The sequence below is a fragment of the Haemaphysalis longicornis genome, unplaced genomic scaffold (assembly GCF_048455015.1).
Source record: "Haemaphysalis longicornis isolate Haplotype H1 unplaced genomic scaffold, Haemaphysalis longicornis Haplotype H1 scaffold_1, whole genome shotgun sequence".
NCBI lineage: Eukaryota > Metazoa > Arthropoda > Arachnida > Ixodida > Ixodidae > Haemaphysalis > Haemaphysalis longicornis.
Genome location: NW_027526203.1, coordinates 249069610 through 249141698, shown reverse-complemented (window position 1 = coordinate 249141698; position 72089 = coordinate 249069610). Strand labels below are relative to the sequence as shown.

General features: G+C 46.9%; 1 protein-coding gene across 1 annotated transcript; it reads left to right on the top strand.

Moving 5' to 3' along the window:
* Positions 1–26194: 26194 nt before the first annotated feature.
* Positions 26195–65342, top strand: LOC144143739 (uncharacterized). The gene is made up of 9 exons (XM_077675470.1): positions 26195–28034; positions 34831–35041; positions 37890–37999; positions 40918–41013; positions 47319–47423; positions 51002–51064; positions 53174–53246; positions 57780–57870; positions 61818–65342. The coding sequence occupies exons 1-9, from the start codon at positions 27981–27983 to the stop codon at positions 62236–62238; spliced, it is 1224 nt and encodes a 407-aa protein (XP_077531596.1). The 5' UTR covers positions 26195–27980; the 3' UTR covers positions 62239–65342.
* Positions 65343–72089: the final 6747 nt, after the last annotated feature.

Below are 72089 nucleotides of genomic sequence, written 5' to 3'. Positions count from 1 at the left end.
TGCTGCATTCAACCAAAGTCCAGAATGCCCCGAGATCAACAAGTACGCGGGCTAAGAACATGAGGGCACAAAGCGTGGTACTAATTAGTTATATCTCTACCATGCCATGAATGGGAAACGCTCGCTATTTTTCTTAACTGAAGACGACCTTCTAGGGTCCGATGTGGAAAATGAACTCCATTATCCAGTAATGAGCGGTATTTATCCGGGAAGTTATTCCAGAACTTACCCTGAGCACATATGAACTCCATAGCACGACGTATAAATCGAAAGATGCTTGTCGAGGCCGAACTTACAAGGATGCAGGCGGAGGGTAGAAAGCAGGCAAAAAAGGCCGCGTTTCTGTGTGCTTCACTGCAAATGTCGTCGAAAGACTATGGTGGTCTGCCACCCCTTCCACGTAACTGCTTCTGCGTTCTACAACCCCAGACGTTCTTCCTCTCCCTTCTGGCTCCTCTCGTGACGAATTCAATGGAAGTTGGTTCAAAACAATTAAATTTTCCCGCTTTCGCACTGCTCGCGCGCCATCTGTTGGGACAATTAACGCGCATCTTTATCTTTCGTTTTTGTTCTACCTGGGACAGCACGAGCTCTGCTCTTTTTGAGATTGCTTTTACCTGCCGCAGCCTGGAGCCTTTCTGAGCCATTTTTAACGTTTTTTTTAGGGGCGAAGCTCCTAAAGCCATGGGTCTGTCCATCCCTTGTGTCTCGTGGTACGTTACCGCCGCATGCTTTCGGAGATGTCGCAAAGTGGGCCGCGTTGCACGCGCAAGAACCGGCAGCAACCGGCAGCGCAAACTCGGCACCGGGAGCGCGAGCTTGTCTGTGTTCGCCAACGGAGGCGCGAGCGCACGTGCACTGCGAGTGGGAGATCACGCAAGCGATCACGCCACGAACGCAGGCAGTCGTTCTCGGAGATCGAACGAGACGCAAGGACCTTTGCTCGTTTCCTCTCGTCTTGTTCAGGCACAAGTTCGCCCTAAATAAAAGTTCTTTCTTTACCGTTGTGTCCCATCCTACGTGACAAATTGTGGTGGAGGTGCGGGGTAGTCCTCGATGGCGCGGGGTCTTTCACCAGGTCTGGGCCTGGGAGCATTGACTCCGAAAATAAAAGTTGATTTGTACAATGTACGCACACAGTCTTACGTCTTTCTTAATGATGTAATGGGCGAACTTTCACGGGAGAGTTACGGTTACCGATGATCTCCCCCTCTCGAGCTTCGCCCCACTTATCATCATTCATTCCGTGGATATGGCGTGATTTTTTTTTTTAACTTCCTATGTTATAAACCGATTCAACGTGTGCGCTTAACTGAGAGAACGCGGGTACTTCTGGTCATGTACTAAAATTTTGTCTCAGATGTAGCTGAGGTTCCCTTTGCGCCAAGAAATGGGGCCTGCATGACTTACGCCAGAACTGTTAGTCGTTTGGCATGGTTATGCCGATATACACTTCTTTTTGACGGAGTGTTTCACTTTTGGCCAGACAGACAGACAGACAGACAGACAGACAGACAGACAGACCGACAGACAGACAGACAGACAGACAGACAGACAGACAGAGATTTCACATTTGCGCATAGGCGTAACACGATAAAACTATCACCTTTATTTATCTCCGCAAACCAGCCATTGCTCGATTCACGGCAGTTTCAGCGATGTCTAATCACATGAGAGTGTTGGTCGCATTTTTGCCGCTTAGGGCTTTTTTCTGGCGGATAAGAGAGTTTCACTGCAACAGTGGCCTCACGTTAACATGACAGCGCAGGTTGAGGCGAAAGTCGAAAACGCCCGTGTGTCGAGATTTCTGCGCACGTCAAACATCCCTAGGCGGCCAAATTGAATCACGTGATTACGTGAACTGAAATGGTTAATCAGGCGATCACACACGTGATCACGTGGGAAGGGGAGCTCCAAATTCCACAAGCTCCCCAAAACATAAAGCTGCGCGTCTTGGCATTTAGAACGGATCTTCTATAGTGATTCCGTTCGTTGGTAATGTGAAACGCGAACGTCGGAGTCCTTGCTGAATTAGGAGCAGGGCAACTCGAATATTATAAAAAAGGGCAACTGAGTGTTGTGTGTGAAAGCGGATGTTTGAAAATCTTGTCAGAATGTATACATATAGTGTAGAAACTTTTCCCCGGCAGTGCGAAGAACAGTTTAGGCTTTGAAGAATGCGCTCCACATGGGCTGTGGCGTCAAATACGTGTCACACCTCTGACCTTGCGGAAAAGAGGTGGCGGGTAACTTCCATTTGCACTGTGATAAAGTGTATGGGGGCCACACCATGAGGTGCATGAATGCTCGGCTAAGAGAACATAGACAATCTGTAGAAAAGTTCCCCTTGGCGCCTATGGCCGCGCATACCCGCAAGTGGGCTAGTATGCCAGGTTTCAGTTGTACCACCTTTTTAACCAAGCACCGTGGTAAACTAACACGCTAGATTATAGGAAATCATGTGATTGCGAAACAATGAGATCGAACAGACGTATTAATTTTCCTTCTCTCGCGGTGTCTCGAGAGAGATTGCGTACGTCGACTTCGCGTGACGTCGTCTCAGTCATATATAACGTAGAGATCTGTGCGGTCTCGTTTTCCGTTGTTGTCGTTATGCTTAGTTGCCCGTGACGTAGGAGAGGGAGTATGGCTGTCTCCTCTCTAGTAAAATTCATTTGCGAGTCAGCACGTGCCGAGGTCCCGTGTTAGTCTTTTGTCTTCTGTTGCACTGCAGTCACAGTAAAGGTTTACCAGCTTTCGCAGTTTTACGCACTCTAGAATGACATATATCAGTGTCACCGGAAACGTTAGTGGGTTTCATAATCTTGGAAATAGACCAACGAAAGATAGTGCGTTTGTTTTGTGAAAGGGGGCTTAGTGCAGTGGGAATTGAGAGGAACGAGTCTTTATGGGCAGGTAGACGTTCTTCGTTTTTAATTTTAAAGTGGATGTAATGATGTATTCTGAAATGCTACAATCAAGCTGGCGTTTTTTAAGGCTACCGCTTGATTGCACTCGCAATGGAGCAAGCGATAATTGATACCTCTCCGATGATTGTATCCACAGACTCCGCCTCATAGACCACGTTCTTTTTGTCGCTGAAAAAATGGGTTTTAAGACTTTTGTGCGCCCATAATTCATCTCCGACAACGGCTTATCAGCACAGCCGTGTTGTTGCAGCAAGTGGAGCGAAATTGATCCGAGTACGAACCATTTGGATTAACAGCACTGCCTATCAATGCACTACCAAATTATGGATCGGTAACTTATCCCTATCCCCACGACTCAGGCATTGCATGAAATACAGCAGTTTTCGCTGTTTTTTTAAACAAGGTAAGTGTTTTCGGTTATTCCGACCACTTCACAAAGTATTGTTGCCGGGTATATACTTGGAATACCCATACTGCTGTTCCCGTGTATATCCTCATGTTTATTTGCAAAAATGCCAGCTAATAGGGAGGTATGGTATAATTATGAGTGTATTTGTTCCCCTTCAATATAACAGGTCTTGTGCCCTAATATGATGGGACGAAATTCCCAGCTTTTATGCAGTGCGAATAAATGGGAACACGCTGAATCACACTTCATGGCCAGGCTGTGCACTGGGGCTACCTTTGCGGTGAAATCAAACAACTAGGTAAGCGCGGATTCAGATTTTAGCCAACCATTTAGGAGTTAAAAATACTCTTTGCTTTTTTCGAGGCACGATCAAAACGCGGTTTTGTATTTTGAATGGCCTACGTCTATTATTGCACATAAGTTATGAAACTTGCCATAATCTTGCAGCAGAAACGATTTCCGGGCTCATACTCGAAAGCGATTCCCGTAAGTTTGAATTCAGCATCTTCTCCTAACACCGATTTCCAGTACCTCTACGATGCCTCCCAGACACGCGCGCGGGTTTCGGCAGAACGACGATTATTGTCACGGAACTGCGAAACATATGCTTAAAGTCGGCTTCGGTTTCAACGTGCCCTTCATGGGTCGTCCGGCTCGATTTTGCGTGCTTGTTTTAAGTCCATCACTTGTGCTTCACCTTGCCGGTGCTTTGCTGCGCACCTGACAGCGAAAAGTGCCGCAGCGCCTTTTTCTGTTGTTTGCTGCTTGGCAGGCAGACCTTGCATGCCTTCACCCTGACTTTATCTGCCTGGGGGTTTACACGATAGCAGAACACAAGAAGGGACAGCTTGTTGGTGAGTAAAACTGGAGCATATAGAGCCAGTGATCTCATCCTTCGCTGCATCGTTTTGCTTGATCTTTTGTTTGACTCGTCAAGTAACTCTTTCGCGAGACGCCTGGAAGGGAGATAAGTTTGACACCTTGTTTGCCTGGCAGGTGACGAATAAAGGGTACTCCAGGCACCTGCCAATTCAGGCGACATCTGCTGGACTTGCACCCTTCTTTCGAACCCCGCTTTGTTCGAACACCGCATTTGAACACCGCCTTGCCTTTACACGATGTAGTTCCACGGGTAGCAGCATTTTTTTTAAATGAAGATCTCCTAGAATAAATTGCACGAGTAAATCGCATATAGTTTCGCGAATCCTGCAACCGGAGATATTTTCTGTCACTGTCACTGTTGAGGCGAGCGTAAGGAAATTAAAGCATACTTTGATGTGAGTTTGCAGTGAAGATCAACCAATTCACCTCAAATCATCCACTGTGTGCATGTGCCAAGGCAAAAAGCGGGGAAAGCCTAAACAAGCGCTAAAAGAAAACGCAACCCATGGGTTTTAATTGGTGCGACAATAATGCACGGCCCGTTCATGTTAGTGAACAATACAAAAGAGGGAACATGATACGAAGGTTCTTCGTAAACACAACGCTAACCGACAGGACAACACATGAGTGACCGCAGGGCAAGCGTTGTCCACGCACTAGCCCTACAGCTGGATTTATTTAGAATGTTCTTAACTAGACTCGCGTGAATATCCTACCGTTCGGTGCGATAATAAGTTTCCGTAGCGCATGCCGCAGCATATCGAAGGCCAGCATACGAGTGTTGGTTTACTGCATGGCTGCATACGTTGTCGCTTGCATAACCAACCGGAATAACCGCTGGAAAAAGGAAAAAAAAAAAAAAAGATCCACCGGAGCAGGCGGAAAATACTTCCCACAAAGGACTGCCCGAGAACCAGTTAATAACGAGCCGAAACGGCGCGTGACGAGCTTTGATCGTGGCAGCAAGCGCAGCCAGCGGAACATCGCCTCCCCACGGAGCCACCACGCACGGGGGCGGGAGCGGAGCACCGCGGGAATCGTTGGAGCGTGTCGGCCGTTAGGTTTGAGACCACGCCTGGTGGCAACGCTCGGTCGGCTGCCGTTGCACAACCCTGCGTATAAAGGCAAGTCGATTGTTTCGGGGTCACCACGACAGCCGCGCGCGGAAAAGAAAACATCAAGTCGCAGACTCGCGGTGCATTCTGTGTCTCGCTCCGTGAACGCTGTGTATTGTCATTTAACACATCTGTGCTCTCTGTGCAGGTTATAGTGCATGTGTGAGGGCAAATGGAGCAGTCTTTCATGTGATCTCATTATGTTCATAACTATGCATTTTCAATTCCTACTCGGTGAGCGATGTATAGCTGGACAGGTAATCGTCGTTTGTTAGAACTAGAAATAGAGAAGTACTACTCGGGGCCCGTGCAGGGAGCGAGAGGAGAACAGTGCCGCTCCCAGCTTCCCGTATTTTTCGGTTTATAGCCCGCTTGCTCAATCGGAAGATTGATGCTCAGTACATGTATGGAGCGACGTGGGTATGCTACGGCCCGGCAGCGTTAGGCATATCGTCACGCTTTGATGTATAACGTGGTATACCGGTGGCCGCAGCTTGACGCACAATGAGTATGGCGTTGCTTGGCATGTCCTTAGGCTCAAATTGAAGGTTGCTTAACTTTGGTCCTAAACATAGGACGTGAGGCCTACGCGAACGTAACGCTTTGAGATCTAACGTCATTAGCCGGTACCCATTAGAAAAAAAAAGTACTCCTTGTACTTCAAGCTGCACGTGCTGGTTGACGTCCCAAGGCCTAAGCTGCATAGGCCTCGCTCCGTTAGGCCTAAGCTCCAGTGCTCCGGCGCATACCTGATAATTGGTGCTGTTAACCTAGTGTAGTAATACATGCCCACGGAGTTGCATATATCAGCAGTGGTGTATCGGACACGGCTTTGTAAACAGAAATGTATGCTGTTGTAGCGTGCATTGCTGCAGACGCCGATGGGGCACGTGCGGAGCAATAATTAAACAATAAATCAACCACAAGAAATCGGTGACTATACTCACAATCCTGCGTGTATGTAACGGGGTACGGGGCAACGTATTGGACAGAGAGGTTTTGGACAAGGGTCAAGGGTACTGGACAAAGGTGTTGGACAACAGATGGCGAGTGCCCCACCGAAAACGCACTGCAGGAAAGCCAACTCGTTGGTTATGATGGAAATCCAAAACGTTTGGAGAAGGTTATTTGGGTCCACTCAGCTTTCCTTTAGGGCCCCGAGAAAAGAAAAAAAATATTGCAGGAGCTTGCACTAGTGGTGCAAGGCTAGAGAAACAGCAGACCTGGTGGCCCCTCCTAGCTTATTCCTATTTCGACGACGTTTATGCGGGGTTATGCTTGGAGACTCGGTCAAGTTTTCTTCGGGGTGTCGTCGTTAGTTCCCCAAAGAGCGAGGAACACTCGGTCGTTAAAATATGTACCATGTACGTGAGCTCTTAATTCCGGATCTTCTGCGACTCACTGCCGTTTCTCATTTTCGGTCCCTGACCTTCTCTGTCCCCGTCCCTGACTCCACTGACCTTCCTCATTTTCTGTCCCCTCTTCCACATCCTCCTCTCTCCTCGTCTACCTCCGCTACCCCTCCTTCCCCCTCCTCGTGCTCCAAAACCATCTTCCTCCCCTCATATAATCTCCCTGCCCATCTTTCTCACCTAAACATAAGTTGTCTGAACGAAACCGAGTTGCCGAACAGAAACGAGCTGGACCTTGTGGTCACTGTGATACCCACCAGTCGGCTCGGCAACAACCTGCGCACCTACCCTACATAGGAAACTTCATACCCATATAGGTTGTATGGAACGAGGTGGGTACATTCGTACCATTCCAACCCGAGCCGATCCTTCACAAACGTCGGGAACCAAGCATGAATTGAATTGGACGCATCCAAATTAAAGTCGCCAACAATGATCAAGAGAACAGGCGTGTACTCTTCTTGCTGCATGCATCAATGTACGTGCCAAGAATTTTTATTGTCCCCATGATGGACCAGGTGCCATGTGCCCTGTAAAGACCAGAATTATGTTTCCCGTACGTATGGCACAGATGCCCGATATGAGGTGTCTAGACTTTGTGCGTTCATGATTTGTACACGAAACGCATAGGGCTCAACCGTAAGACTCCTTGGCATACGCAGCCACATCAGTCACTCTGTTTGTCTGCGCATATCGAACACACAATGTCAGGGTATCCAACAACTTGAGTCAATTCTTCAGTCCACGCTTTGGGAAGGCGCTGGAGAGGCGTGCCCTTGATAATTAAACCATGGGTGACATCCAGAGAGTGCAAACCCAGCGATATCACACTGAATACAGCAAGCGACCGGGAGAAGGGTTCATTCAGTATAGACTTGCATCTCTTGGTCACAGTTGGAAGAAGATGGTTTCCAAGACGAGCGAACTCATCGCACAATTCACGGTCGACGCTTTCTTCGCCGCGATAGAAGGTAAGTCGTTCTTGGGGGAACTAGTTGTGCGCGTGTTGGGGGTGTGGCCTCTGCAGATTTCGCGTTTCAAATCTTCATGCGGTCTTCCCCTGCAGGCCAATGGAGAAGCGTCGCGCGAGGGTCTGCTTCATGTTCATTTTTCTTGGATTTCTTTGCTTTGTTTCGCACGTGCGCGGTGTACGCGTTCATTCTCTTCCCCTCCGTCTCCGTTGTGCCGCAGGGTTCCAGGCGGCGATTTGTGCTTGTTACATTGCATCGACGTTCCAAACGCTGCAGAGCTTACCATAGAGATTGGGGCGAACCATTGCCGAGGCTTGTGTCGGGGTGTATTTAAACTACTGGTGCATCATCTAACATTGCGGTGTTGTCGTGGTGTCATTTGCGGCCGCCAGAGCCCGCTGTTTTGTCCAAGTGGTTACGACAGCGATCAAACCTGCTAATAAATTAGTTCAATTTCGTCCCTGAATGCTGGGGGATTGGTTTCAGCTGCAGTCTGCGTGACGGTGAAGCGCCAGAATCACGAAAATTCTTTTCTATAATGTTAAATAACGATTGTACACTCCCCGAAAATCACCGAAGCCGTGGCCTAGTGGTTAGGGCACCCGTCTCGGCTGCGGTAGGTGGATGGTTCGAATACCACCATCGGACGCCCACCGGCAAAAATGGGAACGAGCGGCCCTCGGCCAGGTGCCTGGCTTTCTCAGAGGTGTCCGCTCGGGAGAAGCTTTGGGAACATCGCTGCGCCCTACGGGGCATCAATTTCGAACGCCTCAGCCTGCAAAGGTGGATCCCAAGCTCTTTAAAGGCTCTCTTTGTAAGCCGACTCCAATTAGAGGAGTCACAGCTAGTAATTACACTAAGGCGGTTGCATCGTGCAGCTGAAGAAGACAGAAACTAGGTGTGGCTGCAATGGTGGCGGTGACTGTAGCTGTGTGCCTGCGGAGCTTTTTTTTTTTTGGCGGGGGGGGGGGGGGGGTTTACACAACACTCTAATCTTTACAAAATTGGCGAAGTTAATAGCGGAACCTAACCACGATAATGGTATAAATGTACATCATTAACGAAAAGAAACAAAAGAAAACTAAAAAACAAACAATGACGACCTCATACGCAAAATTTGTTGGTTGGGCGACTATTTGACTGAACGGTTTTTTTAGAAACTTCATCACGCATTCATTGATTTTGTTGCACCTTTATGCTGGTACTGGCACCATTCATTGGATGGCACATTTTTAGCGGCGCCATATCCTAATCTTGTTTGAAAGACGCATATTTTGATAGCTTACTCAAATCCATTGTTTCTACACACGTAATATTTGTACACACTAAAAATAGGAGCCATTCCACGCTGTGGACGTGGATTACCGGCGAAGCTTCTTGGAACACGACATATTGGTAACACAGAATTTATGCGAAAGTTATGAGCAAATTTTATTTCTTTCGAGCGTGGATTGCAGTTGTCCCTAAGAAAGAGTTTCGCGTCTCGGACACGATACCTGCATGCAACCGCAACCATAGCTGTAAATTTTGCCGGTGTTGAACGCGGTTAAAAGAAGACATTGTCGAGTGAAAGCTCCGTTTTTGGGCTAGAGCGCGCCGTGAACGTACACACAATTGCATGGCAAAGCAAAGCGATTGTCGACGCAGTGCCGCTGTGGGGCGAACGTGCAGTAAAGTTTGACAGAGCCCGCGCTTTGCGTCATGTTCTGATTGCACGCCCTTTTAGTAAACCCCCCTTTCCCCTCTCCGTGACCCTCACCTGGGAATGAAAAAGCGACTAGACGATTTCACTGTTGAAGCCGCAACCGCCGGCGCGAATTGGTTCGGTCGGTGGATGAAGCGTGGTCGGTGGTGCTTGTGTCGGCGCGGAGAATCGCAGGTGCGCGTGCTTGCCCTTGAGCGCGCGACGCTCTTGCTTGAAGGTAAGAGGGACGGTAGAAAACGTTTCCTTGGTTGGTCCCTGGAGTATAAGCTTCGCTTAAAAGAAAGCAAATTACGCGCTACACAATATCAGTGACGTCATAAAAAGAGCAATAGCGTTTCATACTGTCGTTAAAGCAATTCTATGGAATGGAACTAGCCGATCCCGTATACAATCTTATGATCACGCTTATGACGGTAGCGTTTGTAGGGGCCACCCCATCGCACACCCTAGTTCATTGGACGTCTTAGAGGAATGCGAGAAAGGGACTGGTGAGACATTCCCTCTACATCTGTTTTCATTGTTCTGTACTATCGTGGTACTTTGAAATACGAACAACGGAGCGCGTGGCCTTCAGTACATGCCACACATTCTGGCGACGGGCCACGTATGCGCAGTACGAACAAGTTACGAGAGGTCGCGCCCAACCTTGGTATGGAAAGACCGTCCATCGTTCCGCGTGTGAGCATTTTGGTTTGTCTGACCGCCGCGTTCGGCGCCCGCTCACGGGAGCGTTATCTAACTTCGTCGCTGCGCTGAGTGAAACGGAGCACGCAGATACATTCCTTTATTTTTTTATTTCGTTGCGAGTGCTCGACAGACGATGGAAAGACCGTGTTCTCTCCATACTAGGTTGGTCCCGAACTGTTGTAACTTGTTCCTACAGAGAATACGCGGCCCGTCGCCAGGATTTCCGGCATGTACTGAAAGCGACGCACTCCGTTGTTCGTATGTCAATATATCACGTTAGTACATGAATTGTTTTAAGTTTTCGTTGAAATTTGCATGATTTTACCCTAAAGTGGCAAAAGTGGCTGCTTTCGAACTGAGCAAAATTGTACTTCGACCTCAAGGATCCTTTACCTAGCCGGCCTTCGTACGTTCAGGGAGGCGAATCGACGCCACATTCCGTTGCAATGTAGGTACTACCCCGTTACTTCCTCCGCGATACGGAACGAGAGTTGAGCGTAGTCATGGGCTGATCCCCGTACCTAAACCGACGTAGAAAATACCGAAGCAGTTTTATTAACAAAAACAACGCATAAAATTGATGTTAGAAAATGTTGGAAAAAAATGCTAATTTTCCCCACCCTCTGGAACTTGAGCCCAAGCCGTCAGCGACAAAATCAAAACTTTACCCGAAGGCACGGGAAGCGTAACAGCGGGCTCCCTTTAGTAGTTGTTTAAGAGAATAGCGGGAGTGTTCAAAGCGGACCAGTAGGTGGCGCAAGGTTATCCAAGTGCGTGGCTTGTACCCACACGGGGACGGGATGTTGCCTAGCCGAAAGCCAACGTCGGTATACAGGAATACAGACAAAAAGAATAGTGAGGACGGCTGTTTCTGTTCTTATCACAGCAAATATGGAACTGTTTCGCTGAACTTTCTCATCAGAGTGTGCGATCACGTCTTCCCTTCAGCAGCCGCTGTGTTCGGACGTATCATTCTTTTATGCCGGCATCGCCTCCATAAATACTCCAAGGAAATGACTTAATTAAGGCGAAAAACAATGTTTTTGTTTGTAACGGCGCTGTCTTAAGACTGGCCAGCGAGCCACCCGAAAGAGTACCTTACATGTTAGAGACTGCCGATCTCCGACTGAACAACGGCATAGGAACGCTATGCATGTAAGTAACAGCTGCCAAAGTCCAAATTCGCAAGCTGAACGCTCGACAAAAGAGCTGCTTGAAAGCACATGATGGGCAGCAGCGACGGAAGTGACGAAGGCGAGAGAAAAATGCAACTCGGCGAATATATTCGTCGAGTTGAATATATTCGCCGAGTTGCATAAGTGGGGGAGCATATATGCTCCCCCAGTTATAGAGTTTCTTACTATATATATATAGGTCTTCGAAGACTGTAGCCCTGGTGGCGGTATAAAACGTTGCCCGTGTACTAGGATGTAGGACGGTGAATTCGGCCGCGCGACCAGGGTGTGCTCAGTCCAGCCGCAGGCTGCTCGCCGATTTTCATTGCATTCGGAGTGTTGGGACGCGGAGGCTATGGGAAGGCGCGCTGTGGAAGGCCGCCCCGTTTGTGCGGATGAAATGCGGATGAGGGTCGACGTGTCCCTAGCGGTGATGTCTACATGTTCCAAGGTAACAGAAGTGGCTGAGCGGCTAAGGCGTTGGGCTGCTGAGCCGAAGGACGCGGGTACGATACCGGTCATGGTCTGCTTTTCAGATGGAGGCGAAAAGCGAAAACGCCCGTTTGTCGAGATTTTGGTTCACTTTCAAGATCCCCAGGTGGTAAAAATTAATCCGGAGCCCTCCACCACGGCGCGCTTCATAGCTCACGTATAGCTTTGGCGCGTAAAACCCCAAAAATTTGAAATTTTATTCTCGGGAACGTCACTCTCCGTCGAAGGCACGGAACCAGTGCACTGCAAGCCACGAGCGCGGGCTGACCAATCCGCAGTGACCAGGCCCGCAGCGTTTCTGGATTGGCGGGGCCGATTTTTTTTTTTTTTTGATGAATTCCGACGTGTAGGGTTAAGAGACGTGACTCCAAGAAATTGACAGGAAGAGCGCCCGCAGGAAGTTACGTGGTATTCTGGATTTTACGTGGACGAAGCATCTCGCCAGACGCGTTATCCACGAGTCTCGCGAGTTGTTCCGCCAGGAACAGTGACGTAGGGAGTAGCCAGTAGATAATCAACTGGCTCTGCGGTGCCAGGCCAGCGTACCAGGGCCCAGCCAGCACATTAAAAAAAAAATTACTTCAGACAGGGCAAAAGGGTGCACATCCTCTATACGTACTCAGGGAGATTGGTAATGGTGAAGTGGTTCTAACCGACCAAGAAAAATAACGGTTAAGATGAACGAAAATACCGAGACTCAAAGGAAAAAAAATTAAAAACGTAGAATAAAACATATAGCTACTGTCATTATCGTGATATTTCTTTATTTAAATTCTGGACTGTGAAAAACTACAAAATAATAGCTGACCGATGCTTGATTATATAGTAAAGACCGAGGGGATCTAAACACTTTTAAGGGGTTCTGAATGCGAAAGCATAAATGTCCAGTTGAACACCAAAGAAGCTTTACTTCCGCCCGCGTTCTCGAAGTGATTTTCATTAAATCATCAAGCGGGCTAGTTACGCTTCTGAGGCGTTTTTAACTCACGAGAGGATGGGGTAGAAGCACACACGACAAGTGCAAGTCGTAAACTAATTCTTTACTGCGGATGAAATAGCACAGCGCAAGCACCAAACACAAAGGGGTTGCAAATAAATCGAGGGGGGGTACAAAAGGACCCGGGACGACTCTGAAGTGCTAAAGATTTGATTTCAAATACGCCGAGACCCACGCATGAGCATAGATGCAGCTCTGTGGACAGCCGCCATTAGTGATAACAGAGGTCACGTGTACCAGTGCCGCAGTTTGAAGAAATATTTCCCCGCACGAAGCGCCCAACCAGCGAAAAGCAACTTTAGTACAACATGACACCTTGTGGAACTGTACCTCAATCTAAAAATGCGTCAAAATGTACATGTGTACAACTTTGCTAAGAACACCGCAACTTTATTTCTTTTTTTCATCTACTCGAGTGGTTGCGGCGGCTTGTCGTAGATGTGCTTGGAGTGTGCTACTGCGGAAACGACGATATAAGGCGCGTCCCCAAATTTACCTAACTGCCCCATTCGGTCGCCTTGGACCTCAACTAAAAGCCTCCTTACTTCTCTGATTCGGCCCTAGCAGGTTCGCAAGGCAAGAAAAGAAATGTATTTCCTTCTTTAGAATTCATTACGGCCACCGGGAGACTCCTATGCTGATCCGTAATATCACTGGGCTTTCTCCGCCTATATGGAGCGAATGTACTCAGCAGTAATTGCTTTCTCTTTCTATTGCACGCATTTTAACTAATTGTAACACTCTAGAGCTTTGACCAATGTCCTTGGGGGGGGGGGGGGGGGGGTTCCATTACCGTGAAGGAGAAGAAGAAGCCACCCCGAGCCATTTCAGCTTCATCGAACGTGGTGTGGCTCGGCGCTTCCTTTTAGCTACCCTGAACGTCCATGGCGTCAACATTTCAGCCTGCACGGTACCTGTTGGTGGGCTTCGGCACCGCCTACCGTAGTCGGCCGGTCGAGTTCCAAGGCAGCCTGCCCGCTACCGTTCCGGTGTGTTCCCTCTGCCGGTGCGTGCCCTCGCACCACTACACACTGAGCTGCAAGCACGTCTACTGCAGCGACTGCTTCACGGACATCGTCCAAACTCGCTCTTCATCTCTGCGATGTCCGGTCGACCGCAAGAACCTCCGGCCACGTAAGCCCGTGCCTAAAGGACGCACGGAGTCCGTAGACCTCGGCTGCCTGGTCGCCTACTGTTGGAACAGGGAGAACGGGTGCACCTACTCCGGACCTCTGGACGCCATGACCCGCCATTTCGACCGGAAATGCACCTTCTACGAGGTACTTTGCTTTTTATGCCCCAAGACCGTGCTTCGATGTGACCTCGGCATCCACGTCGAAGCTACTCATGTTCGGACCAAAAGACACGCCGCCGACCATCATCCCGCAGCCGGTGATACCGCAGTGAGCGTAGAGCGCGACCGAGCCGCCGCCCCTCCGCGAGGTCGACGTCCGGCGAATGAGCCGTGCAGTAAAGTCTCTGCGGGCAGGACTGCCTGCTCTCCCAACGCAGTCAGCCTTGATGACGACTCCACTGGCTCTGGGGACACCCAGGAGAGCGTCACGAAGATGTCTTGTTCAAGGGAACAGCTCCAAGTACTGATGGAAGGTGTCGCTTCTCGAACCGCCTAGAGCATAAAGCGACACAGCGAAAAGCTGTTCCTCGAGCTCCTCTGCGGAATCGAGGTAACCAACGACCACTTGCTGGCATTCACTGACGCGGCGAGGGCCACTTTCACCGTGGGTCAAGCAACCGCAGCTGCATCCTGCTGTTCCCCGGCGCCCTTGTTGCTCCAAAGGGAAGAACAGGTCCTGAAGCAGTTCGAATGGGTCGTGGGAAACTACTCGAGACTACGCACCTGCATACACTACGTCGAGAGTGCGGCATTCCTTGTTGCCCCAGGCTACAGGACTCAGATCAAGGCGCGCCTAGGCGGCATTGAGGCGGCAGAACTCAGTGCTTCCGTCAAGGTGCACAGAGCCGGCGGTCACATGAACGCCAGCGAGATGCTTTGGCCTTTCGAAAGGACCTGCACTTTCACTCTGCTCCACAACTCCGATGACGACGGTCACGTGAAAATCTCGTTCGCTGCTTGTGACGCCTTCAAGGAGCGCGACGCGACTACGGCCGAATGCGAAGTTCTGTTTTCGAGTTGGCTGCGCATCGCCAAGATGGACAGGAATCTTTTTGAGAGGAACTTCGTCAAGGACGACGCTTTCACTATGCTGTTCATCACTGCTTAACTGAATGAGCTTGAGGGGACTTTCAGCACTCAATGGGACTTACGTATTGCAGAAAGAAACCATATTTATCAAGCTGCATGCTCTCTTTTTAGGCCACGCGTGCGTGGCGTTCTACACTTTTAATAAACTGGAATTTTCAGGCTCTTCACTTGGTTTTTGGTCTGTCAGTTCCTGTACAACCATTTTTTATCACATGGAAGCTAACGCTACTCGGATGACCCCATCAAAAAAAGTGCAGGACTGCCGGAAGGCGCTAGTTCATCACACGTGTCTGCCACAACCGAAAGATTGCTGTTATCCGGTTAACAGCAGTCCAAACTGACTGCTGTTTGGATTTTATTCATGGCTTACCTTTACAACAGCATCAGTTTTGGTCGCCATATAAAATTAGGCGCCATTCCACTCTGTGAAGGTGGACGACCAGCGAAGCTTTTGTGGCCCACGACATAGAGGTGACACAAAGTTCAGGCGAAAGGTATTTCTCTTGAGCGTTGATGTCAGTTGTCCCTAATAAAGAGTTCCGAGTCTCGGACACGATACATGCATGCAGTCGTAGCTGTAAATTTTGCCGGGGTTGTACGCGGTTAAGAGAAGACATTGTCGAGTGAAGGCTCCGTTTTTGGGCTAGAGAGCGCAGTGAACGCACACACAATTGCATGGCAAGGCAAAGCGCTGCTCGGCGCAGTGCCGCTGTGGGTCGAACATGCAGTGAAGTTTGATGCAGCCGGCTCTTCGCGCCATTTTCTGATGGCATGCAGCCTTACTCTTCCCTATATTTCCTCTCCGTGACCATTCCTTGGGAATTAACGAGCTAGTAGACGCATTCACTGCGGAAGCCGCCGCCGCCGCGAATTAGTTCGGTCGCTGGCGTTTCCGTCGGCGCGGAGAATAGCGTGTGCGCCTGCTTGACCTTGAGTGCACGATGCGCATGCTTGAAGGTGAGAGGGACGCTACCAGGCTTTTTCTGGGTTTGTACCTGGAGTAATAAGCTTCGCTTAAAACCCTTACTCATTTGGCTACTTATACCATATGTAGTTATAATAAAATAACCTCGAAGACAAGGGGCGTAATACTGCGCATTGGTAGAGAAGTCTCTAAAGTTCTCCAAATTTTTACATGTGCAATAAATGCTTTCCGCCGTGTCTAACCCTCCAATCTCGCCCGATTTTATCTGTTTCTGTAAACAAGAAACCCGGTGTGGCCAGCGTCAATGGCTGTGGTGCGGGGTGGAAATAACGCAACATTTCGTTTCAAAATCACTGCAGGAGGGCAATTCCGGTGCCACTCTGCGTAATTTTTGTTAGACTTGGTGATAGTTTACTGTTCGTACCGATACTGACCTAAAAGATACTAAACCAGCCTCATTTACTGAAAGGAAACGTCACGGTTCCAATAAAAATACCCCAGAAAAAAAAGTGAAATTACTGGGTCTCAAACCAAGAATGTTAGCGTTAGAAACCGCGCACAACCCGGTAGGCAACAGAGCCTGAAGCGCAAGTAAAGTCAAGAATAGATTAAAAGCGTCTTCTATGCTTTGGCCGGGCTGAAAAACTTCCAGCATCAAAACTGCACAGCTCTTCCAAAACAGGTAGCCAGTCCTGGTCAGGTTATTATAGCTTGCGAATCTCATAGATCATAATTATACTCCAGGAAAAGTGCTTGCTCACCGTGAGCGCTTAAGGATCGGATGGCGTACCGCCACCCTCGTCCTCCAAATGGCTTGCGGACTTAGAGCCACGATGCAATTATATGGCGCACTGGTTTCACTTTTTGCAGGATAAAATGGTATGGCATGTGGTGAAACGGGCAGGTCTTTATTTAAAGTCCCCTGCACCCCATCCGAGAAAAAATGGCGTCGCAGCACTCCGTGAACACATGCTCAATTGTTTCCAAATTCCCACATAATCAGTAACTTGTAGCCCAGGCGAAATTGTACTTTTCCTTTCCATTTTTTTAACGGATATCGAATTAGCTTTAGCAGTGCAGCAAGACGATTGCGGCAGTGTTTAAAGCTAAGCAGTAGACTGTGCTACGTGTAACAACAGCTACCCGGCCTGCATTGACTTGGAAGCCGAATAATAACTACTGTGAATCCTACAATGATTAAGAGTTCCTAATCGGTACTTGGAGGTGCAAAAGATATTTTGCATCATGTGCATGTGGCGCCTTTTACTGCCATACTAATTGTCTGCTGTTTAATCTTGCTGAATGATCGCGCATAGAAGGTCAAGGCCACAATTATGGCAGTTACATGAATCTACATGAGCAACTTTACAACTATGATTTTTACACCTTCTTATTTCTTCTCTTTTCTCATCTTTACACCTACCTTCTTTATATACCGCATGGCAAAAATACGAATTTAAGAAAAACTGCGTTGCCGAGGCCGACAAAGACAATGGGTGATCATCTCTGCCAGAACCCAACACAATATGACCAGAAAGCAGACGCTATTACAGAGTTTAACGTAATCAGTTCAGTATTGGGTTCTCTCTATCCCTCCGGTCTAAGCCAATGACAGTAATTACTCTTTTGCGGCTTGCAGTTGTAATATCCTGCTTCAAGAGCCTTTAGTCATGCTGACGCAAGAAACGGAAGGCGGCATCAAATTAACGTGACAGCATCACTAGATGTTAAAAGTGTGCATATGCTTAGTGTTTGACACATTTCCCTATAATATTCTTCTATTCGCATTGATAATACATCGAGAAATAAAAATACGACGCATGACACTGCGGCAACATATCAATCCCGTAATAATCATTAGAAGCCTTGATTTGTGGTCCTGCTCGACTTATTCACAAAGAAGAAGCCGGCAGTTGTGCACGCTCAACTCGAGCGAGGCTTGCTCGCCAGGTTCGATCGAAGATACGAAGCTTGACGACGACATTGCAAGAAACATTGTGTAAGGGTGCGGCCGAAGCTTCTCGAGGACGTGGAAGACTTTTTCATCAGGTGGCATCCGGCCAACAAAGTCAAGGAGTACTTGAACGAGTCAGCAGCCGGCAACCTCTGCAACATCACGGTCTCTGACAGAAGGCAGTTAAGCCACTGTTGTAGCATCGGCCTGAAGACGGTCGTTGAGGAGTTGCTGGCCTACAGCGGGTGGGCCCGGCTACTCGCGTCGTCGGACTTCAATCTGCGAGCCGCGGACTTCATGACTGGGCAGGACCAGCTGGCGTCAGGAGGGCGTGGCGGTGCACCGGCGCGCTCCGCTTATCCTGGGGGACGTACAGAGTCACGTCAGCATCATCCTGCGCGTTCGTCATCCATCCGTGCAGAAGGCTCCGCTGCCGCAGTTGGCCTCGTCTCCCAGACTGGCTATGTGGAGGCATCCAATCACCGCCTATGGCTTCTTAGGGATGCCTTCCAGCCTGAGATTCATCCCCGAGCTGATGGGCGCGCTGCTCGTGAAGGCGACGACGAACGTTTTCGTGTCACTGAAAAATACCTTCATCCTATGAATCGGGATTCTCAGCCGATGGACGGGGCACCCCATGGGAGTCCATCTGGAGGACCTGTAGCTGCTGATGGTGGAGCGCTGTCGAGTTGTAGATTTCAAGCGCCTCGGCAACTGCTTCAGGAACTTCTCAAAGGTGTTTCAGCAGTGGCCCAAGGTGGTGGTGTTTGCCACCGGCCCTGGTTGAAGCCCACAGTGGGGTGCTGATGTTTGGAGGCCTGCGAAGCCTCTGCGCGTGATTAGCAAAACTTCAGTGTCGGCGGCTGTGTGCTTTAAATGTCATAGTGGGAATTCGTTACTATCGCGGTAAGTTTTGTAGGTGTCAATAAATTGCAATTTTTTGTCTTCTGAATTAGTGTTGTATGGCTTTTATTGAATGACTCAGGCAATTTATATCGAAAATGGAAGAACATCAAACATAACTGAACCCAAAAGAGAATTGTAGACCTTGTAAAATTATCGCGACGGTGCAGTAGGGTCAAGCGTCTTCCAATCCAGATGCTGGTCTACCGCGGCCTGTATCTCAGCAGGGGTAACAGTGCCATTTACGAGGCTCTATATACGAGAGACACGAAATGCTACAAAATATCGCTATCACTTCTTGGGTTAGTCATAGAAACTGCAACTCAGCATGCCAGCATCAAATAATCTTGAGTGGGTTTAAATATCTGGGCGTCCCGCTGGACTCCCACAGGCCCAGTACCCGTTATAAATACGGGAGCGCAGTGAGCTCCTTCGCCGTTATTCTCAGGTTTTTGTGCCGCATAATGTGTAAGTATTCTGTCGTTCCTACGCGCGTAACATGTCTTGCAACTAGATTTGTGTATCTGATGCAGATTCTTCATTGCGCTCAGAGACACGTACAGTGGCTCCACTGGGTTTTCGCAAGATTTGCGTGTATGTCTACGATGGAAATAATGAGGAGCGGTAATATATAAAGATCTGCATGCGCTGGTGGACTGCGGACTGGGCTCAACCCGTCCCTGTGGGCGGCAAATAGTTGCGTGCTTCTTTTCTTTTTTTTGACACTCAACTCATTCTGCTACTTGTTCCTTCTTGCAAACGAACTTATTCGATGCTTTGTCGAATCTTGTTGCGCTCTCTTCACTTTAGCATGTTGATTTTCGATCTAGGGCATGCCTTCGCGTATGCTAGATTATAAGGAGTGCCTATGCGTGTTCATAACTGTTTTCCCATATCGCTGTAGTAGTGTCTCTGTAAGTGCCCCCCCCCCCCCCCAGAGCATTCTTTGCACAAGTGCAGTACTCCGGAAAATCGGTGTTTGCGTGTAACGCAGTGCTCGTGACTGTGTCAATAACTGACGATAACTTACGAAGTGTTGGTACACTCCCATCTTCAACTTGTGGACCAAGCAGCTAAGCTCGCCTCACTCATGTTAATTGAAATTAAAACTAGCTAAGCAGTGCGCACCACTAACTGTGGAGGGGAGGTGCTATTTTCGCCTCGCACAGGCAAGAACTTCTCAAAACTTTGATGACGCTGAAAAACTTCCTTGGCGGTGGGTTCCGTTGCGAACTACCAGCCGATCATGGAAGTCTGTTTTCAATGACGTCTTTTCTGAGAAGTTGCGCAATTGCTGTGCTCGTCGAAAATAGTCCCTCCCCCGGTCGAACATGCATTTGTTTATGGGAGAGGCGATGGTTAGTCTCATCGTTTGTTGGTAAGGGGATATAAACAGAAATATCTCCTTCCAGTATTGCATTTTTTAAATAAACATTGGGACACTATTCATCATCGTGCTGCTGGCTTCTCGTCTGGGCTGATTTCGCGGAGCTTCCGCTCCACATTTGCACCCGGATAAATTAAAGCATGTTTTTATCGCATTTCCGTAAAAACGATGATCATCGGCTCGCCAAGAATTGCGGATAATGAAGGAAAGAGGCACTGCGGCCTCTTCCACGAGTCTGGCCAGCTCTCAGATGCTCCTCTTCTGGCGCTTTAAACCGGACCTTGTGGTGTTGCCGCAATTGGGTCGAATGTTTTGCGCGGAGAAGCGTGCGGTCATTCACAATCCGGTTTACCGCTGAAGCTTCCGTGGGGCCCTCGCTTCAAAATTGAAGACCCTGCTTGTGGCATCCGGCGCCGTCAATTTTCTGGCACTGTCAGAACTCTACTTTTCATATTTCGATTTTTAAGACGAGTGATACGGGCAGAGGGAGAGAGAGTGGAGGGATGGGGAGAGAGAGGGAGAGAGAAGGAGAGAGAGAGAGAGAAAGAGAGAGATAGAAAGATAGAGAGAAAGAGAGAGATAGAAAGATAGAGAGAAAGAGAGAGAGCGCTACAGGCAACAAAAAAGAACAGTCTGCAAAATTTAGTAGAAATCCCTTACATGTTGTGGAATCAACCATGTTTGTGTTTGTATTTACGGTTTCCCTCGCATTGGTTGCGTTGGAGCAGCACTATAAAATTGTCCACTGTGCCAGATTCTCAGGCATATATTCTTCGATGTCGCCATACACTAAGACTACAATAAAAAAACACCAAGCTGAAAATTTTGCGGAACATGCATAAATATAAAAAAAATGACAGTGGTCACAACGCGAATAAACAAAAAACACAAACGAACTTCCCCCGGAGGCTTGCGAAAATAAAAATCAACGCACTGAGTGCGGAATCAAAGGCACAAACTAGTCTTGCTTGGTGAAAGTTGGCGTTACTTGCGCGAATATTTATACTGCAGTAGAAGAGCTTTTCCGATTTTATGAGCCTTTTCTGTCTTAACATTGCTGCTAGAAGTATGTGGACACTTCTGCTCTCCAAGCCATCATTTTTTTTCGCTCCTCCAGAAAGCACAAATGTTTCGTGAGTCGATCAGAACCCAATACATTCTTGGCTACTTAACCACTCATAAATTAATGATGGCCTTAAGGCGGTGATTTCATTGCGTGGTATTAAAATAGGTGTTAAACCGTCACCAAAAACTGCATAACATCGACTTGGTTTAAAGTGGCTCCCTGCTGAGCCCAAGGACGCGGGTTTGATTCCCGGCTGCGGCGGCCGCTTTCCTGATAAAGGCGACAAGCAAAAACGCCCATGTGTTCGAGATATCGGAGCACGTTAAAGATCCCCAGCTGGTCAAAATTAATTCGGAGCGTTGCACTACGGCGCGCCTCATCGCCTGTGCAGCGTCGGCGCGTTAAACCCCACAATCAATGTGGCTCCTTAGTATACAAAAATACCGGTTTTGGGCGCGTGCGTTAAGAACTGCTTTATTTAATAGCAAATAGGTAACACCTTCGGTCAAACGGCCCTTTGCAAGATGCCCTGAACCTCAACCTATGCAAAGTGGTCTGTTTTTTTCACCGCCAGAAAAATCCATTTTTGCTCCCTTTCATATTCACTAAACTCCTAATCCAGAAAATCGAATCGTACAAATACACAAATGTCCTAGTGTCTGACAAGTGTCTTGGAGCCCGCCTATTACCAGTGCAATATCATCCGCTAGCCCATCATTAAACTTCTTAGAATGTCCTCTGCAGAACTCCCCATATCACGTGTAGTCTGCTATATTAATTCATTATTCGACTAAAACTGGACTATATTGGTCCCAGTATACTGACCCCGGCAATGTACCCATACCGTAACTTATTCTGCGTGTTTTTCCGGCCAAATAGCTTTAGACGGGAACAGTCTCCCACGCAACATGGTTGCCTTTATCTGCCCGTTGCAGTCATCTTTAACTGACTCACCATTTCCGATCACAGGTGCCACGTGTGAAGGGACGTTTTCGTTGCAACGCATCCCTTATGCAACACCCCTCGCCTGGTCTTTAAATGAAAAAAAGGGAAGGGAAGTGAACATTGCTGCGAAAAGAGATCACAATGGACAGCCTTCGAATAGGTACCACCGACAGGTCTTTGTCCAACTCAAAGATACAGCACCACCACAAGGATGCTTGGGCGGAACAACGAAAATATGTGGCGAACAGTGAAAGTTTCAGATGTAGAAAAAACTTTAGCGTTTATCGTCGTGAAAGGGGGAAAGCTGCGGAGGGTATGTATAAACTGCCGTCGCAGATAGCCTTCTCTCATCTTTAATTTGTGTTACCTATTATTTAGAAATCGTTTGGGTGGAGATCGGCATATTCTACAACAAAATTATTCTAGGGTTGGTTACCAACCACCTTTAAGTTGCCCCTCTATCGCCGATGGGCTTCATGATAGGTCATTGTACGTGTTCCTATTGTTCCAAATTCTAATGGCGATTTTACTTACCCAAGCATGGTGTGGTCTATGGTACCTCCTCAACCTAGTCCCTTGTAGAATTAATGTATTAATTTTTTTTACCCTGTGTGGGGGTTTTAAATTTCCCCAACTCGTTACTGAGCCCGCAAGAGTTACGTTGAGAACGCCGAGTGTTTTAACCCTTGTACTTATTTCTGTGTTTGAAATTATTTCTCCTATTGGTTACCTACCTGGTTGTAGCGACCATTCAGTTGTGCACTTTACAGTAAATTTTCCTTCTTTCCGTCGCACAAACCACCGAAAGCAAACCCGGGACAACAAAAGGGCAGATTTTGGAGCTTGCTTCATTTCGAGCTTGCTTGCTTGCTTCAAGTCATGAAATGGTGTAAGTTGTGGAAGATGAATCTTAATAAATGTAAATGCATGCGCGCTTCTCGAACTAACTCTGCAGCAACTCACTACTTTCTTAACGATGACCCTCTCGAAACACTCGTATTATAAATACCTTGGTGTGTACTTAACATCTAACTTGTTGTGGAAACTTCAACTTGATTATGGCGTTAATAACGTCAACCGTATAGGCCACCTCTGGCGTAATTTTTATTTGGCTCCTAGTTCCCTAAAGTTGCTTCTTTATAAATGTCTAGTTCCTTCAAAATTAGAGTATGTGGCCTCTGTATGGAATATCGGTCAAGAATCGCTCATTGCAGAAATAGAGGAAGTCCGAAAACGTGCGTCGCGCTTCATTCTTCCCAACTACTACCGCAGATCAAGAGTTACAGCCATGAAACTAAGCCTTTATTTACCACTGTTCGACCATCGGAGGAAATTGTTTCTGTTGTGTCTTTTTCACAATATATATCACAAAAATCCCGTTTTAGAAGAACAGTTACTGTCTTCGCCATCTTACATTGCAGCACACGCATTGATCATCAGTACAAAGTTAACGTCCTATCCTGCCATACAAAGCATTTCCATGATTTGTTTATCCCCAGCACTTGCGTTAGTTGGAACCGCATTGGTTCACCTTTTGCTGCGATAACAGATGATACTACTTTCCGTCTGCTGTAGGCAACCTGTTGTGTGAATGCCTATGTTTACGTTGTTATTTTCAGCTTGTATTTTATTTGTGCTGCTGCTTTGCTTTTTCAGTTACACAGGATGTAATCCACTCCCCTCTTCTGTAACGCTGTTTGGGTCCTGAGGATAAATAAATAAATAAATAAATAAATAAATAAATAAATAAATAAATAAATAAATAAATAAATATCAGTGAGATTATCTTTTCACAAACGATCCGAACACAGCTTCTGACTGCTGTCTCATGATTCTAGACGGCTGCTAGCTTTGCCAGATGGACAAGCTCTGACCAAAGTGTAAGATATACATTAAAAAAAAGTAAGATAAAAAAGCATATCTTACACCATGTCTCTGGTGCTGATGAGGTCGCCTTCGAACGATAGTCGATATAACACACGCCTCATGAATCGTCGTGTTTCGACATTCCTGAATGCATTGTTGGCCGCCAGAAACGCAACGCAATGCCGTAACCGACCACCGGAAGACATCGTCCGAATGCCTCGCGTGGAGTGCTTGGTCAGTTTTCTGGCGCCGATGCTACATTGTCTTGCGTACTTCCTTCGGCATTAGACCGGCATTCCCGCTGACTTTTGCACTTCACGATCTTTCAGGGTTGTACGCACTTTACGAAATCCAAGTGCCGGCACATAAACGAAAGGGGCAGGCGGATCTTTTATGCTTAAATATGTAAGATCAGGTAGGCCGTTGTTGATGTAAGATATTGCGAAACACGCACTCTGCCAAGGTGATGTAGCGCAGCGCTATCGTCCCGGCAACGGGCTCATGTAACACGATGTCGGCGGTGAGCAGGACTAAGTGCTGCAACGCGAATCGTTTGCTCACGGGTCACGGGCATTTCTATTGGCGCGACCGAAGATTTCGACGACTAAGCACTGAAGAAGCAGGTATTCTAGGCTATATTAGGTTGGCTCAAGGTGGAGGCCGTTTTACTCGTTCTCTGGTTATGCCCCCAGTACGTGTACATAAAGAAGGCCTATCCCAGCTGGACTGGAGTTATCTATATCAACCCCAAGGGTACTTTTTACTTCCCGCCATTGTATAGCCTGAGTGACTTCAGGTAATTGTGAGTCGCTTTCTTATACGAATCCCCTGAGAATGTAAGGGCCGACCGACGGAACAACCTCATGTTGCCTCGACTCGACTGAGCGGAAACCAAAATAGGGACAAGGAATTCTTCCAATGAGTCCCTCCTTGACCTCATATGAACGGGCGGATTAATATCACACCTGTATCAAATAACTAGCTCTTCCCCCGGTTCCCTTTGCGAGCAACGAGGTCGGGGTTATGCCATCTTCGAGGTGCCAAAATCCTAAATACAGTTGAATTAGCTGCAGCAGTAGCTCTTTTCGTTTACAATTCATTCACAACTTCTTTTTTTTTTTTTTCGTTTTGGTTCATGAGACATTTACCCCAACATGCCGCCATTTGTGCTTGGTATTGCAGGTCGCCAAACTGAACGCTTTTACTGAAACAATTGCACGACATTCGCGAAGTCATGTGGGAAATTACACTATTCGGCTAGGCCGGCAGGCACAACTGACACGCTAACCCTCTTGTCTTGGCAAGCAGGTACGCCGTTGTATTTGTGCTGGGCCAACTTTGTTCTCCGAGGGTCAAGAAACCTAGCTCCAGTGCCGCATCTCTTCGTAAGGCGAGAGAGAATAAACTTTTTATTGAATGCGAGGCAAGCACTGGGAACATTCAACACGCGTCAGCCCCTTCTCCTCCCGTGCTTGCAGCAGAACCAACTTCACGCCGCGAGGAATCCACGCCGCACAGGGCCCTCTCCCATCTCCATGTCTTCGTTCTTTTTCCTTATGTCGCTCTCCGCAGCAGCAGTCGGGGGAAACGCAGAGAGCTCCGCGCACGCAGTTTCTTGCCGGCCGGCCTCCACCACCGGTTCGCTCGTTCCGCACACATAGCCGTGCACATGACGATTGACGGAAGTGTGCGTTTACGCAACACCTCATAGACGAAGAGGCCCGGACATTGCATTTAGCTGTCGGCATTTCTTTATGAAAGCCCCCTTTATTCTCTGGAAAAAAAAAAAAAAAAAAAAAAAACGCCCCTACGAAACGGTGCGTGCAGTCGATCGTTACACGAGGGAATAAAACAGGGTTGATGTAGACCGGAAAAGGGCCTGACCGGTCCATTTTTCAGGGGCGCTGTGTAGGCTGGTCTCCTCCAGCGTGAACGCTGGCTGCCATGGCGGCATGCATGCACCGGCGGCTGCCGCTGCTTGCTCAGGTCGAACGGCCGGGCAACCGGTCAGATGTCTCGATCGGATTGTGCGAGTCGGCGCGTGTGCCCGGCTCGGAGGGTTCCGGGAATGCCCTCATTCCTGTTCCCCCCTCGTCGGCTGGCTGAGTCTGCTGTTGACGCAGTGCGCGTCTTGGACCACTAGGTCTTGTCTCGGTCTCCTGCTGGCCGCGTTCTTACCCGTGCGTCCGTTGGGATAAGTCGGTGAACGTGGAGCTCCAGCTGCGAAGCCGAGCACGTACGACATCGCCTCGCTCTTCCGGCAGACGACGTGGGGGACCAAGCGTGATTCGGTTAACAACGAGTGCTGCTGTTCGCCCAGGATTGCCACGTGATTTATTCCGGGCTGCTGAGATGTCATCATTGAGACAACCGTGGCACCGACGCCCTGTATAGGGTGCCTTCCAAGTTCTCCGATGGGTTTCCGCGGTGGTGACGCTTCTTGTGTGTTCAGCATACTGAGATTGTCGCCTTAAGCAGCGCTTTGAATGACGATGACGACACTAGATTTGTGAGCACGCTAGGCGCGAGCTCTTCGCTAATCGATTGTGCCTTTTGTCTTCATTGGTTACCTGCGAAAGTTTCTGTATTATCTGCGAGTCGCTGTCTGGTCTTCTGGAAGCTATCATCGGTATTTTTATGGAAGGCTCGCTCTATCGGTTCCGCTTAGACGAAATAGGCTGCATGCCCAGAAAACCTAATCTACTTCAGCCCTTCCGAGTTACGAGAGACCTTGTAATGACTTGATCGGTTACGCTTGTCTTTTTCTACGCAAGGCTGCTAACATCCTCAAGAATGTGTATCGTCTCCGGAAGCTTCTCGACGCTGAACGTTAAAATGTTCTAGAAATCTTTGCTATTCTAGAACGTTCGAACGTCACTCCATCGTTTCTGTACAAGTCGATTGTAATTTATAAGCTTAAGAATTTTTCCTCTGAACCTTTGTCTTGGTTCGCTCGAGCCGTGAAAGCTAGACGTTTAATGCCACAGCCTAATGGCTTTTCCATATTTATTCAGATATTGCTTTCGCAAAGCCAGTTAATGCTCCACGGTTTCTCCATGGCGGTACTTACAAACCGCATGAAGAATATCCCGTCGCAGTGTTGAGCAGATGTGTAGGACACGTCCCATTTTCAACATGAGCGTTGTGTGGCCATTCATGTTTATAATGTTTGAGTGATGTAAGTGTTGTTCCCAGAGATTACAGGCAGCTGAATAGAAGGGAAACATCATTGGTGAATATATCAAAGGGTACAGTCCGGGCAACTAAACATGCAGCTGTCGATACCAGGTTAATGTTTCTGTAAATAATTCTATATCTGCCATTACGGATAATCGACGGATTCTGCTAATGAAAATTTATCCACGAAAAGGCTCGATCATGTTGGTTCATGGAAAATTCCGATCTAGCAACTTCCGGAATGTGTAGGGGACGTACTGAACGATTCCCTTCAACTGTGCGAGAGACATGTCATTGCCGCTTACGGCCCAAAATACATCCATATTGTCGTGCTACGCTGCAGTAACAAGAGACGGTGATTTCTCCAATCAGAATAGGATCCACGGATTCCAGAAAGAACAGATGAGCTAGAAAAAAATCATCCCAATTGCTTATGAACTCCCATCGGTGGTCTGTCTTCAAGAAGTAGCCTTTCCGTCTATCGGCGTATACGTGACGCGCAACTGACTCTCGGTCCTATTTCATTTTTGGGTTCGTTTTTTTTTTTTTCTGCGAGGCAGCATTTTAGGACACTGGCCTCATCTGCTTGTCAAAATCTTGGGGATGGCTTCGACGGAATCTTTCGTCATTTTTTGAACTAATTGTGGCGCTGATGCTGAGCAAAGGATCTCGACTCACGGAAGAGACTACTCCCCTCACCGAATAGGACTGATCCCTGAGTGCCTGACAGGTCCTAGAATCTTTGACGCGCTACGCAGATGTACTCCACGGATCAGACGGGGCAGCAGTTGCCTTGCCTCTATGTACCACTGGTAAGAGAGATGCCGATGGTGTTTTTATTTCTTTTACTTCTGTGATAGAATATGCTGGTCTAGGTGCATGTGTCTTTTGTTCAAGCATTCGCTTTTTTTAGATCTTCACAAATATGGCGCAACCTTTTGGCCATATGGAAAGAAAGCAAGGAAAAATATGGCGACAGACAATATAATAAACACGGGACGACGCGGTGTTTATTCTATCCTATGTCGCCATCTTTTTCCGCGGCTTTTTTTCTAAGCGGGATCAAAATGCGGTATTGAAACCAATCCCCATCATGCTAAACTTAATTTTCGCATCAATTCTTTTCTATCTTAGTTGATTGGAAGCGTTTCGGTCGGAGTACAGATCTGAAGTTTGCACTTGAATTACTTAATTAACAATCCACGTGTTCAAGGCGAAACATCTGACAAATAACGAAGTCATACTTAAGGTTTGATTCAGCAATTCGACATGGCTAATGATATCACGCAATGCTGAACGTTACGGAATTGTGACACAGTGCAAGCTGCATTTTTTTTTCGAGTTCAAACGAATGCAGTTTGCATGTTATTAGCCCGATGTTCCCCTTTTATCGCAGTTATTGGTGACACAGGTGAGTTTTAGAAAAGAAAGCCCAGAGGTATTTTAACAATGTTGTAATTACCTTGCTGTCACCTGTTTAAATTTACGACTTCTGCGTGACATAGCTGGAACAGTACTAGTGGCTTCTTTTATACAATTAATATAACAAGGTCGACTTGCCTGGCAGCAGAGCTTTTAGAGAAAGCCTCGGTAGTTTTCAGTGCTGATTTGTGTATTTTATGCATTACTTAACATTCAATTCTAGCTGCCTCTGCGACGTAACTCACCGTTGTTTGAGTGAGCAAGAATTTGGTAGGGAAACGACGGGCTGATTTTCCTTGTCCAGTTTCTCTTGCGGATGGCCAATTTGAAAGGTACCATGAAGACAAAATACAAGTTTGTTTTATTCAAAAGATTTGGTGTTTTATAGTTCCTCCAGAGCTTGTCCGGCAGCAAACTATGCTCTCTTTACAGAGAAATCAAACAATTTCAGGCAAAATTTCAATTCTCCAGCTAAATCGTCTGCTTCGTTACATCAGCGATGGTGTATCCAGGGCAGGTACTTGAAACGACTGTTAGTAATGCGGATACGGTCTGCAGCGAATGGCCAAACGTGTTTTGTTGCCTCGTTTACCCAAGGTCGTCCTCCTAAATGGCGCCACGATACTTCCCAGGACCACTGTCCGCAATCGCTTTGGTTCTGACAGGATTTGTACCGGGCTACTTTTTGTTACGGTTGATAGTAATCGTTTTCTGAAACTTTGGGTATGCTCGACCGAGTCACAGAAGACAATGTAGCTTGTGCCAGTTGGCCCGTGTAATCTCAATGGGCTGTACGGCTGTGCAGCTATAACCGGCATAGTGCACGCAGCACGCTCTGGTGGTCCTATGTGTACGTGTGTGTTCCTAACTTTCATCGTTTCTCCGCCATTCTCACTGGTATAAAAAGAACGTGCATTAAATTTAAGCGAAAATAGCTCGTTCTGCAAGTTTGTAAGCCCTGCCTTACTTGCCTTTGATTTTGACGGCCTCAGCCAATTGCACAGCTGTGCGTATGACATCATAGGTTGTGTTGCTGGAAGTGAGCTCGCGGTTCGCGTGGCCATTTTATTTTTTTCTAATTCTAGAGCTTATTTGCCTGAAATTTGCGCTAAAAGTTGTGTCAGTGATATTCTAACGACGCAATCTTTCGGATGAACTAAACTTGAATTTTGTCTTCATGACCCCTTTAGAAATGAAAGGACTTCATTGAAGTAATCCAATACCTATGGTATAAAGTAAGGGCGAGATTTCCTATAGTTAGAGAATTTTGCATTTTCCCATTTTGTCATTACAGGATATTTTATGTCACTATTTTACCACAAGTATACTTGAGTATCGCTTGCTCCAAATAGGTACTAAAATAGAGAAATAGATACTGTGCGCCGGATAACAAGACTGTCAAATATCAAGACTTTTCCTTCAGTTTCTTCAGCTCGGACCAATATTTTACGTGCTCCTGTGCTTGCTTGTGCCACGGAAACAAGGCAAATCTACGTGTTTTTCGAAAAGTCATCGAGAAAGGCCATCGAGAACAGTGTCCCGCTTGCTTGAGATATACGGTAACAAGTTTACCAAGTCCTTCTAGCGTCGTACCTGCACCCAAAATTGTACGAACACGCGTTAACACGATTAGCCGCGACGACTGGGATAGATCTTTGCCACCGGGCACAGCGCCACCGAGTGCTGCCTTTCAAAGGAACGCGCGCAGTCACCCTTTTTTTGCGGCCCATGCCTTGTTTTCTGTTCAGCCTGGTGGCAGGGATAGCGCAAATATCTCCAACCCTGAGGCCATGGTTAGAGCGTTGTGTAAAACTCCACGTACCAACTCAGCCGCGTTGTCTCCCTATATGGCGACGTTGTTATCTATAAGCTACTCCAGACAGGTGTACAACGAAGCAATAATAAAAGCTGCTACATAGCGTCGTGTGTGATGGGATCAAGGTATACTAGGAAACTTGCATATGAGCATTCCGGACCGCCGTCTTTGCGCCCGTCCATTGTAGTGCAAGACGTTAAGCTCCGTCACACAACCCCGAGTAAGCGTATGCAACGGAGGTCGGATATACACAAAATTCTTTTTTGGGAAGACATTTTACCAGGGGCAATCTGAGTAGCCTCTAATCAAAGCACGTAGACACCATGTGTGCATATAAAGCGCTTACACTGAGTTTCTGTAAAGTCTGCTTTGGTACTGCACACTAATGCATTGCTAGTGCATCGCGTCACAGGTGCTCATTTTTCAATCATTCCTTGGTGATTCTAAATCTACCAATCGTCTACATTTATACCATTATAACGAGTACATGTGTAACTGGACCAATTATGCCTTTATTTTGCAGATATAAGGCGCCACACATTTTCGAGTGACCGGTAGATTTTGCTGGGGTACTCACCAAAGAATGCTTACGAGTTTAAAGGCGATGCCAGCAAAAAATGATGTGGTCGAAATGCTACGAGATCAGGTATTTGAAGCAAAATGATGCAGCTTAAAATGGCGTTACCATATCACATACTGATGACATGACACACCCATTGCAGGGGAAGGCTAATCCACAATATTTGACTGCAAGTTTTAAGGTGCGCAATTACTTTCATTAGCGTAAAAACGGAATTTTTATTAGAATTCCTACTTCTTTTGCCCATTCGGGCTAATATGGCTTTCAGCAATACTAAACAATAATGGCAGATTGGAGCCGGTGGGTGGTCAGATTCCTACTATTCTATTAGCGGGTGTGACTGGTTTGTACTTTTATATACGTAGCACAACTTAAATTCTGCCCTAGGATTAAAAAAAGCGCTTATCTATACAGACTTCAGCATTTTTTCGAAATTACCCTACATTGAATTGAGCAGATTGTCGGTAAAAGTTCCATTTTTTCTGGTCTTTCGGTTGACGGACTAAATATATGTCTATAGTACGTGCTCAATGATGGGCCTGGTATATAAAGATTATTTGGTTTCCATTCAAACGCAGCAGATGCTGTAGTCATTTCGTTTTTGACGGCGATGGTTTTAGCAACGAAAGCGGGAGAGAAAATGGTAATCTTGCTGATTTCTTCCTAGCGGACAGCTTGGAAGGAGGCAGAAAATTGTAAAGATGCGATAGCGTACCCATTTATCGTTCAAATACATGCAGTGGACCCCGTTGACGCGTTCTCGGTTCATACGATTTCCCAGTTACTACGCTCTCAATTGTGAGCACTAAAAGTTCCACATAGTACATTTCTTACTAGATGGCACGTTGTCCCGGGTTGTACGTTTCTCCTTTGCGTTTAAAACGTAGCCAGCTCTGACTTCGGGATTCAGAAGGACTTAATTCTTCGAGCCCGGAGAGGAGCAGAAGGGTCTGAGGCCCTGGAAGGAGCGCACCACCCTTAAGACAATCGTGACACCTATTTTTTTCATAATAAACGTTTTGTCTCTCTCTCTCTCTCTCTCTCTCTCTCTCTCTCTCTCTCTCTCTCTCTCTCTCTCTCTCTCTCTCTCTCTCTCTCTCTCTCTCTCTCTCTCTTTTGCGTTTTTTTTAAACGTATCAACGAGGTTCTGCTCGCTTGGAATAGCAGACCCTCATTATAACAAAAATTCCTTCATTCGCAATCTTACTTAATTCGAATTGCAGTGCATTAATAGCAAACCACCTCCGCTTTTACAGAAGCGTCACCTATAACGAAGCCAGTGCCCTGTCCCTAAGACTTCGTTATAATGAGGGCTTACTGTGTTTGTAAATTAATTTAATAATATTTTGCCCCATAGTTTTGAACCCGAAAGGTATTTTCTTTGTGATGAGTGGCGGGCGTCACCGCAATCATCAGCAATGCATCAGGCCATCAAAGTAAAATCCGCACCGCCGAGTTCACCATCGCTTGTCCGCTATCACCGTCATCAGTGAATCGGCGGGCCTGGGGTGCAGAGCAAGTGAGAGGCGCGAGAAGGGGCATGCGGGCGTTCGAGACGGGAGTTGTTCGCGGAATCCCAGGCAGTCGCGCTCAGTGGTCGACCAGGTGGCTGAAACGGTGACTAGCGGTCCCTCTATTGGTGCTTCTCAATTAGGCTGCGTGGTTAAACCCGTATTTTTTCAGGTGGAAATATTGGCGATAATTTTGGCCCTTGACAAACTACAGAATAGATTTGCGGACGTCGTTTTACTTTCAGTTTCTTCCTCCGTGTGTATCGATTTAACAACTGGAAAATATATTTCCATTCTCCGATAAATGAAATGACAGATCAATTATCCTGTTTGGCTCTTGGTGGCCCTGACGTCGTGAGTCGTCGTGAGCTGTCCAGTTCACAATTTTCTGTTGGGGGCGAGGTTCAGGCGTCTTCATATTTCACAAGATAATCGAAGGAGGCCCTTTGTTCCTGTTGCGACTATATTCACCTCTCGTTTATAGAAGCCAAAATTTTGTGAACTTCGTAAAGGCGAAGTAACAATCTCAAAATTTTGGTGTCGAATTCCCCAATTCAATTTTTATCTAACAACAATGGTCAGGCTTCGTCTCCTTAATGTCGTTTCCGCCTAGCTCCGTAAACTCTAGAACACTTCCTTCTAAATTGCCGCAGCATTTCCTCTATGCGAACACTCGCACTTTGAATATACTTTTAATCAGCTTTCTCCCGTTATCCACTATACCGTTGTTTTTTCCATGGGGGCTTCGGTCCTAGGCTTTTTTCCAAAGAGATGTTGTCGCATTTCACCCCTTTGTTTAGGCGACAGGTCGGCTACCCTGTTAGACAGCTACGTCTTCGTTATTATTTTAACAATGAAGCTGTTCTTGGTCGAGGCGTTTATAGGACGAGTCGTGGTAACGCGGGCGCAGTGATGCGGAGAGGGAATAGCCTGGCGATGGGGAGAGCAAGCGCCAAGCACAGGTGCAGCGTATCGAGGAGAGGGAGAGTGGGCGCCAAGAGCAGGTGGACGGAGTCAAGGTGAGAAGGGGAGGAGCCACCCAATTGTAAAGCGCGCTTCCAAAAGATGGTTCGGAGGAGCGTGCATATAAAGAAGAGTGCGCTTGGTGGTCGTTTCTCCAACGTTAGGTAAATGGGTAAAGTCGCGCGCTCTCCGGAAAAAGAATTCGCCCATCGGGCGCGCCAGCAAGGGTTGGCGCGCGAACGGGGCAAACGAGAATCGATCTGCTGACTTTGAAAAGTTCTATGAAGCTTGTGATTAGGGAACGGCGAGCAGCCTCGCTGTTAACGTCAGCGTTTGCGATCTTAAGTAAGTGAAGCTGGGCTAATTTTCCCCCGAGTCTTCTGTTACATGCCGAGATTTTCCGTTATCTCCTTCTTTTTCTCTATCTTTATTTTTTGTCTAAAATAAACCGGGTTACAGCCAGCCTAACCCTTCCGAGAAGCTTCTTGGCCCTACGTGGGTATGCGCCATGATTCGAGGATACCAACCAACCAACCCACACTGAGGACGAGATCCAAGATTTCTTTTTTCTTGTCTCAATCTTTTTCTCTTTATTCTTTGTTGCTCTAAAATAAACCGGGTCACAGCCTAAACATTACAGGCAGCTTCTTTCCGATCCCCCGCGTGGGTATGCGCCTTGATTCGAGTGTCCAACCAACCAACCAACCGGGTGACACTTGATCGGGGGAGCTACCGCTGGTTGAGTGGGTCAGTTACCTTATACCGATTCCCGAGGACGCGGCTAAGCTGGGAGGGGCACCCGTGGCTGCGCACAGCAATGGGACGTCGAACGCGCCACCAGCGACTGCCACCGGTACGCGGTCTGTGTACAACTTCAGCTCCACGCTGGCCCCGGTTTGACACCGACACCTCCTGGCGATGGCCCGACAACATCACTTATCCCTGACCAAAAGAAAAAAAAAAAACACCAAGTCGTAGAGTACCATGATGCGGTCACTGCGAAGCGCATCGCGGGACGGCACTTGCCGGTCGGGGATCGGGGATGATTCGGGATCGAGGCGTCGATGTCGAACCGAGGCCAGCGGTGAGCCGAGGCCAACGGATGCACCGATTATGGTGATGCCGGCGAAGCGATGGTGAGCAAAGTCACCGGTGTGGTTTTAGTGGGGATGGCCAGATGCGTTGCTGATGATGGCGGTAGCGCACGGCGGTCATCACACTCTTGTACTACAGCCTGCTTGGTGGTCTGTGAAAACTACTGCACCCTATATACCTCTGCACCAAGATGATGCCACTTGCCCCTCCTCCTTCCGCAGGGTCTCTCCTTCCTGGCGCTCATCCTGCTCTCTGGCCGCCTGTATGAGGCCAGCAAGGAGATCGCGTTCCTGCGCGTGGTGCTGGCGGCATGGATGCCCTCCGAGGCGGACCTGCTGCTCGGGGGAAACTCCGACGACCACAAGAGCCTCGTGCTCGACCGCAGCCGCCAGACGCTCACCAACCTCAAGGGGGACCTCGAGTCCTTTTTGCGTGAGTACTCGCTCTTCGGCCCAAAGCTCATGCGCGTGCTATGGTATGAATTCAGCCCAAGTTAGGAAGCTGAGCGGCGTGGTGGTTGCATATATGTAGTACCTTTCGGGGAAATTATGTTGCAATAGTAGCAATGGCGATGTATACTAGGGGCAACGACAGATGGGTGAGTTTGAAGGGAGGCATGATGGAAAAGAAGCGCAAAAAACACAAGACGAAGGAGAGAACTGCACAGGACGAGCGCTTACATGTAGGATGTATATCTAACGATATGTAACGAGGATCTAACGAGGATGTATATCTAATCATGCGGCCCTGTGAGTCGTAATCTGGATATGTGCACTTAATTAGTCAACCGACGTTACAACTCGGAATGTGAAAAAAAAAAAAAAAAACAAATCGCCGAAAACTCTGGCAAACCAGCGTGAAAAATTGAAAGCCCAATGTATTTTTAGGACGCACCGCGAGCTTTTCGCTTGAACCGAAAGCCCCCTGATGCAGCGTGCCGAAGAGAGGTTAAACTTCCTTAGAAACAACAGATGAGCCATTATCTGCTGTGCTATCTGACAAAGCATGCAGCCGTTATCTCCGCTCTATAACGCAGTTTCGAATGACAGTCTCCGACACAAATTCTCTCGTTCGCTTGCGATTTCACTGGACTAGTTATGCATCTAAACAAGCGGGAAGTTGCCTTCGGCTTCGGGAACATTGCTGTTTAGACCTGGTGTAAGTAACCGGGATGCGAACACCTGACGGCTGTTTCTTACGGCAGCAAATTCATGATTTCAAGACAAGTAAAATTTAACACAACGTCGCAGCCTGCTTGTGAGCAGCACACACGCTTCATTCGCGGTTCAGACAAGCCAAACACGAACCATGTGTACGACATTAAGTTTCGGCGTGCGCGTTTCCCCTTTGCTTGCAGCGTTGCTGGTCTTTTTTTAGCGACCCGGTGCAAGCCAATAGAGGCGGCTGTCTCGCAGCTGTCTCGATGAGTCCTTGCCAAGCTTTTTAAAGCTGCCGCACACATTGACAACCGTTTTAGGCACTACGCTGGACTGAAACCTTCAGTTTGCATAGCTTGATAGTAAGTCGTTTGGCGATAAAAAAAAAAAAAGAAAGAAAGCCTGAGTATTCAAAAATTAACCCTTTGGGGTGTACTTGACATTTCAAAGCCATTTTGCTGGCTTGGTGTCTCGCTAGGGCTTTTTATTTCATTGACAAGTGGAAATCCGTTTCTTCCCCCTGGCAGTGCTGACCTTATTTCCACCGTCATCGGCGCGTCGCTGCACGTCCGAGGATGTCAGCTTCGTTAGGAAACAAGTAAAACGTTAGGGTTTCACTCTGCTTTTCTCGCAGAAGGCTAAGAAGGCTCCCTCGTGGAAGTCTTATTCCTTCCGCTTTCGCGCTGTGTGTGTCAAACTACAAATCCCAGTCGTCTTCTCGGGTTTGGGATGAGCTTATATCGAGTGGTCGATGCTTCTCTCGTTGGGCGCCTGGCGGGGAAGTAGTTATCCTTGTTCCAGCGCCGGTATACGATAGGAACGGAAACGGGACCCAGGAAAGGAAGAGTGGTCAACAGGAAGGAAAATGGAGAGGCGCGACAGAAACGTGACAAACGAGAGATAGCTGATCCCAGACGGGCGACTGCTTCGTGCCGCCTTTTTTCCGTGTCGTTGGCGCCGTACAGCTTCGTTTGTATTCCTGCCTTCACGGTTCTACCTCGCACTTTCATCAACTAATCTACAAGGGTATGCAAGTCGCCTAAATAGTAAATTAGCACGTTGGGACTGTATGGTTAACCGTATTTTTGTAAGGTGGAGCCACACACAGCAGACGAACAGCATTGTGCCACCACGTGGATCGCTAAGGGCAGTAAATTTGTGCAACAGCCACCGATTGGCAAGTTTATTTGAACACTGGCCACGGCTGATGTATGCTCGAGCGTGAATTTGTTCTATTGATTATTGCTCATTTTCAGCGTCAGGTATTCGATGATATCGCAACTTTAAATATTTAGTATGGATGTAAAGAAGCAGGTAACAGAAGGTAATCAGGCCATATTACCTGGACGGATCATGGGATTATAGAGGTATATATACAGAAGGAAAGGCCGGCAGTCTATAACGCCAAGGGAGGCATAGGAGAAGTGTTAGTCTTTTGTTATTACGATTAGTGAAGTTAAGATTTAATTTTTATAGTAAAGGAAGTGAAGAAAAACACGCGTCTTGAGTGGGCACCGAACCCACGTCTTCCGATTAGATCTCGGATGCCTTAGCAATTCGGTTATCTGGGTGACTGTGTTCTTCGTCACTTTATGATTAGCACAACTATCGCTGACGTTTAACAGTGGTAGCCATCAGTAGTCACAGTGAAAAACATCACAATATTTATTCTAAAGTTTCGACCGGCGAGCGTCAGGAAAAACAAAAAATGTCCGCCATGGAATATTACCAAGACAGCAAGCTCGGCGAGTTGGTATCGCTCAATTTCTAAATTTATTACAGCGCACTCAAACACGAAAAAAAAAATATTTATGCGTTGGGCAGCGCTGTCAGGTCTGTTTTTTGTGTCCGTGTTCGCTACATGGCGTAGTTAAATCAAAAAAGTTGCAGGGCTCGGGACTACGCGTCAATAAAAGGTAATAGAACAGCACGGCGAAAGAGAAATAAATACGCGCAATAAATAGATACGTCAACGAGACGAACATTGACCAAGTAATCGGGATCTGAGTGTAGGCAGCGCATGGTTAAAAATGCATGAGCGTGTAAACCTCCCGACTATCGGAGAGCGGATAACGGATCGTCTCATCTCCCTTCGTTGCCCGTTCCCCATGTGTGCATCGCAGTGGAACTGACCTCCGCGCGGACGACGCTGGCCCTCAGCGTGGTGTTCGTGATCATCTACATCCTCAGCTGGTGGTGGATGGCGTTCGCCCTCAAGCAGGCAAAGGACGATGTAAGTAACTGTCCCCCGCTATCACTAACTATATGCGGCTGTCGTCACCAAAGTCCCCCAGCTGTTCCTGGCGCTTGCGACTTTCGAGATGACGCGGAGTGGGTGCGGACAACGTAATGAGGAAAGCGAAGGGAAAGAAGGGAATAAAAGAAGAAGAGGAGGAGGAGATAGTGAATAAACATAGGGCGGGAAATGGAAAACAAAGCGCAACGAATTATCCTGGCTGCTTGAGTCTACACTACAAAGGAGCAAGTTTATACACACTGGTGCACAATGTGGGTAAAGGGCGAAAATGGCCATGTGCTATACACATCCAGGTCGTAAAGGTGAATTAAAAAAATATCCGCAATAATGTCTACTTCGCTGGAATATAGGGCAAGTTTATTAAACATTATCCCGAAAAATTTTGTTTCGTGCCTTATAAAGTAAATTGCAATCTCTAAAGATAGACCTTTAATCTTCTTTAATCTTTAACGGCGATGACAGTTTTCCCTAGCAAGCCTGGGGCCTTTGATTTCTGCAGTATGAAAGCCACGACCAAAGAATATTTTGAAGCGAAGCTTTGGTGTTCTCACTGATGGCGCGGTAACGCGAAGACGCCCTGCAGGAAAGCCAACTTTCTCTGATAATGATGATGAATGATCGTGGGTGAAGTGAAAGAAAAGAACGCTTCAATGGCCGGAATCGAACCTGGGTCACTCGCATTTTAAAGCCGGCGTCTATCCGATTTCTCCATTTAGGGAACCCTTTTAGGGAAACAAGTAGGGAACACTTGTTTCAACATGCCCCTGCGGTGTTAGGGAAATGGTCCGGGATTGTATTGTAATGTAAAATTGTAACGGCGGCAACTCAGGCGGCCGTCGCCGTGCTTTCCACTCCGTGTCAAGTCAACCGAGCGCGTTGGTTTGCGATAGCCGCACACCTTATACAAGTTACGAGAAACGAAGTTAGTTTTTATGTAGTCGAACGCGAGAATAAATAATGGACGGTAAGCACGAGAATACTGATTAGCGCCTGCTGCCTGTATGACTATCCTCCATCTCACAAGCTGGTTGAAGCTGGGTGATAGCAACGAAGCGGGCAGCCCCGCAGCGCCATATCATCATCATCATCATCACCAGCCTATCTACGCCCACTGCAGGGCAAAGGCCTCTCCCATTATTCTCCAATTATCTCGGTCCTGTGCCAACTGTGACCAATTTATCCCCGCAAACTCCTTGATCTCATCTGCTCATCTAACTTTCTGCCGCCCCCTGCAATGCTTGCCTTCTCTAGGGATCCACTCTGTTACCCTTAATGACCAGCGGTTATCTTGCCTTCGCATTACATGCCCTGCCCACGTCCATTTCTTTTTCTTAATTTCTACTAATATGTCTTTAACACCAGTGTGCTCCCTGACCCACTCCGCTCTCTTCTTGTCCCTTAATGTTACACCTATCATTTTCCGCTCCATTGCCCGCTGAGTCGTTCTCAATTTAAGTTGAACCCTCTTAGTGAGCCTCCAAGTTTCTGCCCCGTAGGTGAGTACCGGTAAGATGCAGCTGTCGTACTTTCTTCTTCAGCGACAATGCTAGGCTGCTATTCATTATCTGAGAATGTCTGCCATATGCACCCCTCCCCATTCTGATCCTTCTAATTATCTATGCCTCATGGTTGGGATCTGGGGTCACAACTTGGCCTAAGTAGATATATTCGCTTACCACTTCCACTGCCTCGCCACCTATCCCAAACTGCTGTGCTGTCCCTAGGTTATTGATCATTACTTTGGTTTTCTGCATATTAATTTTCAGGCCCACGGTTCTACTCTGTTCGCCCAGTGCGGAAAGCATGCTTTGCAATTCGTCCCCCGAGTTACTTAGCAAGGTAACGTCATCAGCAAATCTGAGGTTACTGAGGTATTCTCCATTAACCCTTACTCCCACCTGTTCCCAATCCAACGTTCTGAATACTTCTTGTAAGCATGCTGTGAATAACGTTGGAGAGATTGTGCCTCCTTGTCTGACACCCTTCCTTATAGGTATTTTACTGCTCTCCCTATGGAGGATGATGGTAGCTGTGGACCCATTGTAGATATCCTCTAGTATTCTTACATAATGCTCATCTACCCCCTGGTTCCGTAATGCCTGAATGACTGCTAGGGTTTCGACCGAGTCAAATGCTTTCTCCTAGTCTATGAAGGCTATGTATAGGGGTTCAGTATACTCAGCGCACTTCTCTATCACCTGATTGATCGTGTGAATATGGTCCATTGTTGAATAACCTTTACGAAACCCTGCTTGTTCTTTAGGTTGACTGAAATCTAAGGTTGCAGAGATTCGGTTAGCGATTACCTTGGTAAATACCTTGTAGACGACTGACAGTAAGCTGATCGGCCTGTAATTTTTCAAGTCCTTCATGTCGCCTTTCTTATGGATTAGGATGATGTTCGCGTTTTTCCAAGATTCCGGTACCATTGCGGTCATTAGGCATTGCGTATACAGGTTTGCCAGTTTTTCAAGTACAATTTCTCCGCCATCCTTCAAGAGGTCTGCTGTTATCTGATCCTCACCAGGTGCTTTGCCCCCTTTCATTTCTTTCAAGGCCTTCCTTACTTCTTCGGTCAGCGCCATATAGTGCTCTCATTTCACGCTATATTCCTTAATTCTATCAGTACATTTGGCATTGTTTGGCATGCTGATGTAGTTTAGGACCCACAAGGAAGCCTAAATGTTGGTTGTTTTCAGCTCTTTGACTTTAGTACTGCAATTGGGTTTCTACTTTTCTGCAAACAAAAAAAAGTGCCTAGCGCGACGCTTGTTTTACCGGCTGCCTCCCCGCTTCCCTTTTTTTCACTAGCTATTAGGTGAGGGGGGCACATGATTAAACCGTGGACGAGCGCCATCCGCAAGCTAACGAGTAATGCCGTTGTTGTCTTGCAGGGCAGCGTCTCCCTGCGCACTGTGCTCCTGTTGTCCGTGTTTGCGGCCGTGGACATTGCAGCGAGCACGGGCTTCGTGCTGCTACGAGTCATCATGGTGAGTTGGGGCCGGTTATCTGTTTCACGCTGTGACTGAGTCATTAAAAAACTCGGAAAGGAACGAGAAATGAATTTTGCTATTCAGGGGGCTACCCGACCACCAAAATGACTGACCGCAGGCAGAGTATTAGGGAATAGAAATGGTTACTGTGCTGCTTAGGGGTCCCTTCACCTTGACTGACTCCTCTGTGCAGACGATTCATCGGCATTTCAATAAATCTTTTTAACGGTGACGTCAGCGTGTTAACTAACAGTCCAACAAAGTTTTAGGAAGCAATACATCCCAAACACGCGTCTCTATGCACAGTTCTAAAAGTAAATAACGGTGTGCTGCTCTCACCATCTGAAGCTGCGACGGAATTAAACTCATTTTTCTTTTCTGTATTCACTAAATAAAACCAATTACCACATTATCTTGTGTTTTCATATATTAATTCGTCTATGGATGACGTCATAATCACGCCTGTGCTATAGAATGTGCTATTGATCGCCTTTCCAGTAACTCAGCGCCCGGTCCAGAGAGATCTGCTCAAAAATACTTAAAATGAGAAAGCCCGCAATATCTCCCATACTAGCCGCCCTTTTTCATCCGTCACTAGATGCAGAAATCGTACCGTACAACTGGAAGATCGGTCGTATCACTCCTTTATACAAATCAGGTGACCGATCACTGCCCTGAAATAATTGACCAATCTTTTGACTAGTATTCCTTGTAAATTACTTGGACATACCATATCATCTGCAATTATAACATATTTTCGTCAGCATAACTTCTTCTTTAATAATTAGCATGGATTTCAACGGGGACGGTCTTGTGAAACACTTATTTGAACTCGTTACCGATCTTCAAGCTATTCGGGAACCGATAAAAATTGATGCCATATTTATTGACTTTAAAAAAGCGTTCTATAGGGTTCCTGACACTCGCCTACTGATGAAACTAAGCCGGCTAAACTTGCATATGAAAATTGTTAATTGGGGTTCAAGTCTTTTAACCAATCGCTACCAATTTGTTTCGGTAAGTGATCAGTATTCTGCATTAGCCCACGTTAAATCTGGTGTTCCTCAGTGTTCCGTACTCAGAATAATTTTATACCTTATTTACATTAATGATATCAGTACCTACCTCCATTCAACAGTTAGATTGTTTGCGGACGTCTCCATTCTCTACAGACAAATTATTAGCGCCTAAGATACTTTTACAGGCAGACCTAGATTGATTGATTGTAGGGTTTTAACGCGCCGACGCAGCGCAGGCGATGAGGCACGCCGTAGTGGAGGGCTCCGGATTAATTTTGACCACTTGGGGATCTTTAACGTGCGCCGAAATCTCATACACACGGGCGTTTTTGCTTTTCGCCTCCATCAGAAAAGCGGCAGCCGCGGCCGGGAATCGAATCCGCGACCTCGTGCTCAGCAGCGCAATACAGGCAGACCTAAACAAATTTTCCCTTTGGTGCGAGCAATGGAAGATGTAAATAAATGTTTCGGAAACTAAATTGATGTCATTTACAAGAGCTAGTAACGTTCAATTCAGTTTATATTATGTGAACAACACTGGCTTAGAAAATGTGTATACATTAAAATATTTGGGACTTCACTCATCTCCTAACCTTACATAGAATGATCACATGGCTCAAGTAATTTCGAAAGCAAGTGGAACTCTTGGCTTCATTAGGCAACATTTGTATTTAAAAAATAGATCAACCAAACTTTTAGCTCCCATAGGCTTAGTAAGTTCGATGATGTAATACGCCTCTTCTATATGAAATCCAAATCAGACATGCCTAATAAACAATCTGGAATGCTTACAGAATAAAGTAACACATTTTATCATTAAACTGACTCCAGAAAATCCACCATCACGGATATCAAGGCATTCCTCCAGTTACCCCCTTCAGAAAAACGACGACTGATGGCACTGCTCTCTCACATCCACAGACTGTACCAATACACACCGTCCTTTAGGCATCCCATATCAAGCCCGCGCATACCATTTTTTCCGTGACTCGATCATCCGTTCTAAGTCCAGCCCATGTTTGCACGCACCGATCTTTTTCGACAATCACCGTTATTTCTTGCAGTTTGTCAGTGGAATAAGCTGCCACCACATTTGCATCTATTAGAGATCATGACTCGTTTGCCAATCATTTCAAGGGCAGTTTAAACGTGCTTGTTTAAGAAAGTAGAATCGTTGTGCGTTTAACAACACCAACTTATACGCTTTGTATTGAGTACTTTTTCATTCTTGTATCCCTTTTGTTAGTGCTTACTAACCCCGACCACATGTTCAAACTTACGTTTTCTGTGTATTCTGAGAAATTCTGTTGAAACGTTTGAACTCTTTTTGTAACTCCCCCCCCCCCCCCCCCCATCCCCTATGTAACGCCTGCAAATGCCTTTAAGGTGTCTGAATACAAAGAATGCGTGCCGTAAAAGTGTTCAAAAAGGCGACAAAAATGCAAGGATAACTAAGCACTTCATAATAGCTGGGAATGTGAAAGCATCAATGGCCCATTGAGCGAAAAAAGACCGTCGACGCCGGCAGGCGGATTTTGCTTTCGCGGCTGCGGAACGTTTCATAGCGCATGCGTAGCAGTAATAAAACAAAACAAAATCACCGCATTGCTAGACAAAGCCTGGGAAAGCGCAGCGCTGTAGTGCCCTATAGCCGAGCTATACGGAGAGAGTGTGATGCATGCGCCGCGTTGGTCATCACCCAGCGGCGTCATCGGTACCAGCGATCTAATGCGCTTCGGGCGGCGGTACAATTCTTAGCGATATCGTCGAAAACTCCGGCCTAGCGTAGAAACTCTAAAAAAAAAATTGCCAAATTTAATTGCAAAAGTCGAAAGCATTCGCAGTGCAAAAGTCGAAGGAGTGCTCAATGGTGCTCAATTGGATAATTATGCTTTTATATTCAGAGCTCACAGGAATTACTTAGGTGTGCTCAGAGTTTTCGTGTCTTTAATTATTGTGGGGCACGCGCTATGGAACACTTCGCAATAACGTGGACTTGGGAGGCGTTTCGCCACACCCTTTTCCAAGACTGGATCTCTGGCTTAATGGGCCATTTAAGGCATTCGCGATAGGAAAGGGGCGACTAGAGCAGCAGCTGCATAAAAATGTGCTACAACAGTTGCTGGAAACGGGGACCTCCTTGATTGTTAGTCTTACCGGCGTTTCTCGTTGCTGAACCCCTCCAAAGGATGCTTCACTGCAAGCTTGTTCATAGTGAAAGAAAACAAACCATACTACCAAATGTCTACGATGAGGTCCTACATAAACCAGATGCAATGTGTATAATTGAGTGATCGTAGGGTTTAACGCACCGACGCAGCGCAGGCGATGAGGCGCGCCGTACTGGAGGTCTCCGGATTAATTTCGACCACCTGGGGATCTTTCACGTGCGCCGAAATCTCGGACAGACGGGAGTTTTTGCTTTTCGCCTCCATAAGAAAAGCGGCGGCCGCGGCCGGGAAGCGAACCCCGCAATGCGTATAGGGTCATTGTAACGCAAAGCCTGGTAGACGTCGCCGTTGTTTTTAAACATACAATTCTTAATGGCACCCATCTGTCGGTGGTGAAGGCAACGAAGCTGAACGTAAACCCTGGCCGAGTACAACGACAGCGTTTCAATAGAAACGAGATGTGGTGTCTGTGTAGTTGAGGACGTCAGGACGTCGTGGATACGAACTTCGGCGAAACGTAAATGGAAGGTAATGTAGAATCATGGTTTTTGAACCGTTCAACCGCGATTTTGTCCGACGAAAATTGTATATTTGCGAGGCTCTCGACGAAGGGCGCCCGAGGAATCGCTAACCAAGAACGGCCCTGTATTTAAAACCATAGTGAATAATCAGTGTGATTATTACCCTAGCCTTTTTTTTTTTCAGTTAGTACCACCGAGCTCTGAGCCTCTTAGTTGTTCTTTGACACGACGGGCATAACGTCATGGTGAGTTGGTATGATAAAGCATCACACTTTCGCGTTCCGAGTGCCTGAAGGAACGCTCCGAACCACTAATAGTAAAGCCAGTTGCGGAAACAAAATTCTACCCACGGCTCTGGGTCGGAAATGCGAAGCGAGCGCTGCGCAAATAACGGACTTAGCCTCAGCGTCGGGATAAATGCGTGTGGAATAGCAAGCCACCTCCGCTCTTATGAGAAGCCCGTGGTTCACTCGGCAACACCCCTTTTATCGCAGAGTACTTTGTGTGCCATAGCTCTAAGAAACAATTTCCACACGCGTGCATCACGACCCATTGCCATCATCGTATTCCAAAGCCACTAGTGGTTAAGGCGAGGATGGAGGATCCCTGTTCATACAGGGTTCTCGATCCCGCTACTCGTGAAAGGCACTGACGAGTGTAACATTGTTGTACTGCACGTTTCTGCGCATCCAAGTTGCACCATGTTCTTAATTAAGAGCTTCCTCGACTAAAATATCTTCCGGTAGAAGTGTACGTGGGCACACTAAAGGAGGAACTGTACATGGGAAACGAAGCTGGGGAGCTTTTTACGTAACTTCTACCGGCGGCTGAGAAGTACAAAGAAAACTGTTTCGGCAAAATATGCTATTATGAGCAATATGAAAGGGAACACGGGAACGCATAGAAAACACCGTCAGACCCAGCTATGCGTGATACGCAGCGGCCGTCGTCGGAAACAAAGTGGTAAATGGGACGCTGTTCTAACAACTGTTCCCATCCCCGCCGTGCGTCTTATCGGCTGCCGGACGAAACCATATTATCGGCGAAATGACGTAAGCTGCTGATTTGCAGAAATGCCAGCGTGGTGGGAGTGCCAACAGTTAGGGGAAGAGCACCCTCCTTTCCCCTTTGATTTTCACAGCGCCATCCGCGTATCGCTCTGAGTCTGTTTCGAGGATGTTTCCACGTGTTCCTGTGTTCCCTTTCATATTGCTCATAATAGTACCAAACAACGAAAAGGGTACACAGCACGTCTATATAGACTTTCAAACTTGCGTAAGCGGAATTTCATTCCGTTTCGCTCGCAGTTAATGACATGAAAACACTGTCGTGTGACAACGGGGGCCGTATGCGAAGTCAGGATTTTCGCCCAAAACGGTTCCAGAGCAGCGCTGATGGGCAATGTCGCAGCAGCTCAGTGGTTACAGAGTCCACAGAAACAGCAGGGAACACAACTGCGTACTAGTGGGTCAACGTCATGCATATGAAGGGGAAAAAATGAATTACTCTTGGACCCCGCCAGGCGTTAAGTGTGGGTCGAATAATGATTTGGCGTTCCACCACGCTTCGCTTCCCTCCTGAATGACATCTCATTCTAGCAGAGCGCGCAACATTTCCACTTCGTTTTACTTCCCGACTGTCAGGCCATTGGGAATGTTTGCGCTCTATATTTCGTGTTCGCGACGACGTTTCGGCCTCATTTGCTGGGTGCCTTCGTGGCACTTCCGACGTATTGTCGCGCCTCGTCCAATAGGGCCCTCGAACTTTGGCGCAATTTGTGACGTAGCTAACTGCCCATAAATGAAGTTCTGCACTGTATACTAGAAATAAGCTTCTCCGGAATCACTTGGACTGATTCTCTAGTCTGCAAAAACGAAGAAAAGTTCTAATCGTGTCAGCTGAACTCGCTGCAGTGTCCTTTTTCGTGAAGCGAAGGCGCCTAGTTGCATTCCCGCCACCACTTCTCTGATTTGTTTTCTTGTTCGACATGGGTCGAAAGCTGTCAAGGATGCTGACACCAAATGACAGCTTTTAAATTCATTAAATTTAGTGCGTCCACCCCACTGTACGTTTTGCCTCTAAGATAATTTTTTTAATCGTGGGCCACATTATTTTTTACTTGTCCGCTGATTCGCTGCGAATTTTATTCAATGTTATTCACAGTTTCGTTTTGTTTGTTTTTTCTTCTTGACAGAAATAATAAAAAAATAAATCCAACAAAATCAATCAGCTCTTATGAGCTCCGCTCTCCTGTGGTTTAATGTCGCATCATGTATTGACAGCTGCGCTCATTTTGCCTCTTAAAATGTATCAGTGCAATTATTTTGCTCCGATTTATTCTATGAGAGGAAATGAATTCGTGTTGTTGCCAACTGCAGTAACTTAGACAAGATCAGAGAGGTATATCGATGTGGTCATACGTTCAGAAAACGTTCTATGGTTCAAAAAAGTTTCGGCCATTGGTATGAACTATATATCGTGCCTATTTCCTGCGTAGTTTCCCTTCTTTCTAGCATTTTTCTGCGCATGCGTGTACATGTGCGTGTTGCGCGTCGCAATATCTATATTTTTGCTTGAATCTCCGTTCTCAGTACGTCATGCGGGACCGGCTCTACCCCATGACGATGCGGACACCGTACATCACTGAAGCGGACCAGTTCGCTGCCTTCACTGCGCTGCGACTGACCACACTAAAGGTGCGTGGGGACTTACCAAAATGAAACGTGAGAAAGCCTCAGCGGAAGAGCAGTTTTATCTTACCTTGAAAAGAAAAAAGTGCCTGGTATATAAGGTGAATTTTATTCATATTAAAAAGGAATTAATTGATGCGATACATATGTGGTGCAGGCTGGGAACCTCTTTCCCTCTCACAGTCACCTCACCTCACCCTAATTGGAAATCTTAGCTTTACGGGAGAGGCAGATCCCGAAATAGTAAGTTAAAGGACAGAAGTATAACTGAGATCATCAGCCCGTTAAGCCATCCGCCGGCTTTGGGGGATTGGAACCACTGGGTGCATTTTTAAATCTCGTCGTCCGAGTCAAGGCGTAAACCCGAAGCGTAAACCCGTGCCCGAGTCAAGGCGTGGCGTAAACAATGGCAGAAAAAACGTCACAGTATAGCTTGCAACTCGATGCTGGGAAGCTGTAAGCCTGTAGTTAGATGTCACTTGCGAAGCATAATACTATAACATGATCGATACTCCTGGAGGCGTATACGCTTAAGCAAGGCGTGCCCACATTCCTTCACGTGGCAGGCGCTGTGAAGTGCAGCCCGTACGAGCGCTGCACTCAATGTAAAACGTAGTCTGCCGGCCACCTCAGGGATATAGCAGACCACGGCTTGCTCCGAAAGATTAGCGTGCAGGAAGAGTAGCCCGAAACACCGTTTTTTATTTAGTTGTGATACTTCCTCGATCCGGATGTTGTGGCGAAAACAGCGGAGAGATTGGTCACGTACATGGCAAGTCAAAATCTGTCAGCCTACTAGTAACAATAACCAATCAGAAGGAAATACTACGACGAAAGTCACTGCTCGGCCGACGCTTAAAGGGACCTGCAACACTTCTTTCAACGTTTTTTTCCGAATTCTTTTAAATGGTTGCAGAACGTGGTCAACCAACATATCCATTTCGTGTATTAGGGTGTTGCAAGTACCTCAGCCAAAACTTACTGCTCTATACCCATCAGATAACTTATAAATTTGTTCAAAAGATTGTTCTCTCTTTCGCGTTATTGTCGTTCTTAGACCAACGTAATTACATCATTTGAGCGGCGTAGCGGCTATTGGCCGGCTTTCCCTCAGTTGTAGCAGCGAATGCATTCGATAGACACTTTAAAAAGAAAGCTCGAAAAGCAAAGCAGAAACGCAAACGTATCTGCTGCGATGAGCAAATCACGCAGTGCCACTCCGTGCTGGAGATAACTATAGCTTTCGCAGGGCTTCCGGACGCGAAAGAAAGAGTGAAAGCGTTTATCGGAAGTGTTGCAGAGTCCCTTTAAACTTTTGCGACGTGGGACTCAACTACATGCCTCCGCAGCCTACATCAATGTACGGCAGTCGGCGCCAGGAAAGAAGACAAACATTTGCACGAAGATGACGCCAAAATAAATCTACTTCAAGGAGATCGCATTTTAAGGATGTTGCGTATTGTTTCTTTTTTGCCGAAATTCCGTGTTACTAAAGGATAAAAATGCCATTTATGCTTGCCAGCATCCCTCAAGGAGCTTAGTTGCCAGTTTGAGAATGTTGTAGCTCTGGTAACGTATATATGAATTCATGTTCTAAAATGTGTAGCTGGTAAGCATTTTTCTGAAGACATATCCTATCCTGTTGGTTCTCTACCATGAGTGGGCCAGGAATTCCTTACGGGCTTTTTAAAGTTATAGAGGACTCTGCGATTTACCTTGACCCTTGTGATAATGTCTAACAATCTGCACTTGTACCTAACGGCGCCCAAATACTTACTCAGTGCCCGCATTTTTTGTCTGATGTTTGTGCTGAAGCGTGTGATATGGCAATACAATTTGCACTATCAACTAAAAGTTACCCTTGCGCCTGTATGCTGCCGTTTGTGTGTCTGGCCTTTTCGCATAGCTCGCGTGCTGCGCAATAAAGCCAACGTTAGGCAACGTTAAAACGTGTTCCGCAGAGAAACGTGAAGTCATGCAGTGAAGTCCACGTTTCGCCTTGCCAGCAAGGTTTGACAAAAAGGAGAAAATAATATTGAGTAGATTTTCAGGGAGAGCTTCGCGGGCCTTTAAAATGCCCTCGTGGTCCGCGGACCCCAATTTGGGACTCACTGTCGTAACCTTAACCACATGTACAATGACTTGTAGCACAACGTAAGCGTAGCGCTTACGGCGGTACGAGAAACAGTACTATTCTTGTGAATTCCGGGGTACGTTCTACTTATGGCAGTAAATATTTAACTTAAGTCAGGAATATCAATGATAATTACAGAATACGTCAAAATGGTAATCGTGCACATCCGCTAAGTTGCCAAAACAAAACAGCGCTTACGACGGGACAGCAAAAAAGGAGGTGGCTACACTCACGAAGTCCAGGTGGTATGAACCAACAATCCCAAAGACTTCTATCTCTAAGTTGCCACAGATCGATGGCTCAACAGAGCAGAAAGGCTTTACTGTCTAACGTAGGCTAACTTTCCCAGACAAAACGTGATACGGAAGAACAGAGCGACGCAACGTCATCACCTTTACCATTCCCAGAATGATGGGAAGCGGAGCACTCGGTATTAATCCGGGGGTGACTGCGCCAATGGGTAGGGCTGAGGTAGGCGTTTGAAACTTCCCATGATTCAGCAACAGTGCTCGCTAATCTATTCTACTTGCAGAGCAATTCCAGTGTTCAAGATATTCTAAAGATTCATATATCTGGACATTATGAATGTTCCTGGAAAAAAAGAGGGGGGGGGGGAGACCGGATGAGTCTCGTGTAAAAAAGCGGGTACCATTTTAACAAAACGCCCGAATAAACGGCGCTCCTCTGCAAAAAAGCTAAAAGAAGCGGAGACTTTAGCCAAAACAGTTAATCGGAAATACGTCATGCTTTCTTAAAAACAAGTTTTTAAACCCCCCCCCCCCCCCCCCTCCACACGTACGTGTTAATTCACGCAAATACCAAGAAGACTTCATCCTTTCAGACGGGAAGTGTGACAACTGAGCAAGAATTAGACTCTTGATTGACTAGACAAAAAAACATGATTGTGTTGTTCTTGAAGCAATCCCGGAGTGCAGCGACCGCTTACCGACCATCGTGTCCCTCAGTTCGACACTTGTGGTTGACGTTACTGTAATGGCTGGTAACTTGCTCAGGGCAAACGCTGTCGCCGCCCCCCCCCCCCCCCCCCTCCTTCCGTGGACACCCAATTGTCTCTGCTGGCATCTGATTTGGCTGAGCTTGCCCCAGAAAATATGTTTATGAAGCTGAAACATGTAAACTTTTTACGCGAATAATAATAGCTGTTTGTGCGTCCTTTCTGTGTTTAACGAGAAATATGCATAGGAGCTGAATGCTGAAGTTGCTCTACAGGTCGATGCGGGTATGCGTTCCAGCGAATAAGAATTTCTCTGCTGTTGCACGGCTACAGACGCCGATACCTGCACTTTGGCTCAAAGGACCATTTTAGGGTTCTGCGTTACCACAATCATCGCTCGCCCACTGTTATAACCCGACATGTGAAGCGCTGCTTTTATTGCCCCTTCGTGACTACCTCGTAGTCTTAACGTGTTGTTTTCTTCTCTTTGTTTAGTCGAGTTGCGGGACCACCGACGTGCTGGTATCCATCGTCGTTGGATTCCTGACGGGTCTAAGGGTACGTCGTAGCCCCACACAAGCACATTTCGCATGGCTGTAGTCTTTGCCCCTTTTCTGCGTTTATCTTTGACCTACCTCATCGTTTCTGTCATGGCGTGAAGTAGGCAGCCACAGGAGACATAAAATTTGATCCACACAAGGAAGCCTGAAACCCTATCATGCACGTGCGATTGTTCTGCAGTTCTGCTGTGGCAGAAATGGAACTGTTGTTTTCTGTGCGCGGAACACTTGACTCGATGGTGGCATCATCCGCATTCGTACAAGATGGAAATGCAAAAACTCTTGTTCAGCATGATATTGGAAGACTTTTATTTGCTCATTAAATTAAAGTGGCACTGATGTGAGATTTAAACATTACTTAATTTATCATCTCATTCACTAAGCCCAGAATATGAAATTTGGGCGTTGAGCTGTTCAGCCGACGTACACACAATTTTGTTACGGGGAAGAAACAATATTTTTTTTTATTGTGCCAACCTGATCACCGATTTCAGGACGTCGCAATAACGTCCCACTGGGAAGTCTGCAGGGTAGCATATCTGCCGACTTGCGATGACGGTTTTCTTGTATAGACGATTTGTAACTAACAAAAAGTCAGTAACAAACAGGTGAACAATATTTCGAATGCTGAGATAGCATCAAACCGCACTGGCGGCCAGTGTGACGGTATCCTAGTAGTCCGGGAGGCGGCAGCGAATGGCGCGTGTCGTGTATCTTACGAGCTTTCCACAGTAACTCAGGTTACAGAATTCCACTGCATAGGGCAATAAAAGGTTACACGTCTTAAAATATAAAACAATGCCACCAGAAGTACAAGTTCAACGCATTGACTTAAGCGTACTCTTAAATAGGCTAGACCTAAACAGCGAATAAACTTACGTATTGCACTTCTCACAGCATCCTGCTAGGAGGTAAGAGGAATTTTATTCAGTTATATTTTATTAAAAAAATCTATTTCAAAATTTTTATGCGATTATGTAGTTCTTTTGGTGTTATTCCGTCTCAGTTTACTGGGACGTACGTGATAGAACGTATTTCACAACCGCATCATGGGCGAGAGGCTGCTTCGGAACTTGCACTCATAGTTTTTGTCTTACATCCCCACACTCTGAGACAACTGCTGTGGTTCAACTTACCCACAACGCACTCGATTGAGCAATCCATACAGCCAACAAGAAAAGTTATGCAAACGAACGATGCCGAGCCTAATATGTGACCCGTAAGTTCGGTTTACACGGTGGCATTACGTAAAGCGAGTATGACGTTCGGCGCTGCGTAGGTGGCAAGGATGCAGATAACATGAACGTTGTCGTTATTCGCCGAATTTTCTTCGTTGCATCGCCATAGATTGGTCACTGCAGTGCATTGTGGCGAAGCTGAACCACGGGATTGCCTTAGTGTGCACTATGGTTTCGAGAACAGGGCTAGTTGGTTAAAACGTTAGTTGGCTAGTTGCTAGTTGTCCATGTTTGCTAGTCGCTAGTTGCTAGTTGCCCATGGCTAGTTGCCCATGTTTAAAGCCGAGCTAGTTTCCCATGTTTAACAGGGTTAGTTGCTCATGTTTAAAGCCTAGCCCTTTTTTGTGTAGTGCTCTTCCACAGTTGAGTTAAGAACAATGACAGGATTGGTTCCTCTCGCTTGTGTACGTTGATTGCCTTGCGATAGAAATCACAGGCAAAACTCGTTCACATTATCGTTCATGTCTTTTCTGCTTTCCTTAAACCACGGCCGGAACTTTACAAGCGACTACCGTTTCTTGACAGCAACACGTGTGCAGTCGCAACCTGTCAAAAAGCTCCGACCGCAAAATCTCGGCGGGTGAATAACATACCATCATTTAAAAAACTTATGCATAATTTCGGCTTCTAAGCAGCATGCAGACAAAAAAATGTTCCCGCGGCAAGAGAACTCATCGCTGTATGATGAAAACTTGACAACGGAACAGGTGCTAACCAATCACTAGCTATTCTTACGAGCAAACAGATTCTTGTGTCTTCCCCTAGGCAGTTACGTTCGTTTAGGTTATACTTATCTGTGATTTCGTTGTCATTCTAACGTATTTTTCTTGCAGTAAAACTGTTTGCGTTCGTTTTTTTTTCTCTTGCAGATATACAGCGTGGCTTGTGTCATCTCATTTTACAAGAAGGCCAAGAATGGCGGCTTGAGTGCCTTCCGCAAAGGTAAAACGAAAATAGTTTGCTACTTTATTTAAAAACACATCGGCATATGATTTAAATAGCCGCGATGCTTGATTTGCAAGAAGCCCTCAGTGACATAATCTTGATCTTGCCTGCTATCTAAGACTAATCACGTTGTGTGGCAGGATGCACCTCTTAAAAAGATATACCGTGAGTGATTGCAACGAATGAAAATATTTTAACATTATTTAGCGCACCACATGTTCAGCTGATCAATATTTACGATAGTCGAAATTCCTCTTGAAGCATCCCTCCGGTGAAGTCAATGCCTAAGACCAGTGCTGGATGTTCAAGAAGGCTGTCCTAGAGACTCAATATTCACCGCAACTCCTCAATCCTTAGGGTCAAATTTTTGAAAGTTTATTACCTTGGGAGGATACCTAAAGGCTAAAAAGCTCCTCATATTCTAAGGTAAATGGTCAAGCACACCTTACTAAGGAGCTCATAGTGAGGCCTTCTTCGGATAGTCCTTTTTTCTGGTAGGCACCACGCTTCCTTAATGCTTCCTTACCTAGCTCGAGCATCTTGAAGCACGCTTCGCTGCGCAACAGCTTGGTCTGCACTTAAAAGCAGTAGTGCTTGTTTCACAGCTTTGGCGACGCCTGAAGCGTGCATGCAGCGTGCGGAGAGGACAACCGACACGCTCGGTGTCTCAGCTTGAGTCGCCGCGTGCCACACAACGCCGGGACGCAGTTTCCTCCATGTAGACAGTGTATACTCAAGCAGCAGCTTTGCACACTTCACCAGATTTGCTTCAGATTTGTTGACAGCTTCACCAGATGGTGTCTAGTCGTATCCGGCTACGACAGTGACGTCTTTGTGGGCAAGGTCCATTCAATGGAACAGTGCAGTGACCAAAAGATTTAATCTTTTGTTTTCCTGTTTCCAACCTAAGGTTACTGTTTCGGCACAAGAAAGCATGTAAGACGGTTTTAATTTGCCGTGAAAAGTCAAATCCCGGGTATCGTGCAAAGAAACCCGAGTAGTTAGCGCAGAAGAAAAGGGCGAGAAACGAACACATATTTGCCAGACCAAATGAAGTTTCCCCGTGAAGCCATCTAGAGCCTTTAAACAATACGCGTAAAAACTAAAGATAGCGCTCAAAGGCATGCGTACCTCAAAACATACACACTTTTAGAGATGTGAGCTTACCTTTTTTGTAATTTAGGAAAATATATTTATATTATTGGGTACCCATTCTCAACACCAGACGTTCACAAGCAGCTCGTGGTCGCTGTTTGGAGCCTCTTTACTCAACAAATGCATAGCGATGATTTTAAAATTACATGCCTCCCTTGAATTTAAGTTGAAGAGCATCAAAAGCATCTCATTTTAGGAACCGCACAAGGTACAAGAGTCTTAAAATTTGGCTCCTAGCTAGCCGATCCCAATCCATACACGCTGCGCGCCGCAAAGTAGGCCAGAATAGAGATCTCCTATGGGCCTTTCGAATTGCGGTCGGCTACTGAAATACAAAATGTTTAGGTGCACGAATATTTGAAACTTCTAATTATTCGCGAAAAGAGTTTGTTATTTTATTGGATTCGCAGCGCACTTATACAGTTCGAAGTAACCTTACAAATAATGAAGCACTAAATGCTGGCTCTGCCGCACGACATGCATACGTTCAAGCTTCACCGCTTGGCGTAATCTTTTGGGGTTGGCTTTTTTGCGCGACGCTAGAGCTGCGCAAAGAAGCTTAACGCGTGCAAGCCTTGCTCGAAACTACTGTATGCTGCTAACTCTAATGTCTGTTCGGTGAAGTGGATTGCTATTTGTGCAAAATTTATCAGATGAAATGAAGTTTTCTGTCAGTGTAGTGGTGTGAGTGAGAAATCGACAGTTATTATTTGTTGGCTTGCAGTAAGGTCATGCCAGCCAGCAACATGTCCAGCTTCCTTTCAATGACCGTAAAGATTTGTCAAATATATGCTGCCCGTATTCAACAGCATGTCGTAAGAAACCCGCATTTTCATACGGCAATGAATTATTGCATTTTTTGTTCCACGGATATGGCTTCTTTTCTTAATATTTTATGCTTATTTTTATTTTTTTCGTACTATTTTCTTATGAAGCACTACTATACCTACCTAAAACGTGTCGAGTCCTGACAGCCTAAGTTATGTTTTTTTTTTTTTACAGGAAAGCTTTCTATACCTGACTGATAGCGAGCGGTGCACGGCAAAATGCTCTAAAGAAAAACCACCTTTACACGAGCGCCTCAAGAGAAAAAATGCGTCCCTTGGTCGGAATCAAACCTAGGTCCCACGCGTAATTAACTCGGCGTCTATCCGATTGTGCCATTCCGACACGGTCGAAGCAGTTTGGATTTTAGAGCGAAGCTTTCTTTGCCTCACCGGTGGGGACCCCACAGGAAAGCCAACTTCCTCTGACGATGGTGATGATCGTGGGTGAAGTGAAAGATGGTTTAAACGCGAAGCTTTCTCTGGTCAAAAGACAATTTCTTCAAAGTCCGAAGTCAAAGTCCCCAATTCGAATCGTTACGCCCAAAACGTGCTGCAGGAAAGCCAACTTACAGAATGGGCTTCCACAAAGGCACATCAAGCGCAGGTGCACAGTCAACACGTTATCCCTGGCCAGTCCCCTCGAGTGGGTACGCTCCAAACACTTCAAGGCAATCATCATCATCATAATCATAATCATCATCATCGTTGTCGTCATCGGCATTAGAGCACGCGGAAAAGTCGGGTTCGGCGCAAGGCATTTTGGCGTTAGACGCAGGTGCAGAGAGTCGTTGCATTGCGACCACCAGTCAATGCATCGCCTGCTGCCGTCATGGGCAGACGACAACAAACGAATCCCTCGCGAGATTGGACTTTCATTCGACTCGGTTTGCGGCGGAAAAAAAGTTCCAAGTTTCCACCATCTTTGTCTTTAGACAAAGGGGCTTCGATTTTTGTCATTGTATCAACGTTTTAGAAGATTTATAAACGCTAAAGCAAAGATATTTGTGTAGGCAAATATTCAAGTTGATTCACAGTAATTTTTACTTTTCGAATTCAAAAAGATACGATTTGATTCGCAATCAGTTCGTACTATTATTATTTGACTCGCAGTCCTAAATTTCATATACACACACCTCGAACCAGTTCTGGACAGAACGAAGCAGCGAGAGGGGAGTCATGTTGGCATGACCAGGAAATTCTGTCTAGTGCCCCGGGAGCTGTTTTTATGATGGAGGCGAAAAGCAGAGATGACCGTGTGTGCGCCATTTTTGTGCACGTTGAAGAAACCGGCTCTTGAAATTAATCAGTAATCGTACACCATGGATCCGCCCATGTCCGCGGTGTAGCTTCGGCTCGTAAAACACCGATATCAGTTTGACTGCATAATTTTGATAGCGATACATAATACATAACGAAAATCTCGATTTAAACATAGCTGCGAGTCATTATTTATTTCCGGCTTTGATCCAAGCACAGCTGTCGCACCTTTTCTGGAAGAGAAGCATCCACCGGCGTCAGGCCACGCACGGCTTCCTCGACTATAAGATGAAATTTACTAAGCTTTAGACGCTCGCTTATACAATTCTCATTTGTCACCGATATTCCCGATCCAAATGCTCGATTATATAAAGAACTGCGTGGTAAGATCAATAAAATCTGACTGAACACCGCGTAACGCATATTACCAACTGTCACCTAAACGCTATTTGGCTGCTGCTTCGTCGTGTACTTGGCATTGGAACGAAAGTTCTCTGCGATGAACTTTGCATAGTTCCTATATTACACGCCGCCGCTGACTCAGTGGTATTACAAGATATGAGCCAAACTGTTGAAGGGTCCATGAAGAGTGCTTTGTCCCGCTAACAATGACACTGGTAATACCGCAGACTTTGAAAAGCTAACAAAGGTATAAAAGAAAACATGTAAACCCGTGGCAACTCCCCAGCCCCTTTCCGGCAAGTTTTCTATAACATCACAAAATCTTCTGTGTTCGATTGACAGCCGCCGACTTAAATCGCCAAGAAACATGGCAGCGCGATTGTAGGGGGTCTCCTGATCAGTTTGATCGTATCACTTGAATATTAACGTGCAGTTAACACACTGAAGATCGTTTTTAGTGCTGGTTAATAGTACGCCACTCCTGCGCATATCACGTCACTGCAGCGCGAAATTTGAAACTATTGCGGTTGGTTGTGTTTTTTGGGTTTGAAAAACGTCTTTCGTGGCTGGAACAGAGCTAAGTGTGGTACGGAAGGCTAAATCAAATTAAACCGGCTTGTATTTTGTCTTCATGGCCCCTTTAAGCGCCTGATGCTACAGGAGCGGGAAAGAAGGGATTGATATCCGGCTAAAGGGAGAATAAATTGGGCCTATTGAGATTTTCTATGGGGAAAATTCAATTGGCAGTTGCTGACTCAATGTTGCCATAAAACCCTCATGGGCAGTCAACAACTATAAAGAAAAAGGGCTAAAAGAAAGATACTTCTGAAAATCTCGCTAATGACTACTCTCGCACATCGCTCACGCAACTTCATCAACATTTTTGCAGAGCTGTCCAACAATGCCGACTACTTTTCCGAGAGGCTGGAGCGGCTCAAGGACGTTGAAGACTACGTGCCGAAGCCGATGATAGCCCCGATGTGAGTGTCCACCCCTTCCCTCTACCTGTTTCGCTCTTTTTTTCACCCTAACCGAACTGGATATCAAAAAGAACATTACCGTTTCCAACTTTACAATGGGCTTAATAATGTCCTACAATATTGAAACCTAGATGAGGCCTTCTGTAGTGATACTCATGGAAAACAGGATAAGTTTACACTGTCATGGCATCAACAGTTGACCCGCCACGCTTTCTGTGTGGGTAAGGCATTGTGCTGGTGAGCACGAACACACGGGCCTTGCTGTAGCAGCCGTTTATTTTCTCACAGAGGCGAAAACAGAGAACGCCCGTGCGTCGAAACTTCAGACTGAACGTTAGGGGTCCCACAGCCGGGTTGCAGCTTTGGCGCGTAAAATCAGCGAGATGGAAAGTAGAGACACGCATAATTAATGATAATTCGAATGAAACTGTGAACCTAGGCGTTTGCGAGGGGTAATGCATTGTGCTGGAGTCGAGGTCTCGGGTTTAATTCTCTACCGTGGATACTGTTATTTATTATAAGCAAAAGCCGAGAAATCCATGGATGTGGGCTTCGAAAAGGGTTTTCCTTGCTCCAAAAACTCCCGAATTTACCTCTCCGACACGTTGTGGACGCCTGAGTCACGGTCCGGGGGTTTTTAAGAATCATGGTGGCAAAACAGAGCAAGTTGTAACGTAGACTGTAGGGGAAGCGCACCGGACGAGCAATGATCCTGCGCGTCTCAAGCATCTGCGTCTTTGCACGATAAAAAGTTCGCTTTTGTCGAAGGCCAATAGTTCTAGGCACCTGAACCTTTGTACGTTTGCTTTAGAATGTGCCACAGTTAGGCGATAACATGTAAGCATAAAAAAACTTATGTATATGAGTGTTCGTCTTCTTCAATAAAAATTCAATTGATAGTCAGCGCTTGCCTTGTGTTCTTTCTCTTACGCTACGAGTTGCGCTGTTTTGCCGCCATGATTGCCATTCACCAACTCGCCCAAATAACTGTCCTTACTCATGCATTTCAGTTAAAAGAATTTTTTCTTCCCCCGGGGTCGTTGGAGCGCAGCTGGCTGCCACTCCCAATCGTAAGACACAATTGCATAACCGCAACCGTGGCCTAGTGATTAGGGCACCCATCTCGGCAGCGGGAGACTGCGGATTCGAGCCCCACCACCATGTACCCACCGGTTCAACAGGGTAAACGTTTTCCTCGGCCCATGGTGCCCGCGCTCTCACAGGGGTGCGTGCGCTTGAAAGGGGTCCTCTAGGTATGCCGTCCCCACCGCCCTGTTGTTCGCTTGGATTAGCTTGGCCCTTTGGCTACGAACTTCATCGATCGGGATGGCGCTGCGTGAGAATTCAATTGCGTTTACATAATACTCAAGAAAGAGGAAGGAAGCACAGCGTCCCGGGTAGGCTTTTTGGTGTGGCATTGGAAGAGTGCTCCGAAGGTCATTGGGCCCACCCGAGGAGCATGTTTTTCTCTACTTTTTGTTTTCTGGGATTTAAAACATTTCTATTTTCACAAGGGGGAAATGCCGATGGGCTGCTTCCCCTTGGCCTTTCTTGGTGTTCTGGAATGCCGGCGTTCCTCTCTTTGCTTATTCATCGCTACCCAAACGGACGAAGGGTGGGCCGTGGGCACTATCACCAGTCCTTGTGGCATGTCACCAGTGCCTTGTGCGGGCAGCTCGTTGGAAGGGCGACAGTTTCTCCCTTGTTTTTCGTTAAAATAGCGTCGAACGAGTTAAGTTGGCCAGCTATCTTCGGTTCACACCACCGGAACGTAGTTGTTGGCGACGATCGAGCCGACAACGCAAGGCAGCCGCTTCGCCTTCGTTGCTTTTCCTTTGTACTATTATGTTGCCTCTTTTCTTAGCCTTCTTAAGCCGGTGTCACGGCCGGTGTTCTTGCTTTAGTAAAGAAAAGCCTAACGTACATTTTTATTAGAGATGCTGCTATTTTCAATTATTTACTTTTAAGTTTTACTCAAGGTTTTCTTTTTTTTTCGCTGAACAACGATAGCATGTATAAACCGCGCCAACAGCGTTAGTAATTGGGAAAAGTGTGGCCTGTATATAATTAGCGTACATTGTCTGCTATTACAGAAAATTTTTTTCCGCACCGGAGCAGTCCCCGTGAACCGAAGCAGGCTTTAGAAAAGCGACACAAGAAAAGATGAAAAGAAAATTGTCGGATTATAAAAGGGAAAACAGCGCAAACTCAGACAAGACACAAGAAGAAGGAGGTGACAAACACGAGCGCTGACTTACAACTGAGGTTTATTCCTAGGCTTTTCACATATATATGCTAATAGTCAAAAGCACAAGAAAAACCGAAAATTTCACGATAGAAGGAGATACAAAAAGCCGCTCGTCACGCTTCAACGACGCCATGTGCCACAAACACTTGCTGTACTATTGAGGGACAGATAATTAATCTCTTTCTGCGAGAGGGACAAGGAAGGAACGCTAACACATTTATCTTTTCTGCGCAATATTTCTGCGGCTTCAATTATTTCTCTTGTTGTTTTATCTTTGTGTCGTGAGATGACCTGCGTTTTTTGAAATATTGGGGCGCAGTCGTGGCAATCCCGACAGTGGACACCTAAGTGGCCACTAATCGCCGTATGTACGTTATAGTTGTGTTCCCTTAACCTTTCATTTAAGCATCGTCCAGTTTGGCCTACGTACGTTTTCCCACAAGACAGCGGAACGGAATAGACGACGCCTTTAACACATTCAACAAACCGGTTTTCGTGCTTTACGGAGCAAGACTGCACTGTTCTTTTGGTTTTGTTTACTCTAGAACACATGGAGGAAAGCTTGTTGGGAGCGGAAAACACAACATTTCCGCTAGCTCTTTTTCCTATCTTTTTCAAATTGTGCGCTATCCGGTGCATGTAAGGAATAACAGTAAGTTTGTCACGTTTGTTAGTTTCTACATCTGCTTCACTGTCTCGTCCCTCTATTTTTAACCTCTGCATCATTGTTTCTGCTATCGAGGCCAATAGCTGCTGTGGGTACCTCGCAGTCAGAAGCCGATCAACCTGCTTGCGAAAGCTATCTTGTATCGAGTGGAAACAGGACTTGTTAAGGGCATTTTTAAAACACATTCTTACGATAGACCTTTTCACGAGTTTAGAATGGGATGAGTCGAAAGGTAGAAGTGGTTTGCTGGCTCGTGGTTCGTACGCCCAGCAGATGTGATTGTGCGAAAAATGAAACTTAAGATCTAAAAACCGGATAGTTCTGTCAACGGGAATTTCAAAAGTTAAAACCAAAGGTTTAAAACAATGACGGAAATGATCTAACACCTGGAACATCAACGATTCAAGACCTGCTTCGTCGGTGTTAAAAACTACTAAAAAGTCGTCGACGTAACGAAAGATTTTGCTTACTTGTGGAATCTTCAATTGGTCATGCAAATTGCGGTCGAGGTACGCTAAAAAGAGGTCACTTAAAATTGGTGCGATGCAGGATCCGATACAGATTCCGTTAGACTGAATATAAAGCTTATCGTCCCAAGTTGCGAAAGTTGAGTTTAGGTACACCGTCAACAACTCTAAAAATCCTTGTACTGACACACCTGTACTATTTTGAAACGCGACGGAACCGTACTTGTCAATGCATTCCTCAACACAAAGCAACAGTTCACGATGTGGCAAAGAGTAATATAAATCTTTTACATCGAAAGAGCATGCCATATAGCTTTTGTCATTACATTTCTTTAAAAACTCAATGACTTCATCCGAATTCCGCACAAGGAACGGGTCTTCGACTCTTAACACACACACACACACACACACAAAAAAAAAAAGCAGCCCGAACCTGCCTCCGAAGGCCCGGATAAAATTGTTTCGGGACTCGCCTTACAAATCCCAGATATTTGCGCTGTATGTGGTAAATCACTGCCTTATACATTAGCTGCCGCTAGTGAGTGAACTTGCTGTTTCGCCGCAGGCAAAACGGCCGCCACAAGTCGTCCTTCTACGTGAGCAGCCGTCCCGCGGGCGGCGGCGGCGGCTCGGAGCGCGGCGGCATCCTGGGCGCCGGAGTGGGCGGCGCGCGGCTCACGTGCGTGACGCCCACGACGTCCACGGTGTGCGGCGGCGAGGAGAACCCCGAGGTGAAGGTGCAGGCGGCCGACATGCCGCAGGAGATGCAGCGCGCCGCCGTCGAGTCGGCCAGCCAGGCGGTGAAGCTGTACTCGACCGAGAAGCACGTGGCCGAGAGCATCAAGCAGGACTTCGACCAGATGTTCCAGCCCACTTGGCACTGCGTGGTCGGCCGCAACTGGGGAAGCTGCGTGACCCACTCCAAGCAGTGCTACGTGCGCATGGCGTACAGGGACATGACCATCCTGCTCTACCGCTCCATCTGATCAGCTCCCCCACGGAGCCCCAGTCAAGGACGGGCCCAACGGTGAACGTGCGAGGGGACAGGCTCCCCCGGTGTTTTTCAGGAGGAACTTTCTCGGCTGACGGCGTGCGCAGTCAGCGCTCGGTCGTTGATGCGCGTCCTGCGACAGCCAGAGTTTGCTATCCCGGTGTTTCGCCGGGTGCTGCCTACGCCCGTCCAAAGAGCACGCGCCTTGTGTCGGACAATTTGAACACGAGAAAGAGGTGCTCAACGGCCAATTTGGTCTCGCGCACAGCCGGTTCCTCATTGAATGCCGGCGCATACCTTGTTCACGGGTCTGTTGTGAGCAGCCTCAATCACGCCACATTGTGCTGTACGCCGCATTGTGCTGTCCGAGTCACATATTTTCGTACCTTATTTCGCCCCACAGCCTGCGAGTTCATTAAGAACTTGTTCTATTTTCTTTCTCTTTTTTATGAGCGCTGCTCTGCAGGGCCAGTTCGATTCAGAGTGCCGCAGTCTACAACTGCTGGCATGTCAAGTCTTTCGCACTGAGTGTACACTCTAGGCAGCCTGTTGAGGCGCGTAGGTAATTTCCTGAATCCTCATGAGCAATGTCCCCATCTAATATCACGCGCAAAGCCTTGGACATCTAAAATGTCTTCAAAATGTTTGTCAACGAAGCCTATGGAGACAAGCACGTTAGCACGGTGAAAGAGGTGCAAGCTTTGCTGTAATAAACGAAGGGCAGTTCTCTGTTGAACTTTGTCGAACCAATAAGTAAGAGCTGATATGAACCCAGCCTCGCTCGCGTTAGTGGACGTTGTACCCCGCGAGCGAGTTGGAAGCATTTGCATGTTTGCACGACAATATCGTATGCAAGCAATGGAAATAATGGCCTAATCACTAATGGAAGGTGGAAACCTGCTGGCGTGCATTCCTGACTAAGGAAAATGGAATGATGCTTAAGTTGCACAGTTTAATCATGAAGCACTAGCAGCAGCACCTAGCCAAGGCGAGTAACTTTGGTTTAGTGAGGCCTCTTTGGCGCTTTACGCAGCATGCATCGTGCTTGTACTTGTCGCTGTGGGCGTTTATGGGCAATTGGAACGAGACTACTTGTCAGCAAGAGCTTCACGATAAGATTTAGGGAAGGCGACCCCTACAAGCTCTGCATGAATGGCACGATGTGAATTGAGGTAGAGATGCTTTAATTAGACCAGAGGAGGCTTCTGTCAATGAACATGTTTGTGCAATGGCTGTCTCCTGGCTGGAAAGCCTTTCGACACTACTGCTAACGGGACACAACTTGGGTGGAACTATTTATTCGATGCAGCGATGTCTAGCCCAGCCATGTGCCTTCGGCCATGTCGATACGAGTTTACATACACGTTTCGCACTGAATTTCTTGTTTCATTTAGGCCTCCAGCAGCAATTTCGTGAAACAATGCTGCAAAGCAACAAGGTGGTGCACGGTAGTGTTTGGAATTGCGGATCAAGGGACCCACTCTGAATGCTACACACATTCAGTTTCGTGTGTTCTTCGTATTCTAAAGAGGTTGAAACGACTACTCAACGCGTTCAATCCGTGTCTTAAAACACCTGCCTCACACGCACGTACCTGAAAAAAAAAAGGGGGGGGGGGGGGGGAAGAATAGGAGAAATTTAGGAGCTGCATCTGAAAACGCAACTTTGGGGACGTAACTCCGTAAAGATTTTTTTCGAGATTAAAAGAGTGTCTTGATTTCGAATCTTTGCGTGGGCATTTTTAATACTTGTGCGCTAAGGTGTGGGATGTACGGCTTGCTAATGACGTAATGTAGTGGGCTGAAGATCCCTGCAAGTAACATCATACTGTTCGTCATAGATACATGTACGCTTTTTTTTCTTTTGTTATCGTTGCTGCATACGAACTTACACTTGTCTGCTCGCCGTCGTCGTTGCACGAAACAGGCTGGTGCGCTTATTATAGATTGAGTGTTTTGAGTGCGTGCGAGAGCAGTGGCCGAACATTGAGCCACGAGCTCGCCGATCATGCTTTACGGGTCCCTAGGAGCTGATCATTTCCCCTGCACGATGAACTCAACGACCAGGACATAAGGAATGCCACAAACTGGAGTCAGGAATGTGAAACTCATGGAGGTTGGCAGCCAAAGACCATTCAGCTTGCAGTTTGTAAAGTTGATGAGAACAGCTCAAAAGAACAGCGCTGTCCGGTGAACGCGTCTGAAAATGTATGAAAACAGAGAAAAGGCGAATGAGAAACGAGGGAGGCGGTTGCAATACATATCCAGCCGACAACACCAATACTCCCGTTTATTACCCACGAATTGACTTAAAGCTCACACGTTTGCTTTTTGTGTAATAACTTATTTATTGTTTAGAATGTAAAATGTAAGAGTATCTCCACTCGTAACTTACGTCATTTTTTTCTAACTTTTGTTACAAAGTGTGGGCATAAAACTTTGATGATATTTTTTTTTGTTTTTTATGAATGGTTCCCGTCCAGTATTCAAATTACAACAGTTCACAGGTGCTGGGAAGTTGTGCTCTAACCGGTACACCCTTCACGGTCTGCACTCAGGCGGCGAGCATTATGTGGCCACGCATGCAGAAACACGGCGGGGCTTTGAATCCTTTATGAAAGCAGCCTACTCGGTGATGGACCGGTCAATATCCCTTAACAACCGGTCGCTTGTGTATCATAAGACAGGCCGGTCACTGTCCCGTTTCGAGGCCCCAAGTCATTACTTATTCTATCAGAGTGAAGACTTCTCCCTTATCTGCATGCATTCTCCCGCACTGTAAAACCTCCGCGTGTCATGCTGTCATGCTGGCCCTAGCCAGTTCTTTTTGTGACACATTATTGAAAAAAAGAGAAAGAAATCTGTTTTTCATGCAACAAATTTTGTGTTGTTTTGTTTCCACTGTGTATGCCACGAAGTTTCTTGAGGTGATCTGATGCTTGTTTAAGGGATTACCAAACTGCAAAAAAAGAGGAAATATTGTATGAAAGTGGATTTATTTATTTTCAATGAGATTATTTTGAGTTGTACAATAGTATTTCTCTTTTTGAAATGTCGCCGTGCACTGACATTCCTAATACCACAGTAATAAAGATTGCATTTTCACGTGACACAGTTGGGGCTGAATTATTATCGTTCCGCGTGGCGGCACTACCGTTAGCGTACATAGTTCTTATGAACAGTCCATGTACTGTTTCCGCGGCGAATGAAGACAGCTGAAGAAGATTTCATGCTAAGCACCTGTCCCCACACAGCTTTGCAATCTTGTGTCTGAGGGTTACCAGCTTTGCAATCTTGTGTCTGAGGGTTTCAGTAGGTGCTCAAATCTCTAGGGCGACCTCCTTCTCTGGACCGTGTCCACGTGTATGTTAACAAAGCTAATAACGAAGAGTCATCAAACCCCGCCACGCAGCTCAACCGTTGCGTGGGTCACGTGTGCGCCTGCGGAAGGGATGTGAGCCGTTTCCTGATTAATACTCATCTACATAGCAGGGACGTGCTTTAGGTAATGCCGAACAGGTCCCGTGCAAGCGCACAAACTATTGCACGCATTGCCCAATTCAAATGCATTCGCATTCACAAAGCACAATATTACAAAAGCCTAACTGGAGCTATGTGGAGCGAACGAGAATGGGAACGAGCAATGACCAATGATAGGCAACAAACTGCGACGTTTTCGTGTGACCCTTTTCCAGGATGCTCTTAAGGCGTCCACAATAATCGTGACCGCCAACAAGATAATCAACCTACTCCAGATTGCGAAAGAGCAAGGCCTGCAAAGAGACTTGCCTGAACACCGGGGCACACGGCCGGCGTAGTCGAGAATCAGCAAGCACATGATGCCGCCACGGAGTGCTTAGTCACAACACCTCCCCTGGCTCCCACCCGGCCACCACCACCCGTTGCACCGACATGGTACCTCTGCCGAGATAAATTGCGGCAAGAAAGTCGCATACACCATGAAGAGGCTGCTCCCTGAGGGTTCCTGCCTGATGGCAACCCCCTCAAGAGGCAAGAACAGGTCTTTAAGGATCAAGCTTACGCAAATGGAGCATACACACATGTCATAAGAAAATGGTATAATGGAGCCACGTCCTCTAAACATCTTCTCCTACAGAACGACAAGAGTTGGAGCTAAGTGGACTCAGCGCCCGTTAGATTTCAACAGTTTCAGTCGTTAGATACGAAACGTCTTGTTTTGAGTGGCGGGGATGTACTTTCACTGGGGTCGCTGGCGCATGATCGGCTCCGTTTATTTAGCTTTTAGTGGGTATAAATATTGATATTAGTAAGAAATTAGGCTGAACATAACCAAAAACCACTGCAAAAACGTACTCTGACATTGTCCCACTGCGGCAGCCATAAACACGAGCTTATGTTTCTCACAAGCATTATCGCACGATCGTGCGCACTTCACAACGAGCCTGATAAACTGCGAGCCCACTCGCCTGCGTGCAGGGGTCTTGCAACGGTTCTCTATGATTCCAAACAGCCAACATGTAGGCAACAAATCATTCCCGGTGGAACATTGTAGCTCAGTGGTACGGAGCTCTACGCCAGTGGCGTCACACTGTGCGGATTAGAATCTCACGCGGGGTTGTTGTCGTTGGAAACGTTTATTGAGAAGAGAAGGGAAGGGGTTGGGTCAAAAAGTAGAGCTGGGTGGGAGTTCTTTGTTGTTTGAATTGGCTAATTGTCGGTCACACGCCTTTTGTGGTCCGCTGATACTACAGAGGAAAGAGGCAAGCTCCGAAGGCGCAAGAGGGGCGCCTCCCCGTTGAGCATCTGCGGTGGCGCGAAGGGCGTTCAGCGCTACGTACGCCTCGGCTCGTCCTTCGTCACTGCATCGAAGAATATTTGATAACTAGAATCAGTGCCAGGAGGTTTATCCAGCCCATTTCTGAGGCGTAACATGGGTGTAGTGGGTCATGGCGATTCCAAAAGTATCGCTAGTGCGCGATTACAGATAACATCGGAAGCCATGGACGTGTTGCCCGGAACCGAAACCGGAACCGCTTTGAACAACTATCCAGAAATAAACCACAAGAAGTACATTTAGACACGTATGCGTGTTGTCAATATCACTAAATTTTCTTTCTAAAAAAAAAAACAACATTGATACAAACGCAAGTTTCTATGCATGAACTGTAAAATCTTGGACAGCGTCCTATCACACCTCAAGACAAGTTTACTTCATTTCACGTCACTGCTGCAGTTGTTGCGGCCGCTGCAAACTTGTCATGGTATCATGGTATTTTTAGATGCGACTGCATCTCATTCACTCGCCTTGTCCATGCATCCGGCGGCGTCGTCGTCGGCGTCCGCCCCTCCCCCATTCTCCTCGCCGCGCGAGCTGCGCTCTCCGCCGCTCACCCCCTCTCCTCTCAGATGCCCCTCTCTCGCGAGGGGCAATGCATTGGATTCGAATGGATTGGCTTGGCTTGGCTTGGCTTGGATTGGATTTGGATTGGATTAAAGTGGATTGTGTTGGATTGTGTTGCGTCATAGCCGCGGCAGACGCACTGGCGCCGGAGCGTCCCCTCACCGTTATTGCCGCTATAAAACGCGGTGCCTGCGCCGCTCCGCTCCATCGTTCCAGCGCCGTTCCTCCGCTGCCCAACGCTGCAACGTGAACCCCTTATGCGTCGCATCTACACAGGGGTTCCCGCGAGGGGAGGTGGGAGTTTTTTTCTTCTTTGAGGCTTTATAAATTATATAGGGCTTTAGCGAGTGAAAAGTTTATTTATTTGAGCCCGTCTAAGCAACGCAAACACAACCAGAAGTTTGGCAAATTCACATCAGTGTCTCTTTAAAGTTCTAAATAAATGACACATTTTGAAAGCGATTTGTCACCGTATGCTACTTGTTGCAACCTTGCACCTTTGGCGTTGCCAGAGCCTGTGTTTTTTCGACGGACGTAAGCCTGCAGGCGATGTAAGACGATGTAAGTGACGAAGTCAGTGACAACATAAGTGACCAAGTAAGCACAAATAAATTAGGCATTTTTATTGCATGCTTTAATGCTCGGTGAAACCTCGGCCACGGGCAACGCCAGTCATCGTCACTCGGCCATCGTCCCTCGGCGCTCACTCTGAAAGGTACGCCTATTTCTAGTTGCGCGGCAGCCAGCTACGTAAAAAAACACGTTGGCGCTGCCAGTCACTATACTAAGCAGGGAGCTCTCTGGGTCCAAATTCATGAGACAGGATGATATCAAGATGGAACAAGTGATGCAACGTGGGACCAGCGCGAAAAACAACAAAGACATCAGCGCTGACAAGTCCAGCCATAGCAGCCAATTATATTCACGCACTATCCATCATTTCAACAAAGGTACGTGATTGCAACTCCAGTTTGCTCTCTAGGCAAGATTGAGAAAGGCTGTGGCCAGGCGCAGTGGGGAGCAAAACTCGGGATTCCACGTCCGGAACCGTTCGGTGTTTCTGCGGACTAAGCGCGTGTCGGCTTGGGCGAGAAAACGAACATCCTGGTACATTGAAATACGAACAACGGAGCGCGTGGCCTTCAGTACATGCCGCGCATTCTGGCGACGAGCCGCGTGTCCAAGCGAAAAGAGAAAATGGATCGTGAACAAAGAGCCCTTGATCATCAAAACAGCAGAAAAGAGCAGTGACGACTGCCGGTCGTCGGTCGTCGTCTGTGTCAAAATACCTTTTGACGTACGTGTACAGTGCATTCACAAACTTTTCTTTCAAAAATCTTATGATTACACACACCTCCGTGGAAGGGGTTTGTGTCTTACAAGCTGGTCGAAATTTGTTATTGGTAACATCAGCTCGCCATTCGTCCCTTTCATTCAGCGCGCTGCCCAGCTGCTGTTTATAATTTATTTCTGATTCTGATTGTTTCTAATTTTAAAAACCCTGCTGTTTCTAAGTTATGTATTGAAATATGTATTGAAGTTATGTCTGGAGTGGGGCCAGTTGGTTCATTATGAACATACAAAGCAGCGCCAAAACACGAGGACTACGAGTGAAGGACACACACACAAGCGCTGGACAAACAACTGAGCGTATGTGACAAACATTTATTTCCAAGTCACAATAAATTCACTCAGTTGTTTGTCCAGAGCTTGTGTGTGCTTCCTTCACTCGTAGTCCTCATGTTTGGCGCTCTATTGTGTGTTCTAATTTATGTATAACTGAACTGCTTATGATACATTCTGTTATTTACCTCTGCTCGAAAAAAAAAACTGTGTTATACCGTGAAAAGCTTGTGTGCGAGTCCATGCAGGCGTAACATTCTTCAATGGTGTTATGTGCGGAAAATGAAGCTAAGTAGTAATAAATGTAAACCACGGCAAGTGAAGTTTGCGATATTGTTCCAGAGTATCCAAACTATTTCTTATTAATTTTTGTTACATTCTAACTGTCTACAAATACCTTGGTGGTAACTCAACTAAGCTCACCTGAGCAGTTTTTTCCCATCCCCTTATTACTGAAGGAGTGTTGTGGGCTGGGCTAGTTGGTACTGGTCCATGACGGCTAACAGCGCGAAAACTGGACGAAAACACGGAAAGGGGGAGACAAACAAGCGTTTATTATTGTTGTGCTCGGCAAGCATGCACCCCCAGCTGGACCGTACTTGCTGAATTTAGGGCTGAGAACATTCTTTGCTATTTTACATGATCGCAGGTGTATAAAGTGTTGCTTTTGTTTAGCTTTTGCCAATAATTTCCAAGAAGACACTTGACTAGCGCCAAAACCATTTTGAACCTTTAATTGCTATTTATAGCAAACAGTTTTTCATCAAAAATTTCATTGTAACCTTATTCTAGGTTTTTGTTTCCCAGCCAGCTCGGCTCATATATCTTGGTGTGAGCATCTACAAAACAAATGCCTTATTGCAATGCATTCACACGCCCATCTTACAGCAAATCTGAAGTTACAGAAGCCACACGTCTTGGCTTTTCAACAGAGCTTTGGTTTCATGCGAAAACGGTTTATTTTTTCGCTGTGTCTTAAGGTACGTCGGACGTACCCGCAGTATTTCTTAAAGATACGTCGGACGTACCCGCAAAATTTCTTAAAGATACGTCGGACGTACCCGCAAGATTTCTTAAAGATGCGTCGGACGTACCCGCAAGATTTTTTAAGGATACTTCCGACGTATCCGCGAAACTTTGTTAAGTACGTCGGTGTATTCGGTTTCACTCGGACCTCTGAGCCACCTTAAGGCCCAACCACATGCAGCGTAATTTCAGCGTTTTCTCGCGTCGACGAAGAACTCCATGCTACGCTAGCCAGATATCGGCGTCGACGCAGCGCGAGAGAGCATCGGAAAGCGGGCGGCAGCGTCTGTCTTCGCGTGGTTTGGGGTCGTTCCTTTCAGCAGAAAACAATCAATTTCTTTTTAACTTACGGTAATCGGTTGCCTTGAGACAAATTGCAAGCTATTTCTGTTCGCAAGCGCTCATCCATTTGTGGCCTGTTCGGCTTTCGTCGGGGACATCGGGGATCTGCGATAGCTTTGTGTGAGTTAAATGAGGGAGCTCTGGTTACATCGCATCCAGTATTGGCATAATGTGGCTTGTCTGCGAGATCGGTGCGTGACGAGGAAGCGTTATCGACGCGAGAATTCTAGCGGCGCATTCTATTCCATTCGTAGCTCCCGTTTCTTGCGCAGGGGAGACCGGGAATGTGCGATAGCTTTTTAAATGCAGAGCATTTCAGTAACTCAAGATGTCACCCGCGTTGGCGTCCGTAGTCCGCACCGCACCCCTCCCTACTATATATAAAAAAAATACTATCCGGCGCCAGGTTTCGATACCAAGACCCTGCGGGCGGAACGCAATGTACATTGTGCTCTAACCACTGTGCCACAAAGCCGACACAGAATTGGAGGCTACGGACGCGCCTTATATCCTTGACTCATTCAAATTACTGCTGACGAGCGCTCTCTCGTCAGCAGTTGCCACAAGTGCAACAGCATTACCGTAACGCAAACTACTTAACGTCGTGCGCCCCCGGAAATGCTCTGCATTTGATCGTGCCCCTTGCGAGGGGGAGGTTTCAATGCGTCTTCCTACTGGCCAGTACACTCGTCGCCATCTGTCGGATGTTGTGCGAACCCTTTGCGGCTGTTGGCGCGCGATTTGAAACGACATTTGCATATGATCAAACTGAAAGGCTCTCCAAGAAAAACAAATACCATGGCCATAGTTTCTGCAGTGGATGTAGTTTTTTTCTCAGAAGGGGCGCCGAGGTAAGGAATAGAGCTTCCGAATCGATTTGGGCGGCGCTGCGCTCGCCCCCTACCCTTGGAACAACAGAAAAATGGAGGAGGAGGAGATAGCCTTTATTACATCAGGAAGACGCTAGGTCAAGTGGGGGAAGTGGGAGTAGAGGGTGGGATATTCGAGGCTTGGGACATCTTGAAAATAAACCGTTCAAGTTGAAGCTGATTGGCTCCTTACGAAGGCGGAAGGGGCCACGTGGGGTGAGGAGAGCAGGCTCACGGCTCTAAACTGCTCGCGCTAGACCGCTTTCTAGAGAGTAGTGCGCAATCAAAGTCAGCGTGGACGGTTCCAGTGTTCGAGGGTCGATGTATGAGGAGGAGGCATTTGGAGGAGGCTTGAAGTTTCTGTAACGCGTAAATTTTGGACAGTGCCAAATTAGGTGCTGGAGATTGGCGGGTGTAAGGGAGGCGCAGAAGGGACATCGAGGCGGCAGGGATGGGGTGTACCATTTACGGAATGAAGGAAGCTCACACTAACGCGCAAGACTTGAAGGTAACGAAGCTGTACGCATTCTGTACAACCATCACGATGGTTTAAGTCCACTATTGCAGCTAATTCGCTTCTTCTTCGCTGCCGCAATAACCTTTA

Excerpts from the sequence above, each read along its gene's own strand:
- LOC144143739 (XM_077675470.1), top strand. The coding sequence starts at position 27,981 with ATGTACTCCACGGATCAGACGGGGCAGCAGTTGCCTTGCCTCTATGTA. Across the intron at positions 35,042-37,889 it reads GGACCTCGAGTCCTTTTTGC|TGGAACTGACCTCCGCGCGG; the intron begins GTGAGTACTCGC and ends TGTGCATCGCAG. Across the intron at positions 51,065-53,173 it reads GATTCCTGACGGGTCTAAGG|ATATACAGCGTGGCTTGTGT; the intron begins GTACGTCGTAGC and ends TTTCTCTTGCAG.